We start from the raw sequence: 72,089 nt of genomic DNA, 5'->3' as shown, positions 1-72,089 counted from the left end.
GTTGAGAGGCAGTCGTGGAGATGTTGCGTCCTCCTGTTTATACAATCTCCATTCCATGGACTTGCCATTCCATAGTTGAGAGGCAGCCATGGAGAACGTGCAGTCTCCTGTTTCTACAATCTCCATTCCATGGACTTGCTATTCCATAGTTGAGAGGCAGCCGTGGAGAAGGCACGTTCCCTGCTCATAAAATCTCCATTACACGTACTTGCCACCCCAGAGTTGAGAGGAAGCCGTGGAGAAGGCTGTTTATACAATCTGCATTCGGTGGACCTGCCAATCTAGAGTTGAGAGGCAGCTGTGGAGATGGCACATCCTCCGGTTTATACAATCTCCATTCCATTGACTTACCATTTTTGAGTTGAGAGGCAGGCATGGAGGAGGCTGCTTATACAATCTCCATTCGGTTGACTTGCCAATCCAGAGTTGAGAGGCAGCCGTGGAGAAGGCTTGTCCTCCTGTTTATACAATCTCTATTCCATGAACTTGTCATTCCAGAGTTGAAAGGCAGGCATAGAGGAGGCTGTTTATACAATCTCTATTCCGTGGACCTGCCAGTCCAGAGTTGAGAGGCAGTCATGGAGCTGTTGGGTCCTACTGTTCATACAATCTCCATTCCATGAACTTGCCATTCCATAGTTGAGAGGCAGCCATGGAGACGGTGCAGTCTCCTGTTTCTACAATCTCCATTCCATGGACTTGCCACTCCAGAGTTGAGAGTCAGCCGTGGAGAAGGTACGCCTCCTGTTTCTACAATCTCCATTCTATGGACTTTCCGCTCCAGAGATGAGAGGCAGCCGTGCATAAGGCTATTTATACAATCTGCTTTCCGTGGACTTGCCACTCCAGAGTTGAGAGGCAGCCGAGAAGAAGGGTGTTTATACTATCTTCATGCCATGGACTTGCCACTTCACAGTTGAGAGGCAGCCGTGGAGATAGCGCGTCCTCCTGTTCATGCAATCTCCATTCCATTGACTTGCCATTCCAGAGTTAAGAGGCAGCCGCGGAGAAGGCACGTTCCCTGCTCATACAATCTCCATTACATGGACTTGCCACCCCAGAGTTGAGAGGCAGATGTGGAGAAGACTGTTTATACAATCTGCATTCCGTGGACTTGCCACTCCAGATTTCAGAGGCAGCCGTGGAGAAGGCACGTCCTCCCGTTTCTACAATCTCCATTCCGTTGACTTGCAATTCCAGAGTTGAGAGGCAGGCATGGAGGAGGCTGCTTATACAATCTCCATTCCGTAAACTTGCCATTCCAGAGTTGAGAGGCAGCCGTGGAGAAGGGTCGTACTCCTGTTTATACAATCTCCATCCCGTGGACTTGCCATTCCAGAGTTGAGGGGCAGGCATGGAGGAGGCTGCTTATACAATCTCCATTCCGTGGACTTACCACTCCAGAGTTGAGAGGCAGCCATGGAGAAGGCTCGTCCTCCTGTTTATACAATCTCCATTCTGTGGACTTGCCATTCCAAAGTTGAGAGGCAGGCATGGAGGAGGCTGCTTATACAATCTCCATTCCGTGGACGTACCACTCCAAAGTTGAGAGGCAGCCATGGAGAAGGCTTGTCCTCCTGTTTATACAATCTCCATTCCATGGACTTGCCATTCCAGAATTGAGAGGCAGGCATGGAGGAGGCTGCTTATACAATCTCCATTCCGTGGACTTGCCACTCCAGAGTTGAGAGGCAGCCATGGAGAAGGCTGGTTATACCATCTCCATTCCATGTACTTGCCATTCCAGAGTTGAGAGGCAGCCGTGGAGAAGGCTGTTTATACCATCTCCATTCCGTGGACTTGCCATTCCAGAGTTGAGAGGCAGGCATGGAGGAGGCTGCTTATACAATCTCCATTCCGTGGACTTGCCATTCCAGAGTTGAGAGGCATCCATGGAGAAGGCTGTTTATACCTTCTCCATTCCATGGACTTGCCATTCCAGCGTTGAGAGGCAACCATGGAGAAGGCACTTCTGCCTGTTCATACAATCTCCATTCCATGGACTTGCCACTCCAGATTTGAGAGGCAGCACTGGATAAGGCTATTTATACAATCTGCATTCCGTGGACTTGCCACTCCAGAGTTCAGAGGCAGCCGTGGAGAAGCGTGTTTATACTATATTCATCCCATGGACTTGCCACTTCACAGTTGAGAGGCAGTCGTGGAGACGGAGCGTCCTCTGTTTATACAATCTCCATTCCATGGACTTGCCATTCCGAGTTGAGAGGCAAGCAAGGAGGGGGCTGCTTATACAATCTCCATTCTGTGGACTTGCCATTCCAGAGTTGAGAGGCAGCCGTGGAGAAGGCCTGTCCTCCTGTTTATACAATCTCCATTCTGTGGACTTGCCATTCCAGAGTTGAGAGGCAGGCATGGAGGAGGCTGCTTATACAATCTCCATTCCGTGGACTTACCACTCCAGAGTTGAGAGGCAGCCGTGGAGAAGGCTTGTCCTCCTGTTTATACAATCTCCATTCTGTGGACTTGCCATTCCAGAGTTGAGAGGCAGGCATGGAGGAGGCTGCTTATACAATCTCCATTCTGTGTACTTGCCACTCCAGAGTTGAGAGGAAGCCGTGGAGAAGGCTGTTTATACCTTCTCCATTCCATGGACTCTCCATAACAGAGTTGAGAGCAGCCACGGAGAAGGCACGTCTGCCTGTTCATACAATCTCCATTCCATGGACTTGCCACTCCAGAGTTGAGAGGCAGCCGTGGAGACGGCGGGTCTTCCTGTTTATACAATCTCCATTCCATGGACTTCCTCTCCAGAGTTGAGAGGCAGCCATGGAAAAGGCTGTTTATTCAATCTCCATTCTGTGGACTTGCAACTCCAGAGTTGAGAGGTAGCCGTGGAGAAAGCTGTTTATACAATCTCCATTCCGTGGACTAGCCAGTCCAGAGTTGAGAGGCAGTCTTGGAGAAGGCACGTTCTCTGCTCATAAAATCTCCATTACATGTACTTACCACCCCAGAGTTGAGAGGCAGCCGTGGAGAAGGCTGTTTATACAATCGGCATTCCGTGGACTTGCCATTTCGGACTTGAGAGGCAGGCATGGAGGAGGCTGCTTATAAAATCTCCATTCCGTTGACTTGCCAATCCAGAGTTGAGAGGCAGCCGTGGAGAAGGCTTGTCCTCCTGTTTATACAATCTCCATTCCATGAACTTGCTACTCCAGAGTAAGAGCCAGCCATGGAGAAGGTTGTTTATACAATCTCCATTTCGTGGACCTGCCAGTCCAGAGTTGAGAGGCAATCGTGGAGATGTTGCGTCCTCCTGTTCATACAATCTCCATTCCATGAACTTGCCATTCCATAGTTGAGAGGCAGCCATGGAGAAGGTGCAGTCTCCTGTTTCTACAATCTCCATTCCATGGACTTGCCACTCCAGATTTGAGAGGCAGCCGTGGAGAAGGTACGGCCTTCTGTTTCTACAATCACCATTCTATGGACTTTCCACTCCAGATTTGAGAGGCAGCCATGGAGAAGGGTGTTTATACTATCTTCATGCCATGGACTTGCCACTTCACAGTTGAGAGGCAGCCGTGGAGATGGCGCGTCCTCCTGTTCATACAATCTCCATTCTATGGACGTGCCATTCCAGAGTTGAGAGGCAGCCGTGGAGAAGGCACTTTCCCTGCTCTTACAATCTCCACTACATGTACTTGCCACCCCAGAGTTGAGAGGCAGATGTGGAGAAGACTGTTTATACAATCTGCATTCCGTGGACTTGCAATTCCAGAGTTGAGAGGCAGGCATGGAGGAGGCTGCTTATACAATCTCCATTCTGTAAACTTGCCAATCCAGAGTTGAGAGGCAGCCGTGGAGAAGGCTTGTCCTCCTGTTTATACAATCTCCATTCCATGGACTTGCCATTCCAGAGTTGAGAGGCAGGCATGGAGGAGGCTGCTTATACAATCTCCATTCCATGGACTTGCCACTCCAGAGTTGAGAGGCAGCCATGGAGAAGGCTGTTTATACCATCTCCATTACATGGACTTGCCATTCCAGAGTTGTGAGGCAGCTGTGGAGAAGGTTGTTTATACCTTCTCCAGTCCATGGACTTGCCATTCCAGAGTTGAGAGGCAGCCATGGAGCAGGCACGTCTGCCTGTTCATACAATCTCAATTCCATGGACTTGCCACTCCAGAGTTGAGAGGCAGCCGTGGAGAAGGTACAGCCTCCTGTTTCTACAATCTCCATTCTATGGACTTTCCACTCCAGATTTGAGAGGCAGCCGTGGATAAGGCTGTTTATACCATCTCCATTCCGTGGACTTGCCATTCCAGAGTTGAGAGGCAGATGTGGAGAAGGCACGTCTTCCTGTTTATACAATCTCCATTCCGTTGACTTGCCATTCCAGAGTTGACAGGCAGGCATGGAGGAGGCTGCTTATACAATCTCCATTCCGTAAACTTGCCAATCCAGAGTTGAAAGGCAGCCATGGAGAAGGCTTGTCATCCTGTTTATACAATCTCTATTCCGTGGACTTGCCACTCCAGAGTTGAGAGGCAGGCATGGAGGAGGCTGCTTATACAATCTCCATTCCGTGGACTTGCCACTCCAGAGTTGAGAGGCAGCCGTTGAGAATGCTTGTCCTCCTGTTTATACAATCTCTATTCCATGAACTTGCTACTCCAGAGTAAGAGCCAGCCATGGAGAAGGTTGTTTATACAATCTCCATTTCGTGGACCTGCCAGTCCAGAGTTGAGAGGCAATCGTGGAGATGTTGCGTCCTCCTGTTCATACAATCTCCATTCCATGAACTTGCCATTCCATAGTTGAGAGGCAGCCATGGAGAAGGTGCAGTCTCCTGTTTCTACAATCTCCATTCCATGGACTTGCCACTCCAGATTTGAGAGGCAGCCGTGGAGAAGGTACGGCCTTCTGTTTCTACAATCACCATTCTATGGACTTTCCACTCCAGATTTGAGAGGCAGCCATGGAGAAGGGTGTTTATACTATCTTCATGCCATGGACTTGCCACTTCACAGTTGAGAGGCAGCCGTGGAGATGGCGCGTCCTCCTGTTCATACAATCTCCATTCTATGGACGTGCCATTCCAGAGTTGAGAGGCAGCCGTGGAGAAGGCACTTTCCCTGCTCTTACAATCTCCACTACATGTACTTGCCACCCCAGAGTTGAGAGGCAGATGTGGAGAAGACTGTTTATACAATCTGCATTCCGTGGACTTGCAATTCCAGAGTTGAGAGGCAGGCATGGAGGAGGCTGCTTATACAATCTCCATTCTGTAAACTTGCCAATCCAGAGTTGAGAGGCAGCCGTGGAGAAGGCTTGTCCTCCTGTTTATACAATCTCCATTCCATGGACTTGCCATTCCAGAGTTGAGAGGCAGGCATGGAGGAGGCTGCTTATACAATCTCCATTCCATGGACTTGCCACTCCAGAGTTGAGAGGCAGCCATGGAGAAGGCTGTTTATACCATCTCCATTACATGGACTTGCCATTCCAGAGTTGTGAGGCAGCTGTGGAGAAGGTTGTTTATACCTTCTCCAGTCCATGGACTTGCCATTCCAGAGTTGAGAGGCAGCCATGGAGCAGGCACGTCTGCCTGTTCATACAATCTCAATTCCATGGACTTGCCACTCCAGAGTTGAGAGGCAGCCGTGGAGAAGGTACAGCCTCCTGTTTCTACAATCTCCATTCTATGGACTTTCCACTCCAGATTTGAGAGGCAGACGTGGATAAGGCTGTTTATACCATCTCCATTCCGTGGACTTGCCATTCCAGAGTTGAGAGGCAGATGTGGAGAAGGCACGTCTTCCTGTTTATACAATCTCCATTCCGTTGACTTGCCATTCCAGAGTTGACAGGCAGGCATGGAGGAGGCTGCTTATACAATCTCCATTCCGTAAACTTGCCAATCCAGAGTTGAAAGGCAGCCATGGAGAAGGCTTGTCATCCTGTTTATACAATCTCTATTCCGTGGACTTGCCATTCCAGAGTTGAGAGGCAGGCATGGAGGAGGCTGCTTATACAATCTCCATTCCGTGGAATTACCACTCCAGGGTTGATAGGCAGCCGTGGAGAAGGCTCGTCCTCCTGTTTATACAATCTCCATTCTGTGGACTTGCCATTCCAGAGTTGAGAGGCAGGCAAGGATGAGGCTGCTTATACAATCTCCATTCCATGGACTTGCCACTCCAGAGTTGAGAGGCAGCTCTTGAGAAGGCTGTTTATACCATCTCCATTCCGTGGACTTGCCATTCCAGAGTTGTGAGGCAGCTGTGGAGAAGGCTCGTCCTCCTGTTTATACAATCTCCATTCTGTGGACTTGCCATTCCAAGGTTGAGAGGCAGGCATGGAGGAGGCTGCTTATACAATCTCCATTCCGTGGACGTACCACTCCAAAGTTGAGAGGCAGCCATGGAGAAGGCTTGTCCTCCTGTTTATACAATCTCCATTCCATGGACTTGCCATTCCAGAATTGAGAGGCAGGCATGGAGGAGGCTGCTTATACAATCTCCATTCCGTGGACTTGCCACTCCAGAGTTGAGAGGCAGCCATGGAGAAGGCTGGTTATACCATCTCCATTCCATGTACTTGCCATTCCAGAGTTGAGAGGCAGCCGTGGAGAAGGCTGTTTATACCATCTCCATTCCGTGGACTTGCCATTCCAGAGTTGAGAGGCAGGCATGGAGGAGGCTGCTTATACAATCTCCATTCCGTGGACTTGCCATTCCAGAGATGAGAGGCATCCATGGAGAAGGCTTTTTATACCTTCTCCATTCCATGGACTTGCCATTCCAGCGTTGAGAGGCAACCATGGAGAAGGCACTTCTGCCTGTTCATACAATCTCCATTCCATGGACTTGCCACTCCAGATTTGAGAGGCAGCACTGGATAAGGCTATTTATACAATCTGCATTCCGTGGACTTGCCACTCCAGAGTTCAGAGGCAGCCGTGGAGAAGGGTGTTTATACTATATTCATCCCATGGACTTGCCACTTCACAGTTGAGAGGCAGTCGTGGAGACGGAGCGTCCTCTGTTTATACAATCTCCATTCCATGGACTTGCCATTCCGAGTTGAGAGGCAAGCAAGGAGGGGGCTGCTTATACAATCTCCATTCTGTGGACTTGCCATTCCAGAGTTGAGAGGCAGCCGTGGAGAAGGCCTGTCCTCCTGTTTATACAATCTCCATTCTGTGGACTTGCCATTCCAGAGTTGAGAGGCAGGCATGGAGGAGGCTGCTTATACAATCTCCATTCCGTGGACTTACCATTCCAGAGTTGAGAGGCAGCCGTGGAGAAGGCTTGTCCTCCTGTTTATACAATCTCCATTCTGTGGACTTGCCATTCCAGAGTTGAGAGGCAGGCATGGAGGAGGCTGCTTATACAATCTCCATTCTGTGTACTTGCCACTCCAGAGTTGAGAGGAAGCCGTGGAGAAGGCTGTTTATACCTTCTCCATTCCATGGACTTGCCATAACAGAGTTGAGAGCAGCCACGGAGAAGGCACGTCTGCCTGTTCATACAATCTCCATTCCATGGACTTGCCACTCCAGAGTTGAGAGGCAGCCGTGGAGACGGCGGGTCTTCCTGTTTATACAATCTCCATTCCATGGACTTCCTCTCCAGAGTTGAGAGGCAGCCATGGAAAAGGCTGTTTATTCAATCTCCATTCTGTGGACTTGCAACTCCAGAGTTGAGAGGTAGCCGTGGAGAAAGCTGTTTATACAATCTCCATTCCGTGGACTAGCCAGTCCAGAGTTGAGAGGCAGTCTTGGAGAAGGCACGTTCTCTGCTCATAAAATCTCCATTACATGTACTTACCACCCCAGAGTTGAGAGGCAGCCGTGGAGAAGGCTGTTTATACAATCGGCATTCCGTGGACTTGCCATTTCGGACTTGAGAGGCAGGCATGGAGGAGGCTGCTTATACAATCTCCATTCCGTTGACTTGCCAATCCAGAGTTGAGAGGCAGCCGTGGAGAAGGCTTGTCCTCCTGTTTATACAATCTCCATTCCATGAACTTGCTACTCCAGAGTAAGAGCCAGCCATGGAGAAGGTTGTTTATACAATCTCCATTTCGTGGACCTGCCAGTCCAGAGTTGAGAGGCAATCGTGGAGATGTTGCGTCCTCCTGTTCATACAATCTCCATTCCATGAACTTGCCATTCCATAGTTGAGAGGCAGCCATGGAGAAGGTGCAGTCTCCTGTTTCTACAATCTCCATTCCATGGACTTGCCACTCCAGATTTGAGAGGCAGCCGTGGAGAAGGTACGGCCTTCTGTTTCTACAATCACCATTCTATGGACTTTCCACTCCAGATTTGAGAGGCAGCCATGGAGAAGGGTGTTTATACTATCTTCATGCCATGGACTTGCCACTTCACAGTTGAGAGGCAGCCGTGGAGATGGCGCGTCCTCCTGTTCATACAATCTCCATTCTATGGACGTGCCATTCCAGAGTTGAGAGGCAGCCGTGGAGAAGGCACTTTCCCTGCTCTTACAATCTCCACTACATGTACTTGCCACCCCAGAGTTGAGAGGCAGATGTGGAGAAGACTGTATATACAATCTGCATTCCGTGGACTTGCAATTCCAGAGTTGAGAGGCAGGAATGGAGGAGGCTGCTTATACAATCTCCATTCTGTAAACTTGCCAATCCAGAGTTGAGAGGCAGCCGTGGAGAAGGCTTGTCCTCCTGTTTATACAATCTCCATTCCATGGACTTGCCATTCCAGAGTTGAGAGGCAGGCATGGAGGAGGCTGCTTATACAATCTCCATTCCATGGACTTGCCACTCCAGAGTTGAGAGGCAGCCATGGAGAAGGCTGTTTATACCATCTCCATTACATGGACTTGCCATTCCAGAGTTGTGAGGCAGCTGTGGAGAAGGTTGTTTATACCTTCTCCAGTCCATGGACTTGCCATTCCAGAGTTGAGAGGCAGCCATGGAGCAGGCACGTCTGCCTGTTCATACAATCTCAATTCCATGGACTTGCCACTCTAGAGTTGAGAGGCAGCCGTGGAGAAGGTACAGCCTCCTGTTTCTACAATCTCCATTCTATGGACTTTCCACTCCAGATTTGAGAGGCAGCCGTGGATAAGGCTGTTTATACCATCTCCATTCCGTGGACTTGCCATTCCAGAGTTGAGAGGCAGATGTGGAGAAGGCACGTCTTCCTGTTTATACAATCTCCATTCCGTTGACTTGCCATTCCAGAGTTGACAGGCAGGCATGGAGGAGGCTGCTTATACAATCTCCATTCCGTAAACTTGCCAATCCAGAGTTGAAAGGCAGCCATGGAGAAGGCTTGTCATCCTGTTTATACAATCTCTATTCCGTGGACTTGCCACTCCAGAGTTGAGAGGCAGGCATGGAGGAGGCTGCTTATACAATCTCCATTCCGTGGACTTGCCACTCCAGAGTTGAGAGGCAGCCGTTGAGAATGCTTGTCCTCCTGTTTATACAACCTCTATTCCATGAACTTGCTACTCCAGAGTAAGAGCCAGCCATGGAGAAGGTTGTTTATACAATCTCCATTTCGTGGACCTGCCAGTCCAGAGTTGAGAGGCAATCGTGGAGATGTTGCGTCCTCCTGTTCATACAATCTCCATTCCATGAACTTGCCATTCCATAGTTGAGAGGCAGCCATGGAGAAGGTGCAGTCTCCTGTTTCTACAATCTCCATTCCATGGACTTGCCACTCCAGATTTGAGAGGCAGCCGTGGAGAAGGTACGGCCTTCTGTTTCTACAATCACCATTCTATGGACTTTCCACTCCAGATTTGAGAGGCAGCCATGGAGAAGGGTGTTTATACTATCTTCATGCCATGGACTTGCCACTTCACAGTTGAGAGGCAGCCGTGGAGATGGCGCGTCCTCCTGTTCATACAATCTCCTTTCTATGGACGTGCCATTCCAGAGTTGAGAGGCAGCCGTGGAGAAGGCACTTTCCCTGCTCTTACAATCTCCACTACATGTACTTGCCACCCCAGAGTTGAGAGGCAGATGTGGAGAAGACTGTTTATACAATCTGCATTCCGTGGACTTGCAATTCCAGAGTTGAGAGGCAGGCATGGAGGAGGCTGCTTATACAATCTCCATTCTGTAAACTTGCCAATCCAGAGTTGAGAGGCAGCCGTGGAGAAGGCTTGTCCTCCTGTTTATACAATCTCCATTCCATGGACTTGCCATTCCAGAGTTGAGAGGCAGGCATGGAGGAGGCTGCTTATACAATCTCCATTCCATGGACTTGCCACTCCAGAGTTGAGAGGCAGCCATGGAGAAGGCTGTTTATACCATCTCCATTACATGGACTTGCCATTCCAGAGTTGTGAGGCAGCTGTGGAGAAGGTTGTTTATACCTTCTCCAGTCCATGGACTTGCCATTCCAGAGTTGAGAGGCAGCCATGGAGCAGGCACGTCTGCCTGTTCATACAATCTCAATTACATGGACTTGCCACTCCAGAGTTGAGAGGCAGCCGTGGAGAAGGTACAGCCTCCTGTTTCTACAATCTCCATTCTATGGACTTTCCACTCCAGATTTGAGAGGCAGCCGTGGATAAGGCTGTTTATACCATTTCCATTCCGTGGACTTGCCATTCCAGAGTTGAGAGGCAGATGTGGAGAAGGCACGTCTTCCTGTTTATACAATCTCCATTCCGTTGACTTGCCATTCCAGAGTTGACAGGCAGGAATGGAGGAGGCTGCTTATACAATCTCCATTCCGTAAACTTGCCAATCCAGAGTTGAAAGGCAGCCATGGAGAAGGCTTGTCATCCTGTTTATACAATCTCTATTCCGTGGACTTGCCATTCCAGAGTTGAGAGGCAGGCATGGAGGAGGCTGCTTATACAATCTCCATTCCGTGGAATTACCACTCCAGGGTTGATAGGCAGCCGTGGAGAAGGCTCGTCCTCCTGTTTATACAATCTCCATTCTGTGGACTTGCCATTCCAGAGTTGAGAGGCAGGCAAGGATGAGGCTGCTTATACAATCTCCATTCCATGGACTTGCCACTCCAGAGTTGAGAGGCAGCTCTTGAGAAGGCTGTTTATACCATCTCCATTCCGTGGACTTGCCATTCCAGAGTTGTGAGGCAGCTGTGGAGAAGGCTGTTTATACCTTCTCCATTCCATGGACTTGCCATTCCAGAGTTGAGAGGCAGCCATGGAGAAGGCACGTCTGCCTGTTCATACAATCTCCATTCCATGGACTTGCCACTCCAGAGTTGAGAGGCAGCCGTGGAGAAGGCTGTTTATACCATCTCCATTCCATGGACTTGCCATTCCAGAGTTGTGAGGCAGCTGTGGAGAAGGTTGTTTATACCTTCTCCAGTCCATGGACTTGCCATTCCAGAGTTGAGAGGCATCCATGGAGCAGGCACGTCTGCCTGTTCATACAATCTCCATTCCATGGACTTGCCACTCCAGAGTTGAGAGGCAGCCGTGGAGAAGGTACAGCCTCCTGTTTCTACAATCTCCATTCTATGGACTTTCCACTCCAGATTTGAGAGGCAGCCGTGGATAAGGCTGTTTATACCATCTCCATTCCGTGGACTTGCCATTCCAGAGTTGAGAGGCAGATGTGGAGAAGGGTGTTTATACAATCTGCATTCCGTGGACTTGCCACTCCAGATTTGAGAGGCAGCCGTGGAGAAGGCACGTCTTCCTGTTTATACAATCTCCATTCCGTTGACTTGCCATTCCAGAGTTGAGAGACAGGCATGGAGCAGGCTGCTTATACAATCTCCATTCCGTAAACTTGCCAATCCAGAGTTGAAAGGCAGCCGTGGAGAAGGCTTGTCATCCTGTTTATACAATCTCTATTCCGTGGACTTGCCATTCCAGAGTTGAGAGGCAGGCATGGAGGAGGCTGCTTATACAATCTCCATTCCGTGGAATTACCACTCCAGGGTTGAGAGGCAGCCGTGGAGAAGGCTCGTCCTCCTGTTTATACAATCTCCATTCTGTGGACTTGCCATTCCAGAGTTGAGAGGCAGGCAAGGATGAGGCTGCTTATATAATCTCCATTCCATGGGCTTGCCACTCCAGAGTTGAGAGGCAGCCGTGGAGAAGGCTGTTTATACCATCTCCATTCAATGGACTTGCCATTCCAGAGTTGTGAGGCAGCTGTGGAGACGGTTGTTTATACCTTCTCCAGTCCATGGACTTGCCATTCCAGAGTTGAGAGGCAGCCATGGAGCAGGCACGTCTGCCTGTTCATACAATCTCCATTCCATGGACTTGCCACTCCAGAGTTGAGAGGCAGCCGTGGAGAAGGTACAGCCTCCTGTTTCTACAATCTCCATTCTATGGACTTTCCACTCCAGATTTGAGAGGCAGCCGTGGATAAGGCTGTTTATACCATCTCCATTCCATGGACTTGCCATTCCAGAGTTGAGAGGCAGATGTGGAGAAGGGTGTTTATACAATCTGCATTCCGTGGACTTGCCACTCCAGATTTGAGAGGCAGCCGTGGAGAAGGCACGTCTTCCTGTTTATACAATCTCCATTCCGTTGACTTGCCATTCCAGAGTTGAGAGACAGGCATGGAGCAGGCTGCTTATACAATCTCCATTCCGTAAACTTGCCAATCCAGAGTTGAAAGGCAGCCGTGGAGAAGGCTTGTCCTCCTGTTTATACAATCTCTATTCCGTGGACTTGCCATTCCAGAGTTGAGAGGCAGGCATGGAGGAGGCTGCTTATACAATCTCCATTCCGTGGAATTAAAACTCCAGGGTTGAGAGGCAGCCGTGGAGAAGGCTCGTCCTCCTGTTTATACAATCTCCATTCTGTGGACTTGCCATTCCAGAGTTGAGAGGCAGGCATGGATGAGGCTGCTTATACAATCTCCATTCCATGGACTTGCCACTCCAGAGTTGAGAGGCAGCCCTGGAGAAGGCTGTTTATACCATCTCCATTCCGTGGACTTGCCATTCCAGAGTTGTGAGGCAGCTGTGGAGAAGGCTGTTTATACCTTCTCCATTCCATGGACTTGCCATTCCAGAGCTGAGAGGCAGCCATGGAGAAGGCACGTCTGCCTGTTCATACAATCTCCATTCCATGGACTTGCCACTCCAGAGTTGAGAGGCAGCCGTGGAGAAGGTACAGCCTCCTATTTCTACAATCTCCATTCTATGGACTTTCCACTCCAGATTTGAGAGGCAGCCGTGGATAAGGCTATTCATACAATGTGCATTCCGTGGACTTGCCGCTCCAGAGTTGAGAGGCAGACATGGAGAAGGATGTTTATACTATCTTCATGCCATGGACTTGCCACTCCAGAGTTGAGAGGCAGTCGTGGAGACGGCGCGTCCTCCTGTTCATGCAATCTCCATCACATGGACTTGCCACCCCAGAGTTGAGAGGCAGATGTAGAGAAGGCTGTTTATACAATCTGCATTCCGTGGACTTGCCACTCCAGATTTGAGAGGCAGCCGTGGAGAAGGCACGTCTTCCCGTTTATACAATCTCCATTCCGTTGACTTGCCATTCCAGAGTTGACAGACAGGCATTTAGGAGGCTGCTTATACAATCTCCATTCCGTAAACTTGCCAATCCAGAGTTGAAAGGCAGCCATGGAGAAGGCTTGTCCTCCTGTTTATACAATCTCTATTCCATGGACTTGCCATTCCAGAGTTGCGAGGCAGCTGTGAAGAAGGCTGTTTATACCTTTTCCATTCCATGGACTTGCCATTTCAGAGTTGAGAGGCAGCCGTGGAGAAGGCTATTTATACAATCTCCATTCCGTGGACTTCCCAGTCCAGAGTTGAGAGGCAGTCGTGGAGATGTTGCGTCCTCCTGTTTATACAATCTACATTCCATGGACTTGCCATTCCATAGTTGAGAGGCAGCCATGGAGAAGGTGCAGTCTCCTGTTTCTACAATCTCCATTCCATGGACTTGCCACTCCAGAGTTGAGAGGCAGCCATGGAGAAGGCACATCTGCCTGTTCATACAATCTCCATTCCATGTACTAGTTGAGAGGCAGCCGTGGAGACGGCGGATAATCCTGTTTATACAATCTCCATTCCATGGACTTGCCTCTCCAGAGTTGAGAGGCAGCCATGGAGAAGTCTGTTTATACAATCTCCATTCTGTGGACTTGCAACTCCAGAGTTGAGAGGCAGCCGTGGAGAAGGCTATTTATACAATCTCCATTCCGTGGACTTAGGAGTCCAGAGTTGAGAGGCAGTCGTGGAGATGTTGCGTCCTCCTGTTTATACAATCTCCATTCCATGGACTTGCCATTCCATAGTTGAGAGGCAGCCATGGAGAAGGTGCAGTCTCCTGTTTCTACAATCTCCATTCCATGGACTTGCCACTCCAGAGTTGAGAGGCACCTGTGGAGAAGGGTGTTTATACTATCTCCATGGCATGGACTTGCCACTTCACAGTTGAGTGGCAGCCGTGGAGACAACGCGTCCTCCTGTTCATACAATCTCCATTCCATGGACTTGCCATTCCAGAGTTGAGAGGCAGCCGTGGAGAAGGCACGTTCCCTGCTCATACAATCTCCATTAAATGGACCTGCCACCCCAGAGTTGAGAGGCAGACGTGGAGAAGGCTGTTTATACAATCTGCATTCCGTGGACTTGCCACTCCAGAGTTGAGAGGTAGCCGTGGAGAAGGCACGTCCACCCGTTTATACTATCTCCATTCCGTGGACTTGCCATTCCAGAGTTGAAAGGCAGGCATGGAGGAGGCTGCTTATACAATCTCCAATACGTGGCCTTACCACTCCAGAATTGAGAGGCAGCCATGGAGAAGGCTTGTCCTCCTGTTTATACAATCTCCATTCTGTGGACTTTCCATTCCAGAGTAGAGAGGCAGGCACGGAGGAGGCTGCTTATACAATCTCCATTCCGTGGACTTGCCACTCCAGAGTTGAGAGGCAGCCGTGGAGAAGGCTGTTTATACCTTCTCCATTCCATGGACTTGCCATTCCAGAGTTGAGAGCAGCCATGGAGAAGGCACGTCTGCCTGTTCATACAATCTCCATTCCATGGACTTGCCTCTCCAGAGTTGAGAGGAAGCCATGGAGAAGGCTGTTTATTCAATTTCCATTCTGTGGACTTGCAACTCCAGAGTTCAGAGGCAGCCGTTGAGAAAGCTATTTATACAATCTCCATTCCGTGGACTAGCCAGTCCAGAGTTGAGAGGCAGTCGTGGAGATGTTGAGTCCTCCTGTTTATACAATCTCCATTCCATGGACTTGCCATTCCATAGTTGAGAGGCATCCATGGAGAATGTGCAGTCTCCTGTTTCTACAATCTCCATTTCATGGACTTGCCATTCCAGAGTTGAGAGGTAGCCGTGCAGAAGGCACGTTCTCTGCTCATAAAACATCCATTACATGTACTTGCCACCTCAGAGTTGAGAGGCAGCAGCGGAGAAGGTTGTTTATACAATCTGCTTTTCCGTAGACTTGCCACTCTAGAGTTGAGAGGCAGCCGTGGAGAAGGCACATCCTCCCGTTTATACAATCTCCATTTCGTTGATTTACCATTTCGGTGTTGAGAGGCAGGCATGGAGGAGGCTGCTTATACAATCTCCATTCCGTTGACTTGCCAATCCAGAGTTGAGAGGCAGCCGTGGAGAAGGCTTGTCCTCTTGTTTATACAATCTCCATTTCTTGGACTTGCCATTCCAGAGTTGAGAGGCAAGCATGGAGGGGGCTGCTTATACAATCTCCATTCCGTGGACTTGCCACTCCAGAGTTGAGAGGCAGCCGTTGAGAAGGCTTGTCCTCCTGTTTATGCAATCTCCATTCCATGAACGTTCTACTCCAGAGTGAGAGCCAGCTATGGAGAAGGCTGTTCGTACAATCTCCATTCCGTGGACTTTCCACTCCAGAGTTGAGAGCCAGCCATGGAGAAGGCTGTTCATACAATCTCCATTCCGTGGACTTGCCACTCCAGAGTTGAGAGGCAGCCGTGGAGAAGGCTGATTATACCTTCTCCATTCCATGGACTTGCCATTCCAGAGTTGAGAGGCAGCCATGGAGAAGGCACGCCTGCCTGTTCATACAATCTTCATTCCATGGAATTGCCACTCCAGAGTTGAGAGGCAGCCGTTGAGAAGGCTTGTCCTCCTGTTTATGCAATCTCCATTCCATGAACGTTCTACTCCAGAGTGAGAGCCAGCTATGGAGAAGGCTGTTCGTACAATCTCCATTCCGTGGACTTTCCACTCCAGAGTTGAGAGCCAGCCATGGAGAAGGCTGTTTATACAATCTCCATTCTGTGGACTTGCAACTCCAGAGTTGAGAGGCAGCCGTGGAGAAGGCTGTTTATACAATCTCCATTCCATGGTCTTGCCAGTCCAGAGTTGAGAGGCAGTCGTGGAGATGTTGCGTCCTCCTGTTTATACAATCTCCATTCCTTGGACTTGCCATTCCATAGTTGAGAGGCAGCCATGGAGATGGTGCAGTCTCCTGTTTCTACAATCCCCATTCCATTGACTTGCCATTCCAGAGTTGAGAGGCAGATGTGGAGAAGGCTAGTTCCCTGCTCATAAAATCTCCACTACATGTACTTGCCACCCCAGAGTTGAGAGGCCGCCGTGGAGAAGGCTGTTTATACAATCTGCATTCCGTGGACTTGCCTCTCCAGAGTTGAGAGGCAGCGGTGGAGAAGGCACATCCTCCCGTTTATACATTCTCCATCCTGTTGACTTACCATTTTGGAGTTGAGAGGCAGGCATAGATGAGGCTGCTTATACAATCTCCATTAAGTTGACTTTTGCCAATCTAGAGTGAGAGGCAGCCGTGGAGAAGGCTCGTCATCCTGTTCATACAATCTCCATTCCATGGACTTGCCACTCCAGAGTTGAGAGGTAGCCGTTGAGAAGGCTTGTCCTCCTGTTTATACAATCTCCATTCCATGAACTTGCTTCTCCAGAGTTGAGAGCCAGCCATGGAGAAGGCTGTTTATTCAATCTGCATTCCGTGGACCTGCCAGTCCAGAGTTGAGAGGCAGCTGTGGAGAAGGCTATTTATACAGTCTCCATTCCATGGATTTGCCACTCCAGAGTTGAGAGGCAGCCTTGGAGACGGCGCATCCTGCTGTTTATACAATCTCCATTCCATGTACTTGCCACTCCAGAGTTGAGAGGCAGCCGTGGAGACGGCGGGTCATCTTGTTTATACAATCTCCATTTTATGCACTTGTCTCTCCAGAGTTGAGAGGCAGCCATGGAGAAGGCTGTTTATACAATCTCCATTCTGTGGACTTGCAACTCCAGAGTTGAGAGGCAGCCGTGGAGAAGACTATTTATACAATCTCCATTCCGTGGACTTCCCAGTCCAGAGTTGAGAGGCAGTCGTGGAGATGTTGCATCCTCCTGTTTACACAATCTCCATTCCATGGACTTGCCATTCCATAGTTGAGAGGCAGCCATGGAGAAGGTGCAGTCTCCTGTTTCTACAATCTCCATTCTGTGGACTTGCAACTCCAGAGTTGAGAGGCAGCCGTGGATAAGGCTATTTATACAATCTACATTCCGTGGACTTGCCACTCCAGAGTTGAGAGGCAGCCCTGGAGAAGGGTGTTTATACTATCTCCATGCCATGGACTTGCCACTTCACAGTTGAGTGGCAGCCGTGGAGACAACGCGTCCTCCTGTTCATACAATCTCCATTCCATGGACTTGCCATTCCAGAGTTGAATGGCAGCCGTGGAGAAGGCACGTCCTCCCGTTTATACAATCTCCATTCCGTTGACTTGCCATTCCAGAGTTGACAGGCAGGCATGGAGGAGGCTGCTTATACAATCTCCATTCCGTGGACTTACCACTCCAGAGTTGAGAGGCAGCCATGGAGAAGGCTCGTCCTCTTGTTTATACAATCTCCATTCCATGGACTTGCCATTCCAGAGTTGAGAGGCAGGCATGGAGGAGGCTGCTTATACAATCTCCATTCCATGGACTTGCCACTCCAGAGTTGAGAGGCAGCCGTGGAGAAGGCACGTCTGCCTGTTCATACAATCTCCATTCCATGGACTTGCCACTCCAGAGTTGAGAGGCAGCCGTGGAGAAGGTACAGCCTCCTGTTTCTACAATCTCCATTCCATGGACTTGCCATTCCAGAGTTGAGAGGCAGCCATGGAGAAGGCACGTCTGCCTGTTCATACAATCTTCATTCCATGGACTTGCCACTCCAGAGTTGAGAGGCAGCCGTGGAGAAGGTACAGCCTCCTGTTTCTACAATCTCCATTCTATGGACTTTCCACTCCAGAGTTGAGAGGCAGCCATGGAGAAGGGTGTTTATACCATCTTCATGCCATGGACTTTCCACTTCACAGTTGAGAGGCAGTCGTGGAGACGGCGCGTCCTCCTGTTCATACAATCTCCATTCCATGGACTTGCCATTCCAGGGTTGAGAGGCAGCCATGGAGAAGGAACATTCCCTGATCATACACACTCCATTACATGGACTTGCCACCCCAGAGTTGAGAGGCAGATGTAGAGAAGGCTGTTTATACAATCTGCATTCCGTGGACTTGCCACTCCAGATTTGAGAGGCAGCCGTGGAGAAGGCACGTCTTCCCGTTTATACAATCTCCATTCCGTTGACTTGCCATTCCAGAGTTGACAGGCAGGCATTTAGGAGGCTGCTTATACAATCTCCATTCCGTAAACCTGTCAATCCAGAGTTGAAAGGCAGCCATGGAGAAGGCTTGTCCTCCTGTTTATACAATCTCTATTCCGTGGAATTGCCATTCCAGAGTTGAGAGGTAGGCATGGAGGAGGCTGCTTATACAATCTCCATTCCGTGGATTTGCCACTCCAGAGATGAGAGGCAGCCGTGGAGAAGGCTGTTTATACCATCTCCATTCCGTGGACTTGCCATTTCAGAGTTGCAAGGCAGCTGTGAAGAAGGCTGTTTATACCTTTTCCATTCCATGGACTTGCCATTCCAGAGTTGAGAGGCAGCCATGGAGAAGGCACATCTGCCTGTTCATACAATCTCCATTCCATGTACTTACCAGTCCAGAGTTGAGAGGCAGTCGTGGAGATGTTGCGTCCTCCTGTTTATACAATCTCCATTCCATGGACTTGCCATTCCATAGTTGAGAGGCAGCCATGGAGAAGGTGCAGTCTCCTGTTTCTACAATCTCCATTCCATGGACTTGCCACTCCAGAGTTGAAAGGCAGCCATGGAGAAGGCACATCTGCCTGTTCATACAATCTCCATTCCATGTATTAGTTGAGAGGCAGCCGTGGAGACGGTGGGTCATCCTGTTTATACAATCTCCATTCCATGGATTTGCCTCTCCAGAGTTGAGAAGCAGCCATGGAGAAGGCTGTTTATACAATCTCCATTCTGTGGACATGCAACTCCAGAGTTGAGAGGCAGCCGTGGAGAAGCCTATTTATACAAACTCCATTCCGTGGACTTCCCAGTCCAGAGTTGAGAGGCAGTCGTGGAGATGTTGCGTCCTCCTGTTTATGCAATCTCCATTCCATGGACTTGCCATTCCATAGTTGAGAGGCAGCCATGGAGAAGGTGCAGTCTCCTGTTTCTACAATCTCCATTCCATGGACTTGCCACTCCAGAGTTGAGAGGCAGCTGTGGAGAAGGTACGGCCTCCTGTTTCTACAATCTCCATTCTGTGGACTTGCAACTCCAGAGTTGAGAGGCAGCCGTGGATAAGGCTATTTATACAATCTGCATTCCATGGACTTGCCACTCCAGAGTTGAGAGGCAGCCGTAGAGAAGGGTGTTTATACTATCTCCATGCCATGGACTTGCCACTTCACAGTTGAGTGGCAGCCGTGGAGACAACGCGTCCTCCTGTTCATACAATCTCCATTCCATGGACTTGCCATTCCAGAGTTGAGAGGCAGCCATGGAGAAGGCACGTTCCCTGCTCATACAATATCCATTACATGGACCTGCCACCCCAGAGTTGAGAGGCAGACGTGGAGAAGGCTGTTTATACAATCTGCATTCCGTGGACTTGCCACTCCAGAGTTGAGAGGCAGCCGTGGAGAAGGCACGTCCACCCGTTTATACAATCTCCATTCCGTGGACTTGCCATTCCAGAGTTGAGAGGCAGGCATGGAGGAGCCTGCTTATACAATCTCCAATACGTGGCCTTACGACTCCATAGTTGAAAGGCAGCCATGGAGAAGGCTTGTCCTCCTGTTTATACAATCTCCATTCTGTGGACTTGCCATTCCAGAGTAGAGAGGCAGGCACGGAGGAGGCTGCTTATACAATCTCCATTCTGTGGACTTGCCACTCCAGAGTTGAGCGGCAACCGTGGAGAAGGCTGTTTATACCTTCTCCATTCCATGGACTTGCCATTCCAGAGTTGAGAGCAGCCATGGAGAAGGCACGTCTGCCTGTTCATACAATCTCCATTCCATGGACTTGCCACTCCAGAGTTGAGAGGCAGCCGTGGAGACGGCAGGTCTTCCTGTTTATACAATCTCCATTCCATGGACTTGCCTCTCCAGAGTTGAGAGGCAGCCATGGAGAAGGCTGTTTATTCAATCTCCATTCTGTGGACTTGCAACTCCAGAGTTGAGAGGCAGCCGTTGAGAAAGCTGTTTATACAATCTCCATTCCGTGGACAAGCCAGTCCAGAGTTGAGAGGCAGTCGTGGAGATGTTGCGTCCTCCTGTTTATACAATCTCCATTCCATGGACTTGCCATTCCATAGTTGAGAGGCATCCATGGAGAAGGTGCAGTCTCCTGTTTCTACATTCTCCATTCCATTGACGTGCCATTCCAGAGTTGAGAGGCAGCCGTGCAGAAGGCACGTTCTCTGCTCATAAAATCTCCATTACATGTTCTTGCCACCCCAGAGTTGAGAGGCAGCTGTGGAGAAGGTTGTTTATACAATCTGCTTTTCCGTGGACTTGCCACTCTAGAGTTGAGAGGCAGCCGCGGAGAAGGCACATCCTCCCGTTTATACAATCTCCAAGTCCGTTGACTTACCATTTCGGTGTTGAGAGGCAGGCATGGAGGAGGCTGCTTATACAATCTCCATTCCGTTGACTTGCCAATCCAGAGTTGAGAGGCAGCCGTGGAGAAAGCTTGTCCTCCTGTTTATACAATCTCTATTTCGTGGACTTGCCATTCCAGAGTTGAGAGGCAAGCATGGAGGGGGCTGCTTATACAATCTCCATTCCGTGGACTTGCCACTCCAGAGTTGAGAGGCAGCCGTTGAGAAGGCTTGTCCTCCTGTTTATGCAATCTCCATTCCATGAACGTTCTACTCCAGAGTGAGAGCCAGCCATGGAGAAGGCTGTTCGTACAATCTCCATTCCGTGGACTTTCCACTCCAGAGTTGAGAGCCAGCCATGGAGAAGGCTGTTCATACAATCTCCATTCCGTGGACTTGCCACTCCAGAGTTGAGAGGCAGCCGTGGAGAAGGCTGTTTATACCTTCTCCATTCCATGGACTTGCCATTCCAGAGTTGAGAGGCAGCCATGGAGAAGGCACGTCTGCCTGTTCATACAATCTTCATTCCATGGACTTGCCACTCCAGAGTTGAGAGGCGGCCGTGGAGACGGCGGGTCTTCCTGTTTATACAATCTACATTCCATGGACTTGCCTCTCCAGAGTTGAGAAGCAGCCATGGAGAAGGCTGTTCATACAATCTCCATTCCGTGGACTTGCCACTCCAGAGTTGAGAGGCAGCCGTGGAGAAGGCTGTTTATACCTTCTCCATTCCGTGGACTTGCCATTCCAGAGTTGAGAGGCAGCCATGGAGAAGGCACGTCTGCCTGTTTATACAATCTCCATTCTGCGGACTTGCAACTCCAGAGTTAGAGGCAGCCGTGGAGAAGGCTGTTCATACAATCTCCATTCCGTGGACTTGCCAGTCCAGAGTTGAGAGGCAGTCGTGGAGATGTTGCGTCCTCCTGTTTCTACAATCTCCATTCCATTGACTTGCCATTCCAGAGTTGAGAGGCAGCCGTGGAGAAGGCAGGTTCCCTGCTCATAAAATCTCCACTACATGTACTTGCCACCCCAGAGTTGAGAGGCAGCCGTGGAAAAGGCTGTTTATACAATCTGCATTCCGTGGACTTGCCTCTCCAGAGTTGAGAGGCAGCCGTGGAGAAGGCACATCCTCCCGTTTATACATTCTCCATCCTGTTGACTTACCATTTTGGAGTTGAGAGGCAGGCATAGAGGAGGCTGCTTATACAATATCTATTCCGTTGACTTGCCACTCTAGAGTGAGAGGCAGCCGTGGAGAAGGCTCGTCATCCTGTTCATACAATCTCCATTCCGTGGACTTGCCACTCCAGAGTTGAGAGGTAGCCGTTGAGAAGGCTTGCCTCCTGTTTATACAATCTCCATTCCATGGACTTGCCATTCCATAGTTGAGAGGCAGCCATGGAGAAGGTGCAGTCTCCTGTTTCTACAATCTCCATTCCATGGACTTGCCACTCCAGAGTTGAAAGGCAGCCATGGAGAAGGCACATCTGCCTGTTCATACAATCTCCATTCCATGTATTAGTTGAGAGGCAGCCGTGGAGACGGCGGGTCATCCTGTTTATACAATCTCCATTCAATGGATTTGCCTCTCCAGAGTTGAGAAGCAGCCATGGAGAAGGCTGTTTATACAATCTCCATTCTGTGGACATGCAACTCCAGAGTTGAGAGGCAGCCGTGGAGAAGCCTATTTATACAAACTCCATTCCGTGGACTTCCCAGTCCAGAGTTGAGAGGCAGTCGTGGAGATGTTGCGTCCTCCTGTCTATACAATCTCCATTCCATGGACTTGCCATTCCATAGTTGAGAGGCAGCCATGGAGAAGGTGCAGTCTCCTGTTTCTACAATCTCCATTCCATGGACTTGCCACTCCAGAGTTGAGAGGCAGCTGTGGAGAAGGTACGGCCTCCTGTTTCTACAATCTCCATTCTGTGGACTTGCAACTCCAGAGTTGAGAGGCAGCCATGGATAAGGCTATTTATACAATCTGCATTCCATGGACTTGCCACTCCAGAGTTGAGAGGCAGCCGTAGAGAAGGGTGTTTATACTATCTCCATGCCATGGACTTGCCACTTCACAGTTGAGTGGCAGCCGTGGAGACAACGTGTCCTCCTGTTCATACAATCTCCATTCCATGGACTTGCCATTCCAGAGTTGAGAGGCAGCCATGGAGAAGGCACGTTCCCTGCTCATACAATCTCCATTACATGGACCTGCCACCCCAGAGTTGAGAGGCAGACGTGGAGAAGGCTGTTTATACAATCTGCATTCTGTGGACTTGCCACTCCAGAGTTGAGAGGCAGCCGTGGAGAAGGCACGTCCACCCGTTTATACAATCTCCATTCCGTGGACTTGCCATTCCAGAGTTGAGAGGCAGGCATGGAGGAGCCTGCTTATACAATCTCCAATACGTGGCCTTACGACTCCATAGTTGAAAGGCAGCCATGGAGAAGGCTTGTCCTCCTGTTTATACAATCTCCATTCTGTGGACTTGCCATTCCAGAGTAGAGAGGCAGGCACGGAGGAGGCTGCTTATACAATCTCCATTCCGTGGACTTGCCACTCCAGAGTTGAGAGGCAACCGTGGAGAAGGCTGTTTATACCTTCTCCATTCCATGGACTTGCCATTCCAGAGTTGAGAGCAGCCATGGAGAAGGCACGTCTGCCTGTTCATACAATCTCCATTCCATGGACTTGCCACTCCAGAGTTGAGAGGCAGCCGTGGAGACGGCAGGTCTTCCTGTTTATACAATCTCCATTCCATGGACTTGCCTCTCCAGAGTTGAGAGGCAGCCATGGAGAAGGCTGTTTATTCAATCTCCATTCTGTGGACTTGCAACTCCAGAGTTGAGAGGCAGCCGTTGAGAAAGCTGTTTATACAATCTCCATTCCGTGGACAAGCCACTCTAGAGTTGAGAGGCAGCCGCGGAGAAGGAACATCCTCCCGTTTATACAAACTCCAAGTCCGTTGACTTACCATTTCGGTGTTGAGAGGCAGGCATGGAGGAGGCTGCTTATACAATCTCCATTCCGTTGACTTGCCAATCCAGAGTTGAGAGGCAGCCGTGGAGAAAGCTTGTCCTCCTGTTTATACAATCTCTATTTCGTGGACTTGCCATTCCAGAGTTGAGAGGCAAGCATGGAGGGGGCTGCTTATACAATCTCCATTCCGTGGACTTGCCACTCCAGAGTTGAGAGGCAGCCGTTGAGAAGGCTTGTCCTCCTGTTTATGCAATCTCCATTCCATGAACGTTCTACTCCAGAGTGAGAGCCAGCCATGGAGAAGGCTGTTCGTACAATCTCCATTCCGTGGACTTTCCACTCCAGAGTTGAGAGCCAGCCATGGAGAAGGCTGTTCATACAATCTCCATTCCGTGGACTTGCCACTCCAGAGTTGAGAGGCAGCCGTGGAGAAGGCTGTTTATACCTTCTCCATTCCATGGACTTGCCATTCCAGAGTTGAGAGGCAGCCATGGAGAAGGCACGTTTGCCTGTTCATACAATCTTCATTCCATGGACTTGCCACTCCAGAGTTGAGAGGCGGCCGTGGAGACGGCGGGTCTTCCTGTTTATACAATCTACATTCCATGGACTTGCCTCTCCAGAGTTGAGAAGCAGCCATGGAGAAGGCTGTTCATACAATCTCCATTCCGTGGACTTGCCACTCCAGAGTTGAGAGGCAGCCGTGGAGAAGGCTGTTTATACCTTCTCCATTCCGTGGACTTGCCATTCCAGAGTTGAGAGGCAGCCATGGAGAAGGCACGTCTGCCTGTTTATACAATCTCCATTCTGTGGACTTGCAACTCCAGAGTTAGAGGCAGCCGTGGAGAAGGCTGTTCATACAATCTCCATTCCGTGGACTTGCCAGTCCAGAGTTGAGAGGCAGTCGTGGAGATGTTGCGTCCTCCTGTTTCTACAATCTCCATTCCATTGACTTGCCATTCCAGAGTTGAGAGGCAGCCGTGGAGAAGGCAGGTTCCCTGCTCATAAAATCTCCACTACATGTACTTGCCACCCCAGAGTTGAGAGGCAGCCGTGGAAAAGGCTGTTTATACAATCTGCATTCCGTGGACTTGCCTCTCCAGAGTTGAGAGGCAGCCGTGGAGAAGGCACATCCTCCCGTTTATACATTCTCCATCCTGTTGACTTACCATTTTGGAGTTGAGAGGCAGGCATAGAGGAGGCTGCTTATACAATATCTATTCCGTTGACTTGCCACTCTAGAGTGAGAGGCAGCCGTGGAGAAGGCTCGTCATCCTGTTCATACAATCTCCATTCCGTGGACTTGCCACTCCAGAGTTGAGAGGTAGCCGTTGAGAAAGCTTGCCTCCTGTTTATACAATCTCAATTCCATGAACTTGCTTCTCCAGAGTTGAGAGCCAGCCATGGAGAAGGCTGTTTATTCAATCTGCATTCCGTGGACCTGCCAGTCCAGAGTTGAGAGGCAGCTGTGGAGAAGGCTATTTATACAGTCTCCTTTCCATGGACTTGCCACTCCAGAGTTGAGAGGCAGCCTTGGAGACGGCGCATCCTGCTGTTTATACAATCTCCATTCCATGTACTTGCCATTCCAGGGTTGAGAGGCAGCTGTGGAGAAGGTGCGGCCTCCTGTTTCTACAATCTCCATTCCATGAACGTTCTACTCCAGAGTGAGAGCCAGCCATGGAGAAGGTTGTTCGTACAATCTCCATTCCGTGGACTTTCCACTCCAGAGTTGAGAGCCAGCCATGGAGAAGGCTGTTCAAACAATCTCCATTCCGTGGACTTGCCACTCCAGAGTTGAGAGGCAGCCGTGGAGAAGGCTGTTTATACCTTCTCCATTCCATGGACTTGCCATTCCAGAGTTGAGAGGCAGCCATGGAGAAGGCACGTCTGCCTGTTCATACAATCTTCATTCCATGGACTTGCCACCCCAGAGTTGAGAGGCAGCCGTAGAGAAGGCTGTTTATACAATCTGCATTCCGTGGACTTGCCTCTCCAGAGTTGAGAGGCAGCCTTGGAGACGGCGCATCCTGCTGTTTATACAATCTCCATTCCATGTACTTGCCATTCCAGGGTTGAGAGGCAGCTGTGGAGAAGGTGCGGCCTCCTGTTTCTACAATCTCCATTCCAAGGACTTGCCACTCCAGAGTAGAGAGGCAGCCATGGAGAAGGCACGCCCCCTGCTCATACAATCTGCATTCCGTGGACTTGCCACTCCAGAGTTTAGAGGCAGCCTTGGAGATGGCGCGTTCTGCTGTTTATACAATCTCCATTCCATGGACTTGCCATTCCAGAATTGAGAGGCAGTTGTGGAGAAGGTGCGGCCTCCTGTTTCTAAAATGTCCATTCCGTGGACTTGCCACTGCAGACTTGAGAGGCAGCCTTGGAGAAGGATGTTTATACAATCTCCATACCGTGGACTTGCCACTCCAGAGTTGAGAGGCAGCCTTGGAGAAGGATGTTTATACAATCTCCATTTCGTGGACTTGCCACTCCAGAGTTGAGAGGCTGCCGTGGAGACAGCGCGTCCTCCTGTTCATACTATCCCCATTCCAGAGACTTGAAACCTCTGGGGGGCTGTGGAATGAGAAGTCAGACACATTGCATTAGACTCGTCTGCAGCTGCTCCAGGAAGGCTTGGCACAGCAGAGCGAGAGATGTTCTGAACACAATGATGTTTTTGGCACGAAGGACGAGGGGGATGTCGTCCATCAGCAGGTGCCAGCCGGGCTTGGCTCTCTGCTGGCATCTTTTATAATATATTACTTTTCAGTTGAGAGTCTTAAGCCTTGGAGTAGTGGGAGGAGTCTCGTGGAACCACATCAGGGAACACTCTTTGTGAATCGATGCGTCAATTATATACTTTGCTGGCTTTGACCTTTCGCCTCTAACGCTGGGTTTGTGCTGTATCTGTTGGGGGGCTGATGTTGAGAGTTTGCCATTGTTTGATGGTTGCCATTAGCAGCTGCATCCTCTCCGGGTGCCTAGCAACGGAAAAGTGTAATGGGGAACGAATGGAAGGAGGTGGCAGGGTGGTGCGCGCGCAAGATGCCGAGGAGACTAGAGTCGTTCACGCACCGAGGACTTCAGCAATAAGTTACAGTTAAGAGTCCATTCTTTTGAGTAGAGACTCCACGGTCCCTAAAGTCTGGAAAGGAAGGCAGCCACTTATGAAAAGACTGGCCCAATGGGACGCTTCTTTAACAGGGTTTTATGGGATCAGAAGAGTGTGGAGACACTCCCCAAGAGATCATTCTTGCATGAACCCAGCTGTGAAGTTCCAGAGCCAGTGCCGTACTGGCCTAGAGGGAAGGCTGATTTCATGTCCATTGCTGTACCCCACAGTAAGAATGTGAAAAGCACAACAGAACTCTGTGTACCCTACAGCTTCTGGGCTCTGCACCCACTCCCTTCGGGCATGGCATGAATCCCAGGAGGGGGAGTGCAGAAGGAGGTGGCTGGTAGCTGAGCCTGGGGGCACCCTTGGGAACTCTCTGCAAGGAAGGGAGGCCCTGACTTAATAAGATAGCTGAGGCACAAGGCGGCCCGCGTCTAGACACACGGGGCCCTGGGCCACCCCAGCACCACTACACCTCCAGCGGCTGACGCCGCTCTGCGCACGCGGGCTCCAGCCCTCGTCGCCATTGTTGGGGGCTGCTCCGGGTCACCGGGCAGCCCCATGCTAGGGTCGGGTGGCACCCGACAGGACACACAGGGGTGGCGCTCACGCCACAGACTCATGGGTGGGGGTTCATCCCACCCGCACCGGATCACCGGAGTTCCGCACACGTGGCCGGGGGCACCCGGCTCACTGCGGCCCCGGCTCTGGGGGCACCCAGGCCGGGTCGCATCCCCAACCCGCCTCACATGGTTGGGGGACCCACAAGGACGGCACTGTCCGGACGGCATTGCCCGGCAGGGGCACCGTCCTCATGCTGGGCCCTGTCCGTGGGCCCAGCACCAGCAGCGCAGCACCAGCAGGGTGCACCAAGAACGACGCTGGAGCCAGAATGGGAGTGACTGGCGAGCTGGAAGTGGCTTGCTTCTTTTAATATGTTGGTCACGTGGCTACTGCCACGTGACCCATTACAACATCCTGGGAGCTACCACGCTCCCAGGAAGGGTTAACATGCAACAGACTCGATCTCAGCTGCCCGCTGAGAAAGGCATCTTTAAGATGGCAGCAAGCTGGCGAAGTGCTGGGCTGGAGGTTTATGGGAGGCGGGAGAGCGGTATGTTGAAATTCTTGCATGGAAGATGATTGCATAGCGCAATGCAAGATTCGGATGAGATGCGTTGTGTTATTTCTTCATTGCTTAGTGGGTGGCAGTTCGCCTGTAGTATTTAGTATTTAGAATTTATTTTATTTATGGAGCGCACCAGGTCCAGGGGCAACCGGACGCTTCACTTGGTTACAGGCATAATAAAAGCAAGGTCAAGACAATATATGTACAAACAAATGTATAACATATGATTTAAATATACAGAAATATACAAGTGATGCAGTACCGATGAGGCAAGTTTAGGCATAAGGCAGTAGAGGCAGTAGCTACTGACGCTAAGTAGGGTCAAGGTTGGTCGTGGGTGGACAGCCAGGCTTTGGCTTTGCGTTTGAAAAGTGGGAATGAAGGTTCAGCTCTCAGGGGCTTAGGTAGCGAGTTCCATAGCTTGGCTGCTAACACTGGGAAGCTACATCCACCGGATCTTTGAAGGTTGAAACGTGGGATATCAAGGCAGTTAGTTTGGGCACTCCTGAGTGGTCTGGAGGTGGTGTGTCGAGAGAATCTGCAGGCTAAGTAGCTGGGGGCTTGGTTAGCAAGGCTTTTGTGTGTAAGCGACAATGCTTTAAGAGAAACTCTTTGGGAGACTGAAAGCCAGTGGAAGTTCCGTCTGCAGTCTGAAATGTGCAAGTTCCTAGGGAGGTTGAGGGCCGCTCTAATTGCATTGTTTTGGATGATTTGCAGTTTTTTTATATTGCATTGGTTAGTACCCAGATAAAGTGCGTTACAGTAATCAATTTTGGAGAGGACCAGAGTCCTGGCAAGTGTGGTACAATTGGCTGGTGAGAGGAAGGGGCGGCATGCCGTGATAAGCTTGCATGTGTAAGCTGCTGCCGAGGATACTGCATTAGTTTGTCTGAACAGAGAAAGTGTGGAGTCAATATAGATGCCAAGTGTTTTGGTGTCTTTAGCAACTTTGATAGTGTTGCCATCAATAGTGAAGGATTGAAATACTGGGTCAAGTTTACTTAGTCTTTGGTGAGAGCCAAGGATGAGAAGCTCGGTCTTTTCGTCGTTTAAGCACAATTCATGCTGAGTCATCCAGGCCTGGATAACTTGGTTACTGGCATTGATGGCTAGGGAGTCAATTTTGTGGTCTCCTGTGATGGGTATAAGTATTTGGGTGTCGTCAGCGTAGTTAGTATACGTGACGCCCAATAGATCCAAGATGTCAAAGAGAGGTTTTGTGAAAATGTTGTAGAGTGTTGGGGAGACACATGATCCTTGGGGGACTCCACAGGTGACAGGAGTGGGTGTAGCGTTGGCAGTGGGGGAGAAGAGCCTCATAGATCTATTTTCAAGGAATGAGGTAATCCAGGCAGTGGCTTTGTCCGAGAAGTGGGCAGCAGTTTTCAGGTGACGGCATAGGATATGGTGGTTTGCTTAATCAAAAGCCGCCGAAAGATCTAGAAGGAGTAATAAGGCAAGCTTGCCCTTGTCCTTTAAGTCCTCGATCTGGGTTTTGAGGTCCAGAAGGGCGGTTTCAGTGCCATAGTGTGGACGGAAGCCCAATTGCCTTAGTCCTAAGAGATTATTAGTTTCCAGGTACTCTTGGATCTGGAGGTATGCTGCACGATCAAGGATTTTGAGAACGAAAGGGACTGTGGTGATCGGCCGGTAGTTAGTGGGTATGTTGGCATCCAATGTGGGTTTTTTTTAGGAGTGGGATGACCCAGGCATCCTTAAGGTTATTAGGGACGATCCCAGAACTGAATGACAAGTTTATAAGGGTAGTGATGAAGAGGGGTAAGTTATGTGAGGCCTCCTTAATGATAGTAGCAGGGCAGAGGTCCCCCTGACAGTTGGACGGTTTGAGGGTGTTGATGATGTGTTCAACTTCCAAAACGGTGAAAAGCAAAATTTTGCAAAAATTCTGCTAAAATTTTGCAGGCAAAATCATCAAGCATTAAGTTTAAACACACGTGGTGGAGCAGCTGCGAGCAGAATGTGACGAGAGGCAATGTTTGCAGGATAGCAGTGTAAGAGACGGTGATTCCGTTCACACAATAGGATTGAGCAAAGTCGTGCAGTAAAATGTACTGACAAATGGATCGTTAGACACGGTGATACATGCAGCTGATGATATCTCCACAAATCCAAAGGAACCCCTAAACATAGTAAGTAGATAGGTGGGTGGGTGTTATACAGTGTGCAGGCAAATCTAATTACGAGCAAAGTATCGTAAGACCCCCCCCCGAAGGAATGCATTATACATTAATTAGGAAGCACATCCTTGCTAAGCGATGCGGTCTACCATGAAAAGAAGGCAACCTTTACATACAAAAAACATGTGCACAAGTGCATGAAACAAACTTTTTTAACACCTAACACTCCCCATTTGACTTTTGGAATGCCAGCGGGCAAGTACATTACAAATTAGTACCAGGTGAGGGACAATCAGATTGCTACAAATGATCTGATTGGCTCTCGCTGGATCATTACCCGGCCGGCAAAGACTCACCTGCTGCACTCTGATCAGTCCCTTGTAGTTCGTTTCCTTTCCTCACTGGCCGCCATGAAAAGTGAGAAGGGACTACAATGCCCCTTTCCATGGTGGCCATTTTCTTTTTTTTTCCTATATGCCCCTTTTTTAATGTCTGCCATGGAAAGGGAGAAGGGATTACGTGTAGTCCCTTCTACCCAATCAATGGTTGCCATTTCTTTTTTTTTTTTGCTCGTTTCGATACACAGTTGACTTGCCGTTTCTCAACTTGAATAAAAATACCATCAGTACTATGGTACAACGTGCCAGGGTACTAATAGGAATACAACCCTCGGAGGGTTGTATTGCTACGTTTGAAGCGTTGCTTTGCTCGAGCTTGTAACTTTCGCCCCAGGGGTATTACCTCACCAGTAAGGCCGCCCCCTTACTCGGGTGCTATTGCTTTATTAATTTGAAGCATGCAGTCAATGTTGATTCCTTGGGTGAGGGGGCTGTTAGTTCCTGGTTTTGGGAACAGTGCAGTGCAGCATTGACTTACTCTCTTCTTCTGGGGACAGTATATATTAATGTGACGGGGAGGGGCATGGCTCTCACTGTGGCAGATCCCCGTTCTAGAGGGAGTATTTGCGACAGTAGCTTCGGCAGATGATGAGACACAGGGCCGGCCTTAGTGGCAGCAGCGACCTAGATGAATTGGCGCCCCCGCCATCCCTGCGTGGCCCTGGGGGCCGGGTGGGGGGCGAGGGAGGGTAGGTTTGCACCACATTTTATTTAGCGTAGACCTCCTCACTACTGCGTCGGAGCGAGGAGGTAATCATGTGAATCGGTGTCATTAAATGCACAAGACGCCCCGGGCGCATTTAATAACAAAAGGGCTCCTGCCACCTTTTCTCCCAGTATGCCAGCTCGGGGGAGCCCTTGAAAGACTCCCACGAGCAGGTGTGGCGGGGGCTTATAGCACCCTGGGGGGCATGGCGCCACATGTGGTAGCCCATCCTGCCCTGCCCTAAGGCCGGTCCTGCCGATACAGCTGCAATGATGAGAAAGAGCTATGAGGGCCATTCCCACCGGCCACTCTCTTTGCTACCGAGAGTCAAGAGCCACATGCAGAACAGCCCAAGAAAATATTGCCCTCTAGTTCAGACTCCTGAGGAAATTACCCATCTCTCCTTGCAACAGAGCCATCATTAATCATGCTTTTAAATCCATGTATAATGTGCTTTGAAATGAACATTACAATGATAATATTTAACGTTTCTTGGGGTGTAAACCTCCACAGACCATACTTATGAGGGCTGGGTGGGCTCACTCTTAAAAGGGGCCAGTTTGAAAAATGTTACATGGCCTCTTTTGGTTCCAAGCCCATCCTTGAATGGAGCCGTGGTCAACAAGGGGGTGCAGTGATATAACAAAATAATATGGAAACCTTTGAAACAATAGACTATTTAGGGTACAATTCAAAGGCTAGTGAGATAGACAATAGTGCTGGTTGCAGGCTTTGGGTAGGAAGTTGTTATGGCTGTTATTAGAAAACCAGCCTAAATAAATGGCGTCCCTCAATAAGAGGATGCGCCGACAATCACCTTCTCAAAAATACACGAGTATATGAACAAGGCGTCTTCTACCTGGTCTTCGGAGGGTATTCGGAGGAAGGGAGTGATTCACCTGACACCCTCTCTCGGCACCGATCAATCGGCGCAGAGTGAAGATGCCAGGGAAACCCTCAAGGGGGAGAAAACCCTCGCTGGTGGAATCCAACGGAGAAGAGGCTGGACGGGACGGGATACAGATGCGTATCCCCGTAGAGTAGGTTTGGCGTTTTATTTCTTTGTGTTGAATTCCACGTCTCCTTCCCTCAGCTGTCCGTGTTGGCTGAAAATGAGAGGGGAGAGTTTATACCTGATAGAACTGTAAGTGAGAAAGGAAAATAGGTTCAAGCAAGTGGAACCTACCCTTGGATTGAGACTGTATGGAGATGCGGAGAGATTGGATCCTCCGTGCAGGACGAAGGGTAATATCTATGTGAAAACAGACACTTTGGTAATGAATGCAGTGTCTAAGAGAGAAGGAATGGTGATGACGGAAGTCTACCTTCCTTCCCGTACCGTAATCCCGACTGGGTGCTGGAACTAGTATCTGGAGGCCAGGACTTGGTTTCCAACCGCAGTGGCAGTCGGGAGGTGTGGTCCGTGTGCGTGCAAGATGTGGGTTGAGCTGTGCAGAGAGAACAGGGGTGAGGGTTAACAAGCGCTGGTGGAGGGAATATATTATGGAAGACTGATGAGGAATGCTGCCTACTTAATGTGGAAGGGTCCCGGAGGTTTCCGTGTTGAGTTGAAGTACGAAAGGGCTGGCTCAAGAATTCCGGGGGATGGATGTGAGGATTCCTAACGGAAGGGAGTAAAGAATAAAGGCAGTGAGATAAAGTCCTCTTGATGTTCGGGGTCCGAGAAATCTAGAAGCGATACTCACGAAGCGTGACTTCTGTGTACAGTAGCAACGCGATGCTGTGATGGATCCGGAACCGGAAATACATTCCTGTGATGAATGGGAGGAGCTTGTTCTGCGGTCTCCCGAAACACTGCACTGTCCACCGGTAAAACCCCGGCCATCTTGGATTGGGGGAATTGTATATTCGAGATACGCCGCCAACGGCGTCAGAATGACCATTTGCCAAGAACACTATGATTGTTCGTAACAGAAGTACACACTTAGTAATTCATCATGTATGGTCCTGAGGAAGCTATATTCGGGTTGGTTTCACTGATAACCTTCCTAACGGCCCTGCTGATCTGCAAGACTTGACTTTTCCTGCTATAATGATGTGTTATTTATATAGAGCTTTCGCCAAAGCGATTTAAACAGAACATATTTCCATACACTATCACCCAACCAAGGTTGCTACTCATATATCGACCTCAGAAGGATGAATGGCTGAGGTGACCTTGCTAGCATTCGAACCTGCGACCTCAAGATCACACACAGATCATAGCGTCAAATGCTGAACCCGCTGAGCTATCTTACCAGCTGATGAAAGAGGAAGCGTGTTGACTTTTATTGCACCCAAGGCAGCCAAAACACCAAGTCCCTAAGACGCTCCTACTACATTTTGCTCACCTTTTTCCAGTCAATCCCCCAGAAGAGCCCAATTCCGGAAGTCATTAAGCAGTTCTCCCAAAATGCCTCAGCCTTTTCTCTGCCAATGTTTACCGGCTTCAGAAGGCTGCTTTCCATTTAACAGGTCCGTGTTTTCTCTAGGATTCTGCTCCCCTGATTATAAGCACTCGCTTTGTTTTTAGTTGGATATAATCAGGAGGTAATGTTCATCAAACAGAAAGCACATGGGGCATTGATGTGTCTACTACATAAATAAATAAGGGGCCAGTTCTTATCCTAAAATAGTCAATATCAGCATAACATCACATTGACAAGCTGTGTTTCCAAGCAATATAAACTGCAGAAAGCAAATAGAAATATGCGTGGAATTACGCACTACAGACTGGTCTCACAACAGGGAGACAGACCCCTGAGATCAGGACAAACGCCAACAACCTGAGCACTGGCCTCCGACATGGGAAAGACCTGGACGAGGGTGGGCATACATGGGCTACACCGGGACGAGGATGGGCAGACATAGGCTACACCAGGATGAGGATGGGCAGACATGGGCTACACCAGGACGAGACTGGGCAGACATGGGAAACACCAGGACGAAGATGGGCAACATGGGATGCATCGGGACGAGGGTGGGCAGACATGGGCAAGACCTGGACGAGGGTGGGCCGACATGGGAAAGACCTGGACGAAGATGGGCAGATATGGGATGCATCGGGACGAGGCTGGGCAGACATGGGCTATACCTGGACGAGGGTGGGCAGACATGGGCAAGACCTGGACGAGAGTGAGCAGACACAGGATACACCGGGACAATGGTGGGCAGACACGGGAAAGACCTGGACGAGGGTGGGCAGACATGGGCAAGACATGGACGACGGTGGGCAGACATGTTAAAGACCTGGACGAAGATGGGCAGACATGGGATACACCAGGATGGGTATCTGGTCAATACATCGAACACCAAAGCATCTAATACCAAACCATCTAATTATATGCAACGAAATTCCATTCCATCGAATAGCCATTTTGTTGTATATAATTCGATGGATTCATCGCAATTAGTTGAGTTAGGGTTGGGGCTAGGGTTATATTAGGGGTTAGATTAGGGTTAGGGTTACGGGTTAGGGTTGGGTTAGGGTTAGAGTTAGGGTTGGGGCTAGGGTGGGTTATATTAAGGGTTACATTAGGTTAGGGTTGGGGCTAGGGTTAGATTAAGGGTTACATTAGGGTTAGGGTTGGAGCTAGGGTTAGGGTTGAGGCTAAGGTTAGATTAAAGTTTACATTAGGGTTAGGGTTGGGGCTAGGGTTATGGTTAGGGTTGGGGCTAGGGATAGAGTTAGGGTTAGGGCTAGGGTTAGATTAAGGGTTAAAAAGGGATGTGCATTGGCAGCGTTTCTATTTAATTTTTTTATTGTAGATCTGGGCCATGAATTTGTGAACTGTATGGGTGATGCCCCGAGGATTGGTGATCAGCAAATTCCATATCTGCTATATGCGGACGACCTTGTGTTATTATCCCAAACGCCACAAGGCCTACAACATATGTTGGCACGGTTGGGGGAGTATGTCCAAGCAAATAAACGTATGATTAATGTCACACAATCACAAATAATAAGTTATAGCGCCACCTTGGGGTATAAGAGCCTCCTTCCCTAATTATCATGGACGCTCCAAGATATCAATTTATTAAGGGTGTTCAAATATAAATATTTGGGGGTTGACATCACCAATAGACAAATCAGGTGCGATGAGGCGGCATCAGGCCGGAACAAACTACAGCACTTAATTTCCCAATCTCGAATTTTAATTAACAAATTTGGGAAATTCTCCCTGAAGCACGTTGTGTGTTTCTATAAAATGAAGGTGTTGCCGATCATGCTATATGGCGTGGAGGGTAGGCTGCTTGATAAACGCCAGTGCTGGGAGGCGCTGGAATCAATGCTCTGGAAGCAGATTTTAGGGTACCCAATACTGTCCCGATCACGCTTATACGCTATGAATTTGGGTTCCTATCCCTCTACTCACAGGCTCTGTGGAGACAATGCGCTTTTTTACGCAAATGTCTGCTAGGAGTAAACAGTGGAACCATCTTAGAAGTGATTGGTTATAACCTGCTAAAATCTGGTAATGCATTCCCTAAGACATGGCCGAACTATGTGTTGGATTACTTGGTTGAGGCTGATGTGACCCTTGAACTGCTGATTTCGAACCCTGAGCGAGAAAATCTTTCAAGCGGACTGGGCTAGGAATTCATCTAAGTGTACTCAATATAAAGATTTTAATATCTGGACTTTTGGAATAAAAGGTCATGGAATGATGGCACCGTATTTAGTGAAATGTCCGTCATCGATGATTCGGGCTGAATTCTTAAGGTTCAGATTCAACCTATGCGATACCCGTGATGTCCTGTGTAGGCGGAAATCGATTCCTATGGAGCGAAAATATTGTAGATACTGTTTAGCAGCGGAACAAAGGGAAACCCTACCCCACTTGTTGGTGGAATGTTGTGCTCTAAAGAATGTTCGTGCACGATACTTTGATAATGTGTTTGCAATCCATACTGAGGTTGCAAATGATCAAATATGGCAAATGTTGTTCTCAAATCCAAGGGAGAGGGTACAGATAGCGATAGTTCAATTTAAAAAAATGGTATTACAACGAGTAGAAGAAACCCAAAAAGGCATTGGGAGCTAAGGCTAATATCAGAGATCGGTGGTGTATTTATCCATCTATAATTTGGATTAAGTCAAGAGTTAGGGTTAGGGTTAGGGTTAAGGGTTAAGGGTTAGGGTTAGGGTTAGGGTTAGGGTTAGGGTTAGGGTTAGGCATACCTTGTGACGGTATTTACGTATGTGGTCTTATTTTTTTCTCTTCTTGCTTTTAAGCTAGATGGGTAGGTATATGTGTGTGAGGGATCAGTATTATATTGTAATTATGTATCATCAAGTATTGGTTTAGTTTGGGTAACTAAACTGATGAAGTCAATCTGTTCCCTAGTGTTATTAATAGTATGAGTTGATAATTTTGTTTTATCTTATGCGTATCCTATGTTATATATGGACGATGCCCTTTTATGTGTGTATAAATAGTTGAAAAGTTGCGTTGCAACTAAACCACATAAAAAAAAGATTAAGGGTTACGTTAGTTTTAAGGTTAGGGTTGGGGGCGTGGGGGTTGGAGGTATCGGGGGGGGGAACCGCCCCTATATACAAACAAAAATGAAAACATTACAAGGAACTGGCCAGTGAAGAAATTTCAGCACAGGCCCCCTCCATGTAACATTTTAAAGTTACAAAAAAAGCATGGAAATGCTATCTTTTACATGTAAAAGTGCATTTCCATTGAAACCAGTCCATTTATATTTTCGATGGACCGGTTTAGATGGAAAGGCACTTTTACATGTAAAAGATAGCTTGTCGATGCTTTGGCATTCAATGCTTTTAATTAGATCCATTGGTTTATCGTTGCTTTTTTTTCGATGGAATCACTTTAAAGCATCGGGATGAGGGTGGGCAGACATGGGATACACCGGAATAAGGGAGGGCAGATATGGGAAACACCTGGACGAGAGTGGGCAGACAGATACACAGGACAAGGGGGGGCGGACATGGGAATGACCTGGATGAGGATGGGCAGACATGGGAAATACCGGGACGAGGTTGGGCAGACATGGGAAACACCGGGACGAGGTTGGGCAGACATGGGAAAGACCTGGATGAGAGGGGGCAGACATGAGAAAGACCTGGACGAGAGTGGCCAGACATGGGATACACCGGGACAAGGGTGGGCAGACATGGGAAAGACCTGGATGAGAGTTGGCAGACATGCAAAAGAGCTGAACGAGAGTGGGCAGACATGGGAAAGACCTGGATGAGAATGGGCAGATATGGGATACACAGAGACCAGGGTGGGCAGACATGGGATACACCTGGACGAGGGTGGGCAGACATGGGATACACAGGGCCAAGGGTGGGTAGATATGGGATACACCGGGACAAGGGTGGGCAGACATGGGAAAGACCTGGATGAGAGTTGGCAGACATGCAAAAGAGCTGAACGAGAGTGGGCAGACATGGGAAAGACCTGGATGAGAATGGGCAGATATGGGATACACAGAGACCAGGGTGGGCAGACATGGGATACACCTGGACGAGGGTGGGCAGACATGGGATACACAGGGCCAAGGGTGGGTAGATATGGGATACACCGGGACAAGGGTGGGCAGACATGGGAAAGACTTGGACGAGAGTGGGCAGACATGCGATAGACCTGGACGAGAGAGGGGAGACATGGGAAAAACCTGGACGAGAATGGGCCGATATGGGATACACTGGGACGAGAGTGGGCAGACATGGGAAAGACCGGGACGAGAGTGGGCAGACATAGGATACACCTGGACGAGGGTGGGCAGACATGGGATACACCAGGACAAGGGTTGGCAGGTATGTGAAACACCGAGACGAGGAAGGGAAGGCATGTGAAACACTGAGACGAGGGTGGCATACATGATATATACGGGGACGAGAGTGTGCAGTCATGGGAAATACCTGGACGAGAGTCGGCAGACATGGGAAAGACCTGGACGAGGGTGGGCGGACATGGGAAATACCTGGACGAGAGTCGGCAGACATGGGAAAGACCTGGACGAGGGTGGGCGGACATGGGAAAGACCTGGACGAGAGTGGGCAGACATAGGATACACCGGGAGGCGTATCTGGTCAATCCATCGAACACCAAAGCATCAAATACCATCTAATTATATGCAACGAAATTGCATTCCATCGAATAGCCATTTCGTTGTATATAATACGATGGATCCATCGCAATTAGTGGGGTTAGGGTTGGGGCTAGGGTTAGGGGTTAGGGTTGGGTTAGGGTGAGGGTTGGGGCTAGGGTGGGTTAGATTAAGGGTTACATTATGGTTAGGGTTAGGTTTGGGTGTTAGAGTTTTTGGTTAGGGTTAGATTAAGGGTTACATTAGGGTTGGGTTAGGGTTGTGGCTAGGGTTAGATTAAGGGTTACATTAGGGTTAGGGTTGGAGCTAGGGTTAGGGTTTGGGCTAGGGGTAGATTAAGGTTTACATTAGGGTTAGGGTTGGGGCTAAGGTTAGGGTTAGGTTTGGGGCTTGGTATAGAGTTAAGGTTAGGGATACGGTTAGATCAAGGGTTACATTAGGGTTAGGGCTAGGGTTAGATTAAGGGTTACGTTAGGGTTAGGGTTGGGGGTGGCATGGTATTTGGAGGGGCTATGGGGGGGAAACCGCCCCAATATACAAAACAAAATTAAAACGTTACAAGGAACTGGCCAGTGCAGAAATTTCAGAACTGGACAGCTCCATGTAACGTTTTAAAGTTACAAAAAAAGCATGGAAATGCTATCTTGTAAAAATGCATTTCCATTGAAACCAGTTCATTTATATTTTCGATGGACTGACTGGTTTAGATGGAAAGGCACTTTTACATGTAAGATATAGCTTTTCAATGCTTTGGCATTCGATGCTTTTCATTAGCTGCTTTGTTTTTTTTCGATGGAATCACTATAAACCACCGGGACTAGGGTGGGCAGACATGGGATACATCAGAACAAGGGTGGGCAGATATGGGAAACACCTGGATGAGGGAGGGCAGCATGAGAAAGACCTGGACGAGAGTGGGCAGACATGGGATACACCAGGACGAGTTTGGGTGGACATGGGAAACACCAGGACAAGGGTGGGCAGACATGGGAAAGACCTGGATGAGAGTGGGAAGACATGCAAAAGACCTGAACGAGAGTGGGCAGACATGGGAAAGACCTGGACGAGAATGGGCAGATATGGGATACACCGGACGAGGGTGGGCAGACATGGGATACACCTGGACAAGGGTGGGCAGACATGGGAAAGACCTGGACGAGGGTGGGCAGCATGAGAAAGACCTGGACGAGACTGGGCAGACATGGGATACACCGGGACGAGTTTGGGTGGACATGCGAAACACCAGGACAAGGGTGGGCAGACATGGGAAAGACCTGGATGAGAGTGGGAAGACATGCGAAAGACCTGAACGAGAGTGGGCAGACAGGGGAAAGACCTGGACGAGAATGGGCAGATATGGGATACACCGGACGAGGGTGGGCAGACATGGGATACACCTGGACAAAGGTGGGCAGACATGGGAAAGACCTGGACGAGGGTGGGCAGACTTGGGATACACCGGGTGGAGTGTGGGCAGACATGGAATACACCGAGATGAGAGTGGGCAGACATGGGAAACACCTGGACGAGGGTGGGCAGACATGGGAAAGACCTGGACGAGGATGGGAAGATATGGGAAAGACCTGGACGAGGATGGGAAGATATGGGAAAGACCTAGACAAGAATGGGCAGATATGGGAAAGACCTGGACGAGGATGGGCAGATATGGGAAAGACCTGGACGAGGATGGGCAGATATGGGAAAGACCTGGACGAGGGTGGGCAGACATAGGAAGCCCTGGACGAGGATGGGTAGATATGGGAAAGACCTGGACGAGGGTGGCCAGACATGGGAAAAACCTGGACGAGGATGGGCAGATTTGGGAAAGACCTAGACGAGGATGGGCAGATATGGGAAAGACCTAGACGACGATGGGCAGACATGGGAAAGACCTGGACGAGGATGGGCAGACATGGGAAAGCCTTGGACGAGGATGGGCAGTCATGGGAAGCCTTGGACGAGGATGGGCAGATATGGGAAAGACCTAGACGACGATGGGCAGACATGGGAAAGACCTGGACGAGGATGGGCAGACATGGGAAAGCCTTGGACGAGGATGGGCAGATATGGGAAAGACCTGGACGAGGCTGGGCAGACATGGGAAAGACCTGGAGGAGGATGGGCTGACATGGGAAAGACCTGGACGAGGATGGGCAGACACGGGAAAGACCTGGACGAGGGTGGGCAGACATGGGAAAGACCTGGACGAGGATGGGCAGACATGGGAAAGCCTTGGACGAGGATGGGCAGATATGGGAAAGACCTGGACGAGGATGGGCAGACACAGGAAAGACCTGGACGAGGATGGGAAGACATGGGAAAGACCTGGACGAGGATGGGCAGACATGGGAAAGCCTTGGACGAGGATGGGCAGATATGGGAAAGACCTGGACGAGGATGGGCAGACATGGGAAAGACCTGGATGAGGATGGGCAGACATGGGAAAGACCTAGACGACGATGGGCAGACATGGGAAAGACCTGGACGAGGATGGGCAGACATGGGAAAGCCTTGGACGAGGATGGGCAGACATGGGAAAGACCTGGACGAGGATGGGCAGACATGGAAAAGACCTAGACGACGATGGGCAGACATGGGAAAGACCTGGACGAGGATGGGCAGACATGGGAAAGCCTTGGACGAGGATGGGCAGACATGGGAAGCCTTGGACGAGGATGGGCAGATATGGGAAAGACCTAGACGACGATGGGCAGACATGGGAAAGACCTGGACGAGGATGGGCAGACATGGGAAAGCCTTGGACGAGAATGGGCAGACATGGGATACACCGGGAGGGGTATCTGGTCAATCCATCGAACACCAAAGCATCAAATACCATCTAATTATATGCAACGAAATTGCATTCCATCGAATAGCCATTTCGTTGTATATAATACGATGGATCCATCGCAATTAGTGGGGTTAGGGTTGGGGCTAGGGTTAGGGGTTAGGGTTGGGTTAGGGTGAGGGTTGGGGCTAGGGTGGGTTAGATTAAGGGTTACATTAGGGTTAGGGTTAGGTTTGGGTGTTAGGGTTTTTGGCTAGGGTTAGATTAAGGGTTACATTAGGGTTAGGGTTGGGGCTAGGGTTAGATTAAGGGTTACATTAGGGTTAGGGTTGGAGCTAGGGTTAGGGTTGGGGCTAGGGGTAGATTAAGGTTTACATTAGGGTTAGGGTTGGGGCTAAGGTTAGGGTTAGGTTTGGGGCTTGGTATAGAGTTAAGGTTAGGGATACGGTTAGATCAAGGGTTACATTAGGGTTAGGGCTAGGGTTAGATTAAGGGTTACGTTAGGGTTAGGGTTAGGGTTGGGGCTAGGGTTAGATTAAGGGTTACATTAGGGTTAGGGTTGGAGCTAGGGTTAGGGTTGGGGCTAGGGGTAGATTAAGGTTTACATTAGGGTTAGGGTTGGGGCTAAGGTTAGGGTTAGGTTTGGGGATTGGTATAGAGTTAAGGTTAGGGATACGGTTAGATCAAGGGTTACATTAGGGTTAGGGCTAGGGTTAGATTAAGGGTTACGTTAGGGTTAGGGTTGGGGTTGGCATGGGATTTGGAGGGGCTATGGGGGGGAAACCGCCCCAATATACAAAAAAAAATTAAAACGTTACAAGGAACTGGCCAGTGCAGAAATTTCAGAAATGGACAGCTCCATGTAACGTTTTAAAGTTACAAAAAAAGCATGGAAATGCTATCTTGTAAAAATGCATTTCCATTGAAACCAGTTCATTTATATTTTCGATGGACTGACTGGTTTAGATGGAAAGGCACTTTTACATGTAAGATATAGGTTTTCAATGCTTTGGCATTCGATGCTTTTCATTAGATGCTTATTTTTTTTTCGATGGAATCACTATAAACCACCGGGACGAGGGTGGGCAGACATGGGATACACCAGAACAAGGGTGGGCAGATATGGGAAACACCTGAATGAGGGAGGGCAGCATGAGAAAGACCTGAACGAGAGTGGGCAGACATGGGAAAGACCTGGACGAGAATGGGCAGATATGGGATACACCGGACGAGGGTGGGCAGACATGGGATACACCTGGACAAGGGTGGGCAGACATGGGAAAGACCTGGACGAGGGTGGGCAGACTTGGGATACACCGGGCGGAGTGTGGGCAGACATGGAATACACCGATATGAGAGTGGGCAGACATGGGAAAGCCTTGGACGAGGATGGGCAGGCATGGGAAAGACCTGGACGAGGAAGGGCAGACATGGGAAAGACCTAGACGACGATGGGCAGACATGGGAAAGACCTGGACGAGGATGGGCAAACATGGGAAAGCCTTGGACGAGGATGGGCAGACATGGGAAAGCCTTGGATGAGGATGGGCAGATGAGGGAAAGACCTGGACGAGGATGGGCAGACATGGGAAAGACCTGGATAAGGATGGGCAGACATGGGAAAGACCTGGACGAGGATGGGCAGACACGGGAAAGACCTGGACGAGGGTGGGCAGACATGGGAAAGACCTGGACGAGGATGGGCAGACATGGGAACCCTTGGACGAGGATGGGCAGATATGGGAAAGACCTAGACGACGATGGGCAGACATGGGAAAGACCTGGACGAGGATGGGCAGACATGGGAAAGCCTTGGACGAGGATGGGCAGACATGGGAAAGCCTTGGATGAGGATGGGCAGATGAGGGAAAGACCTGGACGAGGATGGGCAGACATGGGAAAGACCTGGACAAGGATGGGCAGACATGGGAAAGACCTGGACGAGGATGGGCAGACACGGGAAAGACCTGGACGAGGGTGGGCAGACATGGGAAAGACCTGGACGAGGATGGGCAGACAATGGAAAGCCTTGGACGAGGATGGGCAGATATGGGAAAGACCTGGACGAGGATGGGCAGACACTGGAAAGACCTGGACATGGGTGGGCAGACATGGGAAAGACCTGGACGAGGATGGGCAGACATGGTAAAGCCTAGGACGAGGATGGGCAGATATGGGAAGGACCTGGACGAGGATGGGCAGACATGGGAAAGACCTGGACGAGGATTGGGAGACACGGGAAAGACCTGGACGAGGATGGGCAGACACGGAAAAGACCTGGACGAGGGTGGGCAGACACGGGAAAGACCTGGACGAGGACAGAAGAAACATGTGATTTTATCCATAAATAGTCTCTGTGCACCTCTAGTGATTTACCCTGGCACCTCGTGTAGCAGAGTCCTGTTAGTTTTATTCAAACATCAAAGAGGACTTTAGCAGCAGCAGTGACTGACATCAGGTCCGATAGACCTTATGTCAGTGACAGAGGCTCAGTGTCAGGTTGCTGAGACTGCTGACTCTGTGTTAGTCTCTCTCTCTCTCTTTCTCTCTCTCTCTTTCTCTCTTTCTCGTTCTCTCTCTCTCTGAGGTCCTCCCATGGAATATGCAATGCTACCCATGTATTTCGCCTGTACCTGGCAGACTTGTGCTGTTTATGAAACCTGTTCTGTCTCTAATGACCTGCTTTTCATATGCCTGTCTGCACGCCTGATGTAGCCCTCGAACCTTGAGGTGAGGCTTTGCCAGTCTGCCTAGGCACACACCTATGATGTCTCATATGACTGTCTGCACGCCTGATGTAGCCCCCATACCATGAGGTGAGGCTTTGCCAGTCTGCCTAGGCACACACCTATGATGTCTCATATGCCTGATGTAGCCCCCGTACCATGAGGTGAGGCTTTGCCAGTCTGCCTAGACACACACCTATGATGTCTCATATGCCTGATGTGGCCCCGTACACTGAGGTGAAGCTTTGCCAGTCTGCCTAGACACACACCTATGATGTCTCATATGCCTGTCTGCACGCCTGATGTGGCCCCGTACACTGAGGTGAAGCTTTGCCAGTCTGCCTAGACACACACCTATGATGTCTCATATGTCTGATGTGGCCCCGTACACTGAGGTGAAGCTTTGCCAGTCTGCCTAGACACACACCTATGATGTCTCATATGCCTGTCTGCACGCCTGATGTGGCCCCGTACACTGAGGTGAAGCTTTGCCAGTCTGCCTAGACACACACCTATGATGTCTCATATGTCTGATGTGGCCCCGTACACTGAGGTGAAGCTTTGCCAGTCTGTGTATACACACCAACTCTGATTGTAACGAAAATGCGTTTCTTGAACTTTACTAAATGTACTATGCACTTTCTGTAACTAGCGTCTAGATACCTCAGGGTTTTGTGCACTGAAAATAATTGAAAAATAAATATGTGTCGCGACTGGCCTACATTGGAGCCAGTCTGGACATGTTTCCTTATTTAAAAAAAAAACCCTTATTTAAAAAAAAAAAGAAAATACGTGTGGACAGCCACTCCCCAACACAGTCAGGGATATAGACACCTTGCACCCCTAAGCGCCCGTGAATGCTGCATACCTAGGTCTGCTCTGATGTCAATATATTGACCCTCTGCGTGGCATCTGCTACTCGTACCCAAGCCAGCTACATCTCTGCTTGCCTACCCCCTGCCTGTAACCCTTGGATGTGCCATGTGTACAGCACTCTCAGGGCTTTAAGTGGGGTAAGAAATCGAGGGGGGGTCCTCATTTGGGGGCGTGGCTTGTGGGAGGCGCGTGGCCTAAAAGTACGCAAATCGTAGGGTATGCACACAAATATATATAAATGTTATATATGTGTGTGCGTACCTTACTATGGTTTGTGTACTATGCAAGCCATCTTTTCTAAACATTGAGATATGTAACATATTTCTACTTTTATAAAAGATGGCTTGCACAGTACACACACCATAGTAAGGTACGCACACACATATATAACATTTATATATATTTGTGTGCATACCCTACGGTTTGCCTAGTTTTCAGGCCATCTTTTTTAAACATTTCTGGTTTATAAAAGACGGCTTTGAAAGTACACAATTCAAGCCATCTTTTATAAAGCTTTGACTACGGACAAAATTGTCCGTCGGCAAAGCTTTATAAAAGATGGCTTGAAATGTGTACTTTCAAAGCCATCTTTTATAAACGTCGAGGAATCCCCAGGTTCGCCGAGGGTTAAAGACGCCTCGGCGACCTGGGGAAACAAAGGGACAGTAACTGCCTCTGGTGACCTCTCCCGCGATGGGTCACCAGATGCAGTTACTGTGACTGACTGAAGTGGCAGCCAGGCACAGCGTCGCTGTGGCTGGCTGCCACTTCTGTCAGCTTGCCTGACTTCATTGCACGTGCATTATCCCGTCACGGCTGCGGCTGCGACGGGATAATGCATCCCGCCAATGTTGCGGTAGGACGGGGGCCTCGGCAGGGCCCCGGCTCAGTCCCACTTTTTGGAGACTGCCGGGGCCCAGCCCCGGCAGGCCCCGGCCCACTTTAAGCAGTATCTTGCACCCAGCTAGGCTTGCACTTTATATATCTTTGTTATTGCATAATAACTGGCCTGGACCCAGTTGTTAGCGCCGACCTCATGGGGAAAACCCGTTGCTTGCAAGAGCACAGTTTAAGAAGCGTTTTGCACCTAATGGGCGTATGTCAGTCGAACACGCCCCCAGATAATTCATTCCATCTCATGGATGCTGGGAGGGCAGTCTACGTGTACTGTACTCGGACAGCTCGCGTTTGCTCTTCGAGGCTCTGTTGGGGACCTCTGGTGCAGGGCACACGGGCAAGAAGACGGCCAGGTGATGGCCGGGGCAGGCTGAACTTGGGGCTTAGGAGCAGTGTCCTCTTTCCTCTTTTCATCCAGTGTTGCTGACTTCAAGGCATTGCGGCTTCTTGGGTTGAGATGAGAAAAGGTGGAAATGTGTGCGGCAGCCCACTAACATGTCTTAAACATTACAAGCTTCGTGTTTTGGGGGAGGGGGGCTGCCAGGAATTCTGAGGCATCATTTGTGGGCACCCCCGATTGGGAATCTACTTGCCATTTCACCTCACATGTGGGGGCTCATTCTGATCTTGTTTTTCTCTGGGCCAAGGCCTCTTGCTCAGTACATCTTCACATTGATAGAAGTGAGGCACGAGGGGTAACACCCTGATTACTTACCAATAATACTCATTGATCCAAGTCTGTCTCTTTCAATTAGAGACGGTGATCCCTTGGGCCTGCAAGATAGAAATACATTAGGTTCAGGGAGGGTGGGTAGTGGGATGTATCCCCCCACCCCTCATGATGGGTGGTGGGCATGAGCGACTACCACTCAAGGAAGAATTTTAAATCTATTGCCTATGAAAGTGAGTGTCCAGAGGCGACGGCCCTCACAGTGTTGGGACTGGGAGCAGGACTAGTGGCACTGAGGGTAAAGAAGTAGCACTGAGGGTAAAGAAGATTACTGCTACATTATCAGGGCATTAACACTTCAAGGAATACCCTCAACTGCACTCTACTGCTACCTGTTTCCTGGTTCCCAAGAATTACATAGGCCCTCATTACGACCCTGGCGGAAAGGGTATTACGCCAGCGTAATGCATGGCGTACCTTTCCGCCTTACTACGAGTTCCCGTAGCGCCATGGTGGTTTTTTCGCCTGGTTTTTCCGGGCGGAAAAATCCATGGCGCTACGGGACCTGTTGTTAATTACGCCACCGTAATTTACGGTGGCGTAATTAACGCCTTCCCCACTCCCATTATACCCTATGGGGCAAAAATGGGAATGGGGAAGGGTAAATGGGGATTGGGGACTTACCGCCCCGCCAAGGTCGGAATGGGGCGGTAAGTCCGCCAACCCCCATGGCGGAGTTGGCAGCTCTGCGCCATGGACCATGGTGCAAATTGCACCATGGTCCTCCGCCAGGGTCGTAATGAGGGCCATAGTGTTTTGGGGTACACCTTGAACACTACCGAATGCTATAGATCGGTTACGCTTCACCTCACATTTCTCAGCTTGCCAATCCCTTTTTCAAGAGATGCCGACATATATGGCTTCCAACCCTTCACAGGCATTTCTCTCTCTCTCACTATATGTGGCATTACGCACTGACAAAGCCAATAGCTTTGGCTTGTGTACTGCGAACATGTGTTTACGTTGTGTGTTGGCAGGTATTGCCAGCACATGACAGTATTCACACTATTTGCCAAATATTGCCATCAGGTGCCCAGGTCCACCATTTGCCAGCTAGTGGTATGATATACCCAGATTCAGATAACTTGCCTGGAATGACCATCAAATGTGATGTAATTGTCATTTGTATAGCGCCTTTCACCATTGGTATGGTCCCAACGTGCTGTAGGTTGAACGCCCTTGGGAGACAGAAGTCCAGCTATGGGGTGATGCATTTTTGTCACGACGTAGCTAGGTAGGGGTAGTCAAGTACCTGCTAGCCACCCATGTGGAGCTGGATGGTTGCAGAGAGGTAGCCTGGAGAGTACGAGAGAGCAGGAGAGATATGATGTTTTTATCATGGGGGGTAGCTGCATTCTAATGGCAGAGGTATTGTGCAGTGTGTTTCAGAGTACTGCATGATAGCAGATGCACGCGGGTGGGTGGCCGTGCATCCGGCTAGGATCCATAGGCATGGAGTGTGCTACGTACCGTGTGTCCTGGCATTGTCTGCACGGCTTATTCATTTGAAATGGCCTTCGGTAGTCCACAGCGCAATGTAAGCCAGCCCGGTGCTGCTGGCTGTAACTAAAGCCCAAGTCAGATTTATAAATACACGGATGTACCTGTTTTAAATGGTCACTTAAATTGTTTGGCAAATTACTTCTGCATTTTTCCCTGTGGTCGTTTGGGTCGAATTTTGTTTTTCAAATTTTGTGTGTTGCATCCCAGCAGTGGAGTAACTTTTCTGAAAATGTTGGGGGGAACATGACATCTAAATGAAGGGGCCCCTGCCAAATGAATGGGACAAAATGGTGTGCCACAAAAGTTGGGGGGGCAAACACCCTTGTCTCCCCCTAACATGATGCCCATGCATCCCAGACTACATTTAGGAAATTACTAGAGCAAAAAAGCAGTGAAGATCAACAGCCAGACAAAGGGGAGGGTGACATAGGAAGAATTTGGGATAAAATCTAAGAGGATAGGGTTGGAAGGGGCAGTGCTGGGTTTCATTTCTTCAGAAATAAAGAGAAAACAGAGAGAGAAATAGTTAATAATTCAGGAAACAAACAAAGAAATTGCAGCAACATTTCTGAAAACGCAATTTAAAAGTTAGCAAACCAAAAGTTATTAAGCTGACATTAAGGCAAAAGACATTTTACAGAAGGAAGACTTACTTACCACTGAGCTGTTCCATAGCAAGCCTCCTCCCAAATACTTGCTGCAACTCTTTATGGGCCCCTCCTCTTCACTGGCCCGGCGCTCCTCAGCATCAGGCATTGCTTCTTTGCTACACCCACCCACTCCTTGACAGGACACAGCCCCTCCAGGGGGGATCGGCTACTTCAGGGATTGACCAGGGCGGCCTTCTGTTGCTTGTGTGCTTTTGCACCCGGCACCTTATTCACCATCACATTGGTGGGGTTGCTTAGTTGCGGGAAAGGTGAGATTGCAGTTCTTTGTGTGGAAGTTGCAGATTCAGAGGTTTCCATGTTGTGTGAAGGAGGCATCAAAGGCTTTGTCTCCAGGGAGTTGACATGGCCTTCATTCTCTTATAGATTGTATCTACACATGGAAGTCCAACTATTGAGAGGTCTTGTTTCCGCTGCTTAATGAGTGTAGGGCACATTTATGTTCTGTTAAACATTTAAAATGCATGTTTTTATAGTTTTCCAGAATTTCAGGTCATCCTCCAGGAAGCAGATTTCCTTGGTAGCAGGTCCAAGTGTGTGCCACCATAGTGGAAAAGACAACCCTCCATGACTTTCTCTGCAAAATCTTATTGGTTCTAATAGATGTCGTTTCTCGATCTAAAATCTCTGATTGGCTGGAAGAGTGGGATTTCGTTTTGGAGGAATTCGGTACCTTCATCTTCAAGCGATCTGTGGGAGATGACTAAGGCTTTGAACTGGAACCTTTTTTAGGGTAGCCAGGGGGGGTTCTGAGAGCCAGTGTTATGCATTCCCTCCTGTTGAGTCTGATGAGTAGCCTAGCAGCTGTGTTTTCCATCCACTTAATAATTGTTGTGAGATAATCCCAAGTACCTAGGTAAAAGTTGATTGCATAGTCGATTCTTGAAAGAATCAGGGAGATGATTTCCAGCAATCTGTGGGCAAGGAGAGGTAGGGCACGATCTGTCAGATAGAGCTGAGATGGGAGGAGCACTTTTTGACTAACGAGTTGACTTGGAGTTCCAGAGTGTCGGGAGGAACGTCCAATGACCCACCCATGAGAGAAAATATAGACTAAGAAAACCCACAAAACACAAGTCTGAAACCGAAGGCCAGAGGCTCAGATATCATGCACAAAACACTGACACGACCAACATCCCCCTTTGATGTGAGATAGACAGTAGCCAGCAGGACACACACACACACACACACACACATCTAGAATTACGAATGATGGCAAAGATAACTGACGTAGGCAAACATTAGGCTTAATCAGACGTGCACACACAGGGAAGCAATATAAAGACATGAAGAGTGCTTCAAGTAGTTGTATAAGCATTCATTAGAAACACTAGAAGGCAGGTTCATAGGCCATTTAGATTCACAAGGCCTCAGAAATGAATGGTTGGTCCCTCACAGTAAAATGCATTCAGTTTCAGACCACCTCAGAGAGAGAGAGACACAGACAAAGTCAGCAGCCCGGACAGGGTGTAAAGTCATACTGTGATTGGTCAGAACAGACAGGCGAGGTTCGTTCCCAGGCTCCGGACCAGGAGCAATGACTTAATTAGGTGTTACAACATTGTGAAAAACACATGAGGAAGAGTTCAAGGGTTTCACAGGGGACAGACAAGAAGCAGAAGGGCAGCAGATTCCCCGGCTTGAAGATGTCACAAATAGTTTGCCCATCCTATGCTTTAGACACTAGCAAGACGAAGGTCACACCTGCAAAGAATAATTCTTGAACTGAAGAGTGCAGAGTGCAATGCAATCAGGGAGAAGACTTATACTTCCCCCTGTAGGAAAATATCCACCTAGCAGTGGAATCACTAATGTGAGCCCCAGCCCATGAAGAGATCGATATTCAGGACTAGGAGACGCCAAAGAAGTCCTCGCACATCATAGAGAAAATATTAAAGATTATAAACTGATTCTTGACAGTTTACGAATTATAGACGTGCCAAAGTAATAGAGCCATACACTTCGATGCATTTAGAATTACACTATTTAGACGTGCACCTAGTTCCAGAGCAAGAGGCCAAGAAGAACACCCCATGAAGTGATGCAGACAAATCATGAGAAAGGAAGTTGAAAGGTAACATGTTTCCAATGAGAAGTCGCAATATTAAATGTCAATTGAAAGATTACAAGGGCGAGAACAGTAGGTTGGTGCCAACTTTTGAGCCTCATGGAAAAGGATGTGAAGTATTCTTTTTTGGTGCCAAACTTTTCACACCTCATAATTCTATTGGTTAATTATGATGGAAGCGGCCTTCCTCAGATCATTTGAAGGGTCACAGCCAATAAGCATTCAGGTTGTGTATGAAACATTTTAACATGTTAACTGTCCAATCAAATCTGTGTGAAACTAGATGACCCCACCATGGGATCATTACCACAAGGTAGTCATTGGAATGGTACGAGGGACGGGATAGGCCAATAGGGATAGGCATTGTATAGAATCACCTATGGAGCAACAAAGACCAACCAATCAGCGAATGTGAATTTACATGTTTTTTGAAACATTATTTACATCTTCCATCCACTTCTCATTATATAAACAGCTGTCATCCATTCACTCGTTCGTATGAGGCATTTGATGAGGGTGGTGGTGGAGTACCCGTTTGCCATTTTGTGTATTATTTGCTTGGCATACACATAGTTCTGAGCCCAACCCTACAGATAAGGGGTGTATCAGCCACTTTTATGCCCTAAAAATAGGCAAATATTCCCAAAAAACAAAACCAAGGGGTACAAATACTCCCAACAATATTTATGAAAGAGACAGTAGGACCTTGTCCTTCTGCTTCCACCCACACAGCTCCATGGATGTGTTTGGACCAGTGGTGCACGTAGAACCACAGGAAGAAACTGCCATTATTGCTTCCTGATTGGAAGACGTAAACATTCATCTTTCAATGTGCATGAATAACTAGGAGCAAAGGAAAAGTTATTGCAAAAACTTCCCGTTTTCCAGTTATCACATATTCACTCGCATTTTAAATAATTTGATTGGGAATTGGACTTACATTTTTACTTCTGACTTTTAAAAATAGGGTGTAAAACACTCCTACATCAAAATGTTGTATGCCGCAATGTGTGAGCTTATACTATTTTATGATCTTCATCAAAGGGTGATATAGATGTTGAAGAGGAGCGGCAAGAGGCGTGATTCCTGGGGGACTCCACATTCAATGGATTGTGGGTTACAAGTGAAAGGGAGGAGTCAGGTGATTTCTGTTCTGTCCATTGAGAAGTATCTCATCCATGGTACCGTTGTGTTATGGAGTCTATTTTCTTCAATCCTTCTGATTAGAACAGTGGTAAACAGTGTTGAAGGCTGCTGAGACGTGAAGGAGTACGAGTGCCGATGTGAAGTTGTCATCTGCTGCGAATTTGAGGTTGCCCCAAATGTAAACTATTGCCGATTCACTGCCGCTCATAAGTCTAAAACCACCCTGTGAACAATTTAGGAAGTGATTAAACTCTACCTGCTCCAAGATTTGGCTGTACTACGTAGCCCTCTAGAATTCTGCCTGGTTCCGATAATGGTTTAAAGCTGTTCATAATCATGTAGGATTTATGTCGTGGACTAGAGTTTGGACGTGACTTCCAATTCCTTTCCTTATTGCTGCATTGATGGCTTGCAAAATGTGTATTACTTTGCGTCCAAAATGTTTGGTGATATCACCACTCGTCTATAAGACAGATTAGCTAATTGTATTCAGAGAATGAAAAGGTGGGCAGTGAAACTGAAGTTACAAAATATTTTCAGGGGAGCATATGGAAATAATGAGAGACAAGTAATAGCTGTGGAGAAGGGCAGGGTTATGTGTGGGGAAACAGGTATGTTTTGAGGCACTTTCTGAAAGTGGTGATGGAGGTTGCGTGTGGATGTGAAGAGGTAGGGTGTTCATTGCAAGGGGTTGCCAGTGGGTAAATGCTTGTTTTTGTGAGTATGTTGGGTTATACAGAGGAATGTGTAGGACATGCTGGCTTGTTTGTCTGGTGATAGTGGGGATGATTGGTTACGGTTTGTCGTGAAGGTAAGATGGGGTATTGTGGTGGATGGCTCTAAAAATATTGCAGAGTCCCTTGATGGCAAATCTTTGCGGTACAGTGCCAGCGGGGCTGGGCAAGAACTGGGGTGATGCGTGAATGTTTGTGTAGGTGGAGGATGAGTCTGGCTGCTGAGTTTCATATGGCTTGCAGGGGTAAGAGTGCTGCTGAGGAGTCCAGTGCGTAGAGCACAGCCATAGTCCAGCTTGGAGAGAACTAGTGCTTGGACTGTGTTGCTGAAGTGATCAGGAGGAAAAATGTGTCTGATCTTGTATAGGAGGTGTCGATGTAGGTTGCATGTTTTGGTGACAGCGGCTATGTAGTGTGTGAAGGAGAAGGAAATGTGGAGGTCAGTGGTGAAGTCAAGGGATTTGACAGGTGTGGAGAGGGATATGTGTGGGGTGTCTGTGGTGAGTTTGTTGATCCAGGGGGTGAGTTTGGGTGTGTGTCTGGCGAGGATGAAGAGGAGGTGGAGAGACAGGTTTTGCGGGCTGTCGAGTTGTGAAGGGCATGACATTTGGAAGTATATTTGTGTGTCTTCTGCCTAATGGTGGAAATGGACGTTGTGTGTGCTAAGTGTCTGTCCAAGAGATTCAACATATAGGTTGAAGAGGAGTGTAGCCAGTGAGGAACCTTGCAGTACACTGTACTTGACAGGAGTGGGAATGGATCTGAAAGGAGGGCGTGGAGAAAAAGTGTGCCCTGTCAGTAAGGACGGTGGTGAGCCAGTTGAGGACTGTGTCTGAGAGCTACATCCTCAAACCTTCAAATCCTCTTGACTAAATATTGTCAGTGAAATTCATGAGTGCTCTGATAATGTACTCCCAGCTGTACCCGCGATTACATTCACGGATCTAGCAAATGGTAAACATTTTGAATAAAGGAATCTTGGCTTTCCTATTTTGCTAAAGTATATGTGTTAATCATAGATTTCTCTATTGACACGCTGTCAATATCTTGCTTGTTTTCTGACCCTACAGTGAGTGCAACAAGCAATCTGACTCGTGACAGTGCAACATATAATTGCCCATGACTGAAAACAGGATTTGTTGAGTAAGGGAATAAACTGGCAAATGCGTGTCCTTGGGGCTGACTGAGTGTCACAGAAATAAAAGCCGAGGTAACGCTCCACCTCCCTTAGTGGGTGTGATCTGTGCTGCTTATCTCTTTAGTGTGCGTTAGTGAGAGCCCCCTTAAAGCGCGTTCCATTCTCCCTCTCTCCCTTTCAACCTCTCTCTCCCTCTCTCCCCCTCTCTCTCACTCCCTCTCTTCCTCACTCTCTCTCACTCCCTCTCTCTCCATCTCTCCCTCACTCTCTCTCACTCGCTCCCTCTCTCTCCATCTCTCCCTCACTCTCTCTCACTCCCTCTCTCTCTCTCTCACTCCCTCACTCTCCATCTCTCCCTCACTCTCACTCCCTCTCTCTCCATCTCTCCCTCACTCTCTCTCACTCCCTCTCTTTCCCTCTCTCCCTCACTCTCTCTCACTCCCTCTCTCTCTCCTCTCTCAGTAGGCAAGAGCATGTCGTGAAGTATGTTCTATCGTCTCTCAGTCATGCTGTCTGGTACACTCTATCTCTCTCCCTCACTCTCTCTGTTTCCCTCTCTCCCACACTCTCTCTCACTCCCTCTCTCACTCACTCTCTCTCACTCCCTCTCTCTCCATCTCTCCCTCACTCTCTCTCACTCCCTCTCTCTCCATCTCTCCCTCACTCTCTCTCACTCCCTCTCTCTCCACCTCTCCCTCACTCGCTCTCACTCACTCTCTCTCACTCCCTCTTTCTCTCCTCTCTCCGCACATAAGAGCATGTTGTAGGAGTATGTTCTATCGTCTCTCTGTCATGCTGTATGGTACTCTCTATCTCTCTCCCTCACTCCCTCTCTTTCCCTCTCTCCCTCACTCTCTCTCACTCCCTCTCTCCCTCACTCTCTCTCGCTCCCTCTCTCTCCATCTCTCCCTCACTCTCTCTCACTCCCTCTTTCTCCATCTCTCCCTCACTCTCCCTCACTTCCTCTCTTTCCCTCTCTCCCTCACTCTCTCTCACTCCCTCTCTCTCTCCTCTCTCAGTAGGCAAGAGCATGTCGTGAAGTATGTTCTATCGTCTCTCTGTCATGCTGTCTGGTACTCTCTCTCTCTCTCTCCCTCACTCCCTCTGTTTCCCTCTCTCCCTCACTCTCTCTCACTGCCTCTCTCCCCCACTCTCTCTCACTCCCTCTCTCTCCATCATTCCCTCACTCTCTCTCACTCCCTCTCTCTCCATCTCTCCCTCACTCTCTCTCACTCCCTCTCTCTCCATCTCTCCATCACTCTCTCTGACTCCCTCTCTCTCCATCTCTCCCTCACTCTCTCTCACTCCCTCTCTCTCCATCTCTCCCTCACTCTCTCTCTCTCTTTCTCCATCTCTCCCTCACTCTCTCTCACTCCCTCTCTCAACATCTCTCCCTCACTCTCTCTCACTCCCTCTCTCCATCTCTCCCTCACTCTCTCTCACTCCCTCTTTCTCTCCTCTCTCCGCACATAAGAGCATGTTATAGGAGTATGTTCTATCGTCTCTCTGTCATGCTGTCTGGTACTCTCTCTCTCCCTCACTCCCTCTCTTTCCCTCTTTCCCTCACTCTCTCTCACTCCCTCTCCCTCCATCTCTCCCTCACTCTCTCTCACTCCCTCTCTCTCCATCTCTCCCTCACTCTCTCACTCCCTCTCTCTCTATCTCTCCCTCACTCTCTCCCACTCCCTCTTTCTCTCCTCTCTCCGCACATAAGAGCATTTTATAGAAGTATGTACTATCGTCTCTCTGTCATGCTGTATGGTACTCTCTATCTCTCTCCCTCACTCCCTCTCTCCCTCACTCTCTCTCACTCCCTCTCTCCCTCACTCTCTCTCACTCCTTCTCTCTCCATCTCTCCCTCACTCTCTCTCACTCCCTCTCTCTCCATCTCTCTCTCACTCTCCCTCACTCCCTCTCTCCCTCACTCTCTCTCACTCCCTCTCCCCCTCACTTCTCTCACTCCCTCTCTCTCCATATCTCTCTCACTCTCTCTCACTCCCTCTCTCTCCATCTCTCCCTCACTCTCTCTCACTCCCTCTCTCTCCATCTCTCCCTCACTCTCTCTCACTCCCTCTCTCTCTATCTCTCCCTCACTCTCTCTCACACTTTCTCTCCTCTCTCCGCACATAAGAGCATGTTATAGGAGTATGTTCTATCGTCTCTCTGTCATGCTGTCTGGTACTCTCTATCTCTCTCACTCCCTCACTCCCTCTCTCCCTCACTCTCTCTCACTCCCTCTCTTTCCCTCTCTCCCTCACTCCCTCTCTCTCTCACTCTCTCTCACTCTCTCTCACTCCCTCTCTCCCTCACTCTCTCTCACTCCCTCTCTCTCCATCTATCCCTCACTCTCTCTCACTCCCTCTCTCTCCATCTCTCCCTCACTCTCTCTGACTCCCTCTCTCTCTCTCCATCTCTCCCTCACTCTCTCTCACTCCCTCTTTCTCTCCTCTCTCCGCACATAAGAGCATGTTATAGGAGTATGTTCTATAGCCTCTCTGTCATGCTGTATGGTACTCTCTATCTCTCTCTCTCCCTCTCGAGCTTTCTCCCCTTTTATCAATCCAATAGCTCTCACTTTTATCTCAGTCCGTGTAGTCCCTCTCTGGCACGCTTGCAATCCCTTGCAGGTTCTGTCCCCTCCCTCTCAATCTTCCTCCGTTAGATCTCTCTCTCTCTGTTTGTCACTCACACTTTCTTTCTGCCATTTTCTTCTGGATTTTTCTCTCTCTCTCTCTCTCTCTCTCTCTCTCTCTCTCTCTCTCTCTCTCTCTGTCTGCTGTCTCTCTAAATATGTGTCTGTCTCACCCTCTGTCACTCCCTCTCTCCATAATTTAAAGTTCTCCCTCTGTCGCTTTCTCTATCCCTCTCTATCTCCTATTATAACTCCATCCTTCTTTCTCCTACTTACTTGTTCTCGTCTTCTGTTACTCTCATCCTCTTCCACTCTCTCCATCTCTCCCTCTTCTCACTCCTTCTTTTTAGTGTGAGATCCTTGCTGAGCTCCTACTCCCCCCCTGCTTCCAATGTCAGCATGTGGTATTATTTGGACACCCTCTATGCAAGATCATTGCTGCAAGGTTTCAATGGGAGAGGCTGGCTGAGCCCCCTCCTCCTTCACCTCTACCGTCAGTGTGAGAGCGTCATTGCGAGGGAAGGAGGGTCTGAGTGGAGGGGCTGAGGAGAGCCTTGCCAGGCCTTAGAAAGAGCGAAGGCCGGTGCATTCGGGATGAGGGTAAAAAAGGAAGGTAGGAGGAGCTGGGCTGTAGCTAAGGGAATCCATGTGTGTGTTGTGTGTAGCATGGCTGTATGTGTCTATGGGATTATGGGGTGTCACTGGTGCCATTGGTTTTATGGCGGTATGATAACCTTCTTGCCAAATGACGGTATATCATGGTTATCGCGGTATAGCAGGTGGAGTTAACTAATCTTAACAAATATTTTCTTAAAGGTCATATATTGTCAGCATTTTGAAACTTGTCTATGCACATTTTTAGCTGATCTTCCAGGAATCTAAGGCGGCTGAAGATTTGGTCTTTCATGGCGCTCACTCGTTGATCACCTTGAATGAAAGAGTGACTAGTGGAAGTGTTAAAATGCACATTTTGAACAATGAGCTTGCTGCTCAGTCGCAGCTCAGCACTTTGAAAATTGGCCTTGACCTGCATTATTTTGGAACCACATGGCATAGGCATCATGACCAATCGCTGTGATCAGTCGTAAAACTGTGTTTTGATAACGATTTATCCAATTAAAGGGAGAAAAGTCGTTGATGTGAGGTCTGAAAACCCTTGTCATTGTGTTTCTTTTGTCAAAATGTCATAGCCAACACACACTCACCGAAAGGTTGCATATTGATCAAATCACTACAGCTTGTTTACCATCTGCCTGGTCTATTATAAAGGTCTGATGTTGAAGTCACCACTGACCATGTAATCCTAACAGGACAGCGTTCAGTGGGCGATGTTGATTTCTTTTTTGATTCTTGCAATACATGTTCATTTACCTTCTTAAGGATAGTGGCACAAAAACCTTTTGAAAATGATAAAGTTAAAATACATATCGGCACAAATATGGCCTAGACCACCACATCACCACAGCCCCATCATAACCATTTTTCCCAGGTCTGAGTGCATTAGGACCCTTGTTATGTGAGTCGAGACGGAGGAATATTTTCATGGATGGGGTCACAAATCGAGGATAGACCTGAAAAATATCTCACCCCATTGCTCTGGATACTTCAAATTGAATGTAGAATCTGTCCTGCCGGCTTGAGTGCAGTGCCATGTGCAGAAGGCAGGTAGGTGAAGGATCAAGCGAAGCAACAACTCTATTGCCAATGTGTAAATCTACACAGAGGACAGTGGGGGGAGGGGCACAGTTTATATACTAGCACAAAGCACTGATAGGCCCAGTGTTCATACAGTCTACAGAGCTAAGGTTTTTTGTAGACATGAAGAAGGGCATCCAGTTCATTCCCCACTTTGAATTCTGGGATGTGTAGCTCCCCGTCTTTCAAATTGGTGGGAAAACTACAAATCGGCTGACCTTTAACCCGACTCTACTTATCACAGAGAAAGAGCGGTCACAGCATCAAAGCTGCATTTACTAATGTGGCCTCACTTTCCCTATGCTCTTGTCTGCCAAACGCCACATCCCACAGTGCAAGATCCAGAATGTGCAGCACTTGCTTACTGCAGCCTTTCCAAATCAGATTGAAATTCTCACTTAATAGCTGCAGGCCCTAAAATGGTATACCGATATAAACAACGTGATGTTTATAGTTCATTTAAGCTGTTCACGGTATCTATAACGGTATACCGTTATACCGTTACACCCCTACTATATATAACATTACATATATATATATATATATGTGATCAAGCACCTGGTTAGGGTGCAAAACGTGTTTCGTTAACCTCTCGGTGTTGAACATTATCCATAGTAAATATGTGTTTATTTGACTACATTTGCTCTGATATTGTGCATTTTTGCCAAACTCTACAGCGGCCCGGCCCCTTGCTTGCTGCATTTCTGGTGTTCATTCATATATTTATATGTATGCGTCTATGGGAAAACCACACATTTTGGGACCCCCTCCTCAACTTTGCCCCCCTTGACGAAACCTCACAAAACTTTGCAGAAATCTGATGGGCCCTACACTTTCTTTACAAGGTTTTGTGAAGATTCATTCAGGAGGGGCGAAGTTATAAGCCGCCCAAAAACTGCTCTTCCTATGGGTTAAGCAACTTAACCATAACTATACGCCCATCACCCCAGGCCCTGTCATATATATATATATATCTCCTGGCTAACTGGCTGTGGCCTATATTTCATGCATATATTTGCAGACACAGTGTGTGGTCTGTGGCTATGCAGTCTGTGTTCCACTGCAGATCGTGTGTTGTGCATTATACCTACCAGATCCATGAAACATGGCCCACTGAGTATATTTGATGATTGTGTTTCATGTGAGTACACGGTATCCACAGAGTCAGCCCTTGTGCATGGTGACAGACATGCAGTATTCGTCTAGGTAGCGAGGTAAACCCTTCTCAATAGTGCTTCAAACACATTTTTGGGGTGCATTAGATCACATTGGCTAAGATGTACCAACATTATTTGCTGTCTTAAACCTGTTTTTATTATTGCAGGTACACATTTGTTTCTTCCATGTATTTCTCATGGTTAGTTTTATGTTCCTATTTTTTCCCTTTTTTAAGTTGAACCATTTTTATTTAACTTTCTACGCAAGAGTAAGTAAACATTCTGAAGTAGGGTCTATAGCATTGGAATATTGACATATTACCATTAAAATCGATGGTAACTCAAGATTGGTGATGCATCTTAGCCATAATTCCTTACATCACAAGGAATAGTAAGACCGCCCCATCCCACTTATATTCCATTCCAATGTTTGCCTTGTTATTGTCTCCTAAAGTTGAGTTATTGAGTAAGGTTCACACTTGTTCAGCTGTGATGGAGGGATTAAGGAACACGGATTGCAGTCATGTAGATGTGTACTTTGCCATAGGGCAGGCAAGGCTGCTGATATTGTCCAGTCGATATTAAGATACCATTTAAAAGAATTATTAAATGTGAGTGAGGAATTTAGTAATGAGGAGTAGAAAGGTGAGTTATTGCTACAATGGTGACGGATTAGGACATTTCTGTATTTGATCCAAACGTAAAAAATGAGATTCTTGTTGATCTCGATTTGATTATCGTCCTATTAAAAACAACCCTTGGGGAAGTTAATTCTCAGGAGATAATCGATAAGAATGACCCAGGTGGTTTTTAAAGAACAGAGTAATAGAGTAATATTATAGAGTAATAGTAACTATCTAATTCTGGGCTTGGTAGTAATTTGAGGAAAAATACTGAATTGAACAGGTGCAATAAGAGCATATTCAATTTAATACCTGTGGGACATTAATCTGGATTTTTCATAAATTAAGCAGTGCATGCATTGATGAAGTTCAAAGACTTTATGATACTTCCAAAAATAAGGGCACTTCAATCCAGCTTTATTTTTGGGAAGCTTTTGTGTATGAAGAGACATTCTAGAAAGTGTATTACTGTATGCAAATTTAGATAGGAGCTTAATCCACTACCAAAAAATAAACGATTGCAGCAAGTAAACAGCAACATTGACTGTGGGTAAAGTATAAAAGGACCCAATACAATTATAAGAAAAGTCAAGATGAACCCACCAATATAGAAAACGAGGTCTGTTTATTGGTGGAGGAAGTGATTTTCTTTCTGCCGAGATGTAACATTAACTTGGATGGAGGTAATAGGACTTTGAAACGAAGGATTCCTAAATATCGGACAGGCTTGCTGCATCATTCCATGACTGAGAGGATGCTTTTGTTAAGGAAAGAATTATGATTGACTAATATGTAACTAATATTGAGGCACTAGGGAAAATTAATCAAGGTTTTTAAGTACATTCACTGCGGAGAAGCTAGTGTTGGAAAGGTGAAGTAAAATATTGTCTGGGTAAATAGACAGTTTAGGCATTAATCCACAAATGTCAATACAGCATTTACTTAGTTATTTCTAGTTATTTTTTACATGTTTTGATAGCATCCAGACCCAGAGGTATCACAACGCTAGTACACAACTTAGTTTGCAAGAGGTTACATTTGCAGCGCAATGCTGCACAGGTCATAACAGGAAGGTTAATATTGCAGCAGAGGGCTACAGCAGGGTACAATAGAATGCATTATTCTCATTTACAGATATTGAGTGAAGGATTGACTCAATAATTCGGTCAAAAACGAAGATAGTGAGGGGACATGCCTGATGAAAATTCCTGCGCAAGCGTGCAAAACCGCGCGAATCGCAGTGCAAGTGCAAAAATCGCAGCAAAACCCGCGCACATCGATTCATGGAAGTCCGTGCGCGAGTAAAATGTGGGATGTGCGCTGAAAATCTGCGTGGCGCATTCCGGCGCATAGGTCATCTAACGGCGTGCGCTACGGCCACAGCGAAAGCGCACATAGCGCGGCGCACATAACAAAAGTAGGCGTAACACGGGGCGTGACACGGGGAATGGGGAACAACGCGTGAAAATGTGGGCGTCACGGGGGAAGTACAGGAGGCAAGTGCGCGGAACGCCCACACGCTCGCCTACAACACGGATTCATGGAATCGAATAGGGCAAACCATCGCACCGGCGAAGACGCGCACTGGCCTAAACACGTACGCCACACAAAGGCAGGCGGAAGCGTCCCTGCACATGAAAAAAATGTGCGCCAAAATGTGCGCTAACAAAAAGCACGTATATACAGCTCTGATGATTGTCCCATACTGTGGCCCTCTAGGACAAATGACGTGCAAAGGGGTACGCGACAAACACGAACACCCACTGTGTCAAAAATATCATGTGTGTGTATTTCGGGGGTGCGCGGGAAGTTTCACACGCGATTAGCCTTGGGCGAGCGGGGTGCGTGTAAATCTGGGGTTGCGGGAAGTTTCACACGCGATAGGCCCTGTGCGAGTGGGGTGCGTGTATTCCTGGGGTTTGTGTGAAGTTACACACGCGATTGGCCTGGGTACGTGTAAATCTGGGGTGCGTGGGAAATTTCACACGCGATTGACCTTGGGCGAGCGGGGTACGTGTATTTCGGGGGTGCGCGGGAAGTTTCACACGCGACAGGCCCTGTGCGAGTGGGGTACGTGTATATCTGGGGTGCAGGGGAGTCCTACACGTGAATTGGCAGTGTGGGTCCTCCCAGGTGTTCCCTCTACACCCTCCACGGCCCCTGCAGGCAGACCACACCACAGGGGACTACCCTGCACCCCTGGTCATGTCCAGCAGGCAGCCCATCCACCATGGGCATGCCTCCCAGCCAAGCCACATGTTACCTTGCATTACTGATCACCAATGCATTACCCCCTCCACCGCCACCCCCCAGCAGTGCAGTGCACCTGCCAGCAGGCCCCCACTCATGTGCCCTTGCACCCACACCCCCCAGCAGTGCAGAGCACCTGCCAGCAGGCCCCCACTCTTGTCCCCTTGCACCCTCACCCCCCAGGAGTGCAGGGCACCTGCCAACAGGCCCCCACTCATGTCCCACTCATGTCCCATTGCACCCCCACCCCCCAGCAGTGCAGGGCACCTGCCAACAGGCCCCAACTCATTTCCCCTTGCACCGCCACCCCCCAGCACTTAGGGGCACCTGCCAGCAGGCCCCCATTCATGTCCCCTTGCACCCTCACCCCCCAGTAGTGCAGGGCACCTGCCAGCAGGTTCCCACTCATGTCCGTTGCACCCCCACCCCCCAGCAGTGCATGGCACCTGCCAGCAGGCCCCCACTCATGTCCCATTGCACCCCCACCCCTCAGCAGTGCAGGGCACCTGCCAACAGGCCCCCACTCATGTCCCCTTGCACCCCCACCCTCCAGCAGTGCAGGGCACCTGCCAGCAGGTCCCCACTCATGTCCCATTGCACCCCCACCCCCCAGCAGTGCAGGGCACCTGCCAACAGGCCCCCACTCATGTCCCACTCATGTCCCATTGCACCCACCACCCCCAGCATTGCAGGGCACCTGCCAGCAGGCCCCCACTCATGTCCCCTTGCACCCCCACGCCCCAGCAGTGCAGGGCACCTGCCAGCAGGCCCCCACTCATGTACCCTTGTACCCTCAACCCCCAGCAGTGCAGGGCACCTGCCAGCAGGTGCCCACTCAAGTCCCCTTGCACCCCCACCCCCAGCAGTGCAGGGCACCTGCCAACAGGCCCCCACTCATGTCCCACTCATGTCCCCTTGCACCCCCACCCCCCAACAGTGCAGGGCACCTGCCAGCAGGCCCCCACTCATGTCCCACTCATGTCCCATTGCACCCCCATCCCCCAGCAGTGCAGGGCACCTGCCAACAGGCCCCCACTCATGTCCCACTCATGTCCCATTGCACTCCCACCCCCCAGCAGTGCAGGGCACTTGCCAGCAGGCCCCCACTCATGTCCCCTTGCACCCCCACCCCCCAGCAGTGCAGGGCACCTGCCAGCAGGCCCCCACTCATGTCCCATTGCACCCCAACCCCCCACCACTGAGGGGCACCTGCCAGCAGGCCCCCACTCATGTCCCCTTGCACTCCCACCCCCCCAGCAGTGCGGGGCACCTGTCAGCAGGCCCCCACTCATGTCCCCTTGCACCCCCACCCCCCAGCAGTGCAGGGCACCTGCCAACAGGCCCCCACTCATGTCCCCTTGCACCCCACCCCCCAGCAGTGCAGGGCATCTGCCAACAGGCCCCCACTCATGTCCCACTCATGTCCCCTTGCACCCCCACCCCCCAGCACTGAGGGGCACTTGCCAGCAGGCCCTCACTCATGTCCCCTTGCACCCTCACCCCCAGTAGTTCAGGGCACCTGCCAACAGGCCCCCACTCATGTCCCACTCATGTCCCCTTGCACCCCCACCTCCCAGCAGTGCAGGGCACCTGCCAACAGGCCCCCACTCATGTCCCCTTGCCAGTGCTTTAAGTGGGGTAAGAAATTGAGGGGGGCCCTCGTTTGGGGGCGTGGCATCTGCTGTGTTTGTGGCCTAAAAGTGCACAAATCATAGTAGGGTGCGCAAACAAATATATAAATGTAGTAGAGCATTTATATATTTGTATGCGTACTAGTATGGTTTGTGTATTTTTCAAGCCTTCTTTTATAAACATAGAAATGTTACATATTTCTATGTTTATAAAAGGTGGCTTGAAAGTGTACAAACCATAGTAAGTTACGCACACTTGTGTGCTTACCTTACTATGGTTTGTGTACTTTTCAAGCCACCTTTTATAAACATAGACATTTGTAACATATTTCTATGTTCATAAAAGATGGCTTGAAACGTACAAGCCATCTTTTATAAAGCGTTGAGGACGGACAAAACCCAAGGTGGTTTTGTCCGTCGACAAAGCTTTATAAAAGATGCCTTGAACTGTGTACGTTTCAAACCGTCTGTTATAAACGTAGAAATATTTCTACGTTTATAAAAGATGGCTTGAAACGTACACATTTCAAGGCATCTTTTATAAAGCTTTGCCGATGGAGAAAGGCGCCTCGGGCTCAGTGATCTCTGAGCAGAGATCACTGAACCCGAGGCGTCTTTCACCCTCTGGGAACCCGCGGGCTCCGTGATCTAATCTGCATATTAGATCATGGAGCCCGCAGGTTCACAGAGGGTCAGTGACCTGGCGAGGGCAAACAAAGGAACTGTAACTTCCCTGATGACCCCTCAGATGGGGGGTCATCAGGGAAGTTACAGTGACTGACAGAAGTGCCAGCCAGCCTCAGCGACGCTGCGGCTGGCTGGCACTTCTGTCCACTTGCCGAACGTTACACTGGCGGGCGCATCTCCCGTCGCGGCTGCGGCCGTGGCGGGATAATGCGTCCTGCCATGGCGTGGTGGGACCGGGGGGCCCCGGCAGGGCCCCGGCTCAGCCCCACTTTCTGGAGACTGGCGGGGCCCGGCCCCGGCAGGCCCCGGCCCACTTAAAGCACTGCCCCTTGCACCCCCACCCCCCAGCAGTGCAGGGCGCCTGCCAGCAGGCCCCCACTCATGTCCGATAGCACCCACACCCCCAGCAGTGCAGGTCACCTGCCAACAGGCCCCCACTCGGGACCCACTCATGTCCCCTTGCACCCCCCGCACTGAGGGGCACCTGCCAGCAGGCCCCCAATCATGTCCCCTTGCACCCCCAACCCCCAGCAGTGCAGGGCACCTACCAGCAGGCCCCCACTCTTGTCCCACTCATGTCCCATTGCACCCCCACCCCCCAGCAGTGCAGGGCACCTGCCAACAGGCACCCACTCATGTCCTCTTGCACCCCCACCCCCCAGCAGTGCAGGGCACCTGCCAGCAGGCCCCCACTCATGTCCCCTTGCACCCCCGCCCCCCAGCAGTGCAGGGCACCTGTCAACAGGCCCCCACTCATGTCCCACTCATGTCCCCTTGCACCCCCACCCCCCAGCAGTGCAGGGCACCTGCCAACAGGCCCCCACTCATGTCCGCCCCCTAGTAGTGAAATGGCGATCTCATGACATAAACCAAAAGTGAACTATGTACATCAACACATGTCCACCACACGAAGGCAGGCGGTAGCGTCCCTGCGCTAACAAAAAGCCCATATATACAGCTCTGATGAATGTCCCATACTGTGGCCCTCTAGGACAAATGACGTGCAAAGGGGTATGCGACAAACACGGACACCCGCTGTGTCAAAAATAGCGTGTATTGCGGGAGTGCGCGGGAAGTTTCACAAGCGATTGTGCCTGGGCGAGCGGGGTACGTGTACTTCAGGGGCTCGCGGGAAGTTTTACATGCGATTGTGCCTGGGTGAACGGGGTATGTGTACTTCAGGGGCTCGCGGGAAGTTTTTCACACGATTGTGCCTGGGTGAGCGGGTTACGTGTACTTCAGGGGCTCACGGGAAGTTTTTCACGCGATTTGGCCTGGGCGAGCGGGGTACGTGTATTACTGGGGTGGGCGGGGAAGTACAGGAGGCAAATGCGCGGAACGCCCACACGCACGCACCAAAAAAGATGCGCTAATCCGGAAACACGTACACCAGCAGGAAGCAGGCGTACGTGGACCCGCGCAGCATAAAAGTGCGCACAAACAACAAGCAAGCTCAGACGCCAGGATGAACATACCGTTCCTAGCAGCAGTGGTCGTGGGATACCGCAGGAGGAGGAGGAGGATAGTCAGGCCCAGAATTTTCACACCCAGAACCAGCCTTTTTGGCATGCTTGATGACCAGGTGTATGGGAGGTACAGGTTTCCACCTCACATAATACTCGACCTGGTCAGTGAGTGGGAGGATGACCTCACATGACCCACCCTCTGCTCCCAAGCACTCAGCCCCTGGAGAAGGTCCTCAATGTACTGCACTTTTTGGCCACCGGATCATTTCAGCGGACAAGTGCCATAGTGGGGGGGGTGTCACAGGCCATGCTGTCACGCTGCCTACACCAGGTCTTGGCCATCATGACTGCACGCCCATCAGTCCGCAGTCACATATACCTGCCCAGGACACCTGCAGAAAGGCAGTCTGCCGTCCTGGATTTCTACAGGGTGGCACAATTCCCCAAAGTCCTAGGTGCCATTGATTGCACCCATGTGGCTCTACGTCCCCCCAGGGCATCAGTACACATCTATACAAACCGCAAGCACTGGCTTTCCATCAACGTCCATGTAGTATGTGATGCCAAGGGAATCATCACCTCAGTATATGCCAACTATCCAGGGTCAACCCACGACAGTTTCATTTGCAGAATATCAACCCTAAACCGGGACATAGAAGCTGGGCGGCATGGCGATACATGGCTGCTCAGTGAGTATAAATGCCACAGCACATGCATGCATGCCAGATACTGAGTAATGTCACAACCCTACTAATGATACCCATCACCACCTCCATAGGGGACAGTGCCTACCCTCTGAGCACCCACATGATGACGCCAATTCGGAACCCCACCACGTCACCCGAGGTAAGATACAACACAGCCCATATTGCAACCCAGAGCATAGTGGAGCGCACATTCGGAGTGCTCAAGTCACGCTTTCGCTCCCTTGACTGTTCTGGCTGGCAGCTGTTATACGCTCCCCCAGTAGTGTGCAGGATCATAGTGGCAGCATGTGTCCTGCACAACGTTGCAACACGCTGGGGCCTGCCGGTGGACATGGTGGTGCCCCCACATCCCCAACCACATGCATGCCCGCTGCGCATGGGAGGGGAAAGGGCATGGGGTGAGGCAGCCCAAACGCAGCTAGTGGCTAATTACATCACTTAGAATCACACCCCTGTGGAGTGCACACAGCCCTGGCACATACCATCTGACAATCAATGATGATGACTCAAGGGACAGTCAACTGTCACTACCATACCAGTCGGAGATTGGTCACCTGGAAGTGTCACAATGTGTGCATACCTACCTACAGAAACACCACCAATGCTGTGTCATCAAAAGACACATATGCTGCTAAATGCATTACTCCCTTGCAAAATACAATATGAGAACAGTGCCATGTCACCCAACCCCTCCCCAGCACCACCACCCAACACACCATGGCATGTCATGCTATGTGAGAGCAAACAAAGCAATCCCGAAAACCTGACACAAGTGTCACAAAGTACAGTGTCCCTAATGGAAACTGGCCACAAACAATATGCTCCCAATAATGTTGAACTAACAACACACATGACCAAATACTTACCAACAATACAATGCAGCTACACAAGCTCAAACATAACTAAAACATGACAGTACTAAGTTAAAGTAGTCGTAGTCTTAGAACCTGAATATGCCACCACATCACCCCCTTCCAACTGTAGTCTTGCAGGCTTCAAAACTTGTCTGTGTACTGCATACAACATGAACTCTATCTCCAAAGTAGACGGCCTTGTGAAGACATGAGGAATGAACCTGCAAATTCAGAGGGAAACATGGAAGCAGAAGCATACATAATTCCAACATGCAGTGTACAATACAACTACAATATACACAAGGAATGCCTACACAGTATTGACTACAGACTGCCCACACAGCTCATGGGAGCCCAACATCACTGTGTACATCACTGTCACTTGGTCACACCCTTTGCAAGCCCACGGAAACGGGAAGCAGGAGTGGTGTGTGTCTCACAAACCCAAGCATCGAACCCAAACTCAGGACAAGCCTGCATGTGCCCAGCGGGAATACAGTGGATGCCCACGGGAGCCACACAAGGCAAGACACTGTCAAAAAATAAACAAAAAGCAAAAAGCAAAAAAGCAAAAATCAAAAATCAAAAATGGCCATGTGGGGGCCAGGGGGGGGGCCGCCCAGGAGGTCTGAGGACAGGGTGCGCACCAACAGCCGCCTGTGTGGATGTTGGGGAAAAATAACACCTCCATGGGCTCATGACCTGCACGGCTATGCCAATGTGGGAGAACTGCTGCTGTCGTTCTCATAACCCTCTGCTGCTGCCACAGGAGGTGGTGGTGCTATGGGAGGCAGCCCACGCAAAGCCCTGGTATGGTCCTCCATGGCAGCAAGCATGCAGGTGTGGAAGGTCTCATTCTGGAGGATTATAGTGCGGAGATCCCCATGCAGCACCTGACGTGATGCCCGGATCTCCTCCCGAGTTGCCTGCATCTCTGCTGAGAGCGAACGTGTGAGCCGCTCCAGCTGCTGTTCTGTCCTTAAGTTAGTGGAAGTTTCAAGGTCAACAAGAGTCTCCTTGAGGTGATGGAGTTCTACCCTCAGGGCTTCCCTGTGGCCCTGGGACTCTATTGAAATCGATTGGCGTAGAGTCTCCAGTGCCGCCCGTCTGCCCCTGTTGGACGCCAACATGTCCTCCCTGTGTGATTGGAAAATGGAGTCTGTTGCCTGCTGTAGTAGCTCCATCTGCCTTTCAGGGGGGACAATGGAAGTGGCCACCCTCTCCATTGCTTGAGCCATCATCTCAACTGATGCTGCCTGTTGGGTTGCCATACCGTAAATGGATTGTTCCCATGAGGTATTGCCTGGTGGCGTACGGCCACCGCGTCGGCGGGCACCACAATTGTTTGGGGCAAGGCGATCTGCGCCTTGCTGTGACGGCCCTGCCTGAAGCTGCAGGACTGCATTCCCCCTCTGATCTGCTGGCCCAGGAACAGGATCAGATGTTGTGGAGTGTGACCCTGCACCCGTAACCGCCAAAGGCTGACTAACCAACACTGACATCCCCATAGAGGGTTCTACCCCTGTTGCAGGTGGGTTGGACAGAACAGAACCCCTTCCAGGTCTGCGGAGGTGCACCCAGAGACACCCCTTGACAGTATCGTCTGCAGCAAGAGTAGGTTCTCACCCACCACCACACCACGTCCCCCACTGGTGGCCGGTTGTGCCTCAGGTTCGTCTGCGCCATCTCCGCAACCTCACCAGCATCAAGTGCGTCATCCCCTGCAAAAACATGAAAGACAAAACATGGAAACAGGCATTAGCACCATAGCACACAAATAGGCCTGACAAGCTACAGAACCAGTACATGCTTTACACATGTCCCACATGACTATAACCCTCCCATGCATGCACTGTCACAGAGTTGGAAGGGGAGGCAAAAGTCTGACACTGATGACACCAAGATGGAAGAGCAACACATTTGCTGCATGCTGGGTAGCACTGCCATCACACATTGGCCTGCGAGTGGCATGTCCTATACACATAAATGACACATGCCATCACACAGATGGCATGTACCATAGCCATGGTACATTCCACAAGTACAACCATATGTCAGTGAATGAGTACTGTCACCCATCCATGTGAGATGGACATGAAGAGATGAAAAATGCCACATAGTGTGAAAAGATACGCCATGTGCCACACACTGCAACACATCCAGTGTACAAAAATACAGTGATTGCAGGGCCATGTACACATCAATGGTTGTGCACTTCAACATGACAGGAAACAACTAGCATGTTCCACATTCAAACAGGCCCAAAAACATCATGTGATCAGGACAATACTCATTCAGCCTGAATGGTCAAATCTTTCAACTACCAAGTTGAGACATGTGGGCCTATTTGGGGTTCTTCACTGACAGAAGCATGTCACATATGTCACAATAGGGCTGAGGAATGTGTTGCAAAAGTGGGAGAATTGAAACAATCAGCCTGAAAGAACACTGAAAAATACAAACAATGTTGTTGCATGATGCCACCATGCAATGTTGTTGCATGAGGGCAACTGCCGTAATGTTGCGCTAAATTACTACTGTAGGCAGAAGGGATAGTGTCACACCCAAATTCAAGGCCGCAGAATGTTTTGGATGAAGCACATGGGTGACCCATACTGCTCAGTCACACACACCCTCACCTGCCACTCAATCAGAACCCGTCACCAAAAAACCATACACATGCATTACACACACACGCATGGGCACTCACCGGACAATGTTTCATAATCGGGTAGTCCTCCCACACCTCGGATCTGTTCCTCTGTGACGAAGGTCCCAGCAACAGACTCATGTTCAGTGAGATTGTTGTCCTCTTGTGGAGACCCACCGCCAGTCACCAGAGTAGCGGCATGACTTGAGACCAGCTTGTCCTTTGCTCTGCGTTTCAGGTCGTTCCACCGCTTGTAGCAATCATCAGCTGAGCGCCTCACAAATCCAAGGGCACTTGTGTCGTTGGTGATGGTCTGCCAGTGTGCCTTACGTTGACCAGGTGTGGTCTTGGACCCTACAGTCACCACCATTTCGTGACTATGTTGCAACACATAGCTCACAAGTGCATTAAGCTCTGTGTCATTAAAGCAAGGCTTCCTTGACGTGCCGGAGTGTGTAGCCGTGCCTGGGGTCTCAGCCTGTCGTGCCAGAGCACCCTTCTTCCTCTTTTTAGAAGGTGGAGCGGAGCCAGAGTGGCTAACGCCGCTCTGGTCAGTAGGGGCAGAATCACCGGTGGACAGGGTTGTTGGAGTGTGCGAATGCACATTGACCATAGGACTTGGTGCAGGCATTGTCTGAAGTGTGATGTTGGCAGGGGGAACATCAGTATGATGGACCAGGACCGACACTGTCCTGGCTGGGAGAGTCAGAGCTGGGGCGGATGGAGCTGCAGCTGCCCCTGCAGCCTCACCACCCTGCATAATTGGGGCAGCAGATGGCATAGCTGCCCCAGATCCACGTGCCTTGGTGACAACTTGCACCGCCACACGTGGCCTAGACTTTCTGACCTGGAAGTCAGCCAGGGAGTCATCCTGTGCCAGGTCAGGTGCCACAATGGGCTGGTCCAACAGGGGCTGAGCTGGGATGGTCTCAGCCACGTTTCCCTCAACCATGGGGGGGCATGGGTGTCCCTGATTGGTCCTCCACACATGGGGGTCTACGGCACCTTGCAAATCCTGGCCACGTCCCCTACCGCGCCCACCACATCCACCTTTTGAAGGTCGGCTACCTTTGCCTCCCTTACAGCTTGGTCGCCTCCCAACCATGGCACTGATGTTGTTGTGAGTAGGGGAGGAGCAGTAAACTATTGTCCTGGGCAATTGGGGGTCAAAGGGGTAGGGTACTAGATGGAATTTGTACCCTAGTGCTCTAACAAGGCTGTCTGTGACCCCTGGGGGAAGATGACGGGTCACACAACGCACAGGCAGCCCAAAAACAAAAATAAATGTGCACGCAACCCCTCGTAGACCACGTGCGTGGAAAAATGAACCCGCAATACGCTGTGGCACCCAGAAACACAAAAATAAGCGTACGCGTAATACACGCAGCCTACAATGACCTCTGAAGGGGTACGCGACACGGGGCAAGCACAGTTGCTAAATACGTGCGGAACTCACCGTCTGCCTGGAAAAAGAAAGTGAAAAATACACGCATGTGCGCGTTGGCAACACCCCCACCAAAAGAAGAATTGTTCGCTGTCTGAGGAGACAGGACAAAAGGAGAAGTGAAAGCTGTCAGAGGTAACAGGGAGTACGAACTTGAAACGCTGTGAAGTAATCGCGTGTGAACAGACAAGTTCAGAATCCACTCACTCGCTCTCCACAAAAAGCACGTACAAGGAAATGGCGTCCTACATGTACCTTTTAAACCGGCCCACACGTACACGTCACTTATGCGTGTACGTGCCCTTTCCTCCAATTACACGCGCTGACACTCAGACGTGCAGCTTTTCCACGTGTGCTCTGTCATCACGTGCTATGAGGGAAACACCCACGCGTGTCACGTCACAGACGCGCTTACACGCTAAGGGCCTTTGGTCCAATGAAATCGCGTACGTGCGCTGATGCACTTACGCGCTAATGGCCTTCCCTCAAATTACACGCTGACGTGCAAGATTTTCACGTGCCAAATCACTCT

Source organism: Ambystoma mexicanum, chromosome 2p (genome assembly GCF_040938575.1).
Source record: "Ambystoma mexicanum isolate Mex_15411 chromosome 2p, UKY_AmexF1_1, whole genome shotgun sequence".
NCBI classification, from domain to species: Eukaryota; Metazoa; Chordata; class Amphibia; order Caudata; family Ambystomatidae; genus Ambystoma; species Ambystoma mexicanum.
This window is presented reverse-complemented; position numbering follows the sequence as displayed.